Here is a 69578-nt window from a genome sequence, read left to right as displayed (position 1 = left end):
AAAACTAAGCTCTAATAGACTGTTTTTGCCCAAGAAGCAGTAAAACAGGGCTGTGTGTCTGGGCTGGGTTGTCTAGGAGGGACTTGGCCTGCTGTGGTTGGAGTCAGGGGGAAAGCTTGATGAATGGAACAGAGTGGCCGGATGGGCCTGGGGTGTAGCTGGAGGAGGACACTCTTGATGTCACTGTCAGCCCAGGACAAAGGCTACGTGGAGAAGCTGGACACCAGCCTCAGACACACATGCTCCAGGCCCCAAGACAAGGGCTAGGCAGGGACATGGCCTCCACTCCGAGGGGCTATGCCATCAGCCCACCCCTCCCTTGGTTAATTTTAGGTAACTGGGAGCTGAGGCCGAGGGGCAGTACAGGCCAGAGGTGAATGGGGAGGACTCATCCCCATGGACCTGGTGGAAGACGGCCAGGCTGAGGATGTTGGAATGCCGCCTGGGGCTTGGGGTCTCCTTGCCTGCCTCTCCACCACTACACTCACCCCCCCAGCCCTGCCACTGGGGTAACAGGACTGCGGATGGCCGTGATCCTCATATGTCTTTTCTGGTCAATAAACCCCGGCTTCTGAGGGGACCTTGGGAGGGGGGCTGATAGCATCGCCCCGCCTCCGCCGACACACTCTGTCATAATTAAGCACGCTGGCCTAATTAATTGAGTGGTCAGGACGCTAATTAGTGGCTTTATTGAGCCTGGAGGAGGATGAAGGGCGACCTTGGTATTGAGGGTGCCTGGCTGCACTGGCTCCATTGCCTGCACCCCAATGTGCACACCTGAATCCCCAGCCGTGGACCCCCAGCCCTCACCTCCCACTCCCTCCCACCAGTCCTGGCCCTCCCCCAGGCCACACAGCTCCTGGCGTCACCCTGGCCCTTGCCTGGTGGCCTCTCTAGTTCTCTCTGACCATCTCAGACATGCCGGGGCCAAGGCCCTGTCACCTTGAGAGCTAGGTACTCTCTGTGTCCGGCACATCTCTGTCACTCCCACCTGGGTCCCTCTGTCTGTCTTCGCTCTCTGCTCCTTCTGCCCGCAAGCCACATGCTGGGGGAGGCAGGGCAGGCCCTCCCATGCCAGCCTTCCACCTCCCTGCCGCCAAGCTCTTGCTTCAGGGTTTTCCCGTGTCTCTTCCCCTCCACACCTGGGTGAAGCTGGGCACCCCCACCACGGAGCCATTTCTAGAGTGACTGGTGTGGCCCCCCTGGCCGGCTGAGGACATTGGGGGCCATGTGTCCAGGGTCATTTTGCCCATAGAGGAAATGTGGTGGATGAGGATTTTGGCCCCTGCTTGGCCGTGAGCAGGACACGGAGGTCTTGGGTTTGAAGATGGTCCCAAGGACTCTGGGTCCCTGAAGAGAGGAGCAGCACCAGGGCTTGGAGGCCCTGGGGATTTTGTTGCTCAGCTGGGCCTGGAGGGGGAGGGACCCCAGGCCATCCTTCCCAAAGGAAAGGGGAGGGGGGAACTTTCTGCAAGGAGCACCAGGTGGCTCCTCAGCTGTTCTTGGAGGCGGGACCCCTCCCTCCCCCTACTCTTCCTGTCTCCTACCGTCCTCTCCTCCCTCCTCCTCTCCTCCCCTCTCCCCTTCTCTCCTCTCCCTCAGTGGGGTATCCTGGCCAGGGACACAACCAGGACAGGGAGAGGCTCTACCTTCGCATCTGAGGGTGGGGCGCCCTCGATGGATGGACACTTGGGGGCCTGGCCAGGACAGTGCCACCGTGGCTTGGCACGGCTCCATCACCAACAGATGGCAGGGGTGGGGGTGCTGCGGCAACGGGAACGTCGTCAGATGGCTGCGCCCCCGGCCACCCTGCGCCGCCTGCGCCGGGGAAGCTGTCGCGGCCCTGGGCTCTGCTCATCTGGAGGCCGCGTGCCCGCTGACGCCGCGCGGGTGGCGAGGGAAGTGACACGCGGAGCTGCCACCGCCGGCGCTCGAGGCGGCCTGACGCGGGAGGGCCGGGCAGGGGGAACCGCGCTGTAGGCACAGCTGTCTCCTTGCCGCCGCCGCCGAGCGCTGCTGCGTGCAGGTGCGGCTGCGTGCAGGTGCCGGCGCGCAGGTGCGAGAGCCGCTGCGCGGTTCCGGCCCGCCGCTGGTTCGGGCTGTGTCCACAGGCTGCCCGGTGACCTCCGGGACTGCCCCTCTGGGCTCAGGTGGGCTCTCGGCCCTGACCCGGGCCTGGGGCAAGGACAGGGGCAGAGCATCAGCCTTTGAGGTGCAGGAAACCCAGGTGATGACAGAAAATACATTCTTAGAGAAGAGATGCAAAATGCCTGAGGAGGAAAAGGTGATGGACACCCAGCATGCAACCTACTGTGGTGACCACGCCTGCCCAACTCCAGGAGGCACCCCATCTTGCTCTGCTACCTGGGGCCAGGCACTGGAAGTGTGCCCTATAGCAAGGGAGGGTGCCCCTGAGCCAGCCTGGTCTGCTCAGCCCAAACCTCCCCTCCAGCTCCTTCCCTGCAGGCGGCCGGGTTACAGGCTTCTGGGAAGGAGGCTGAGGGGGCAGACCAGCTCTCTCCTGAATAATTGAGGCTGCCCCTGGGGGCACTGGCAGGAAGCCAGTGAGGACTCGGCATCTGGCTGTCCCGCAGGGGCTACCAAGGGAAGGAGACCCTGGGCAAAGCTCTCTTCCCACCCCAGCTGTGCTGGGGAGGCCAGGCCAGCCTACTGGATCCCAAGGGTTAAAGGGACACCCCCCGCCACCCTGCTCCTGCTTTCCAAGCCCTGTGGGCTCTGTGCTGGGTGTTGGAGCAGAGGCGATGGGGTGAGATGTGGGGACGCTGGCGAGGGAGCCGTGGGTGAGTCCAGGTCAGGCTGCAGAAGGGCCTTGAAGGGATCTCTCCTCCTGGGGCCGAATGTGATAGCCGGCCCTGGGGCCGTGGCGGTGACCCAGACAGGGTCCTTTCTCTTAGGACGTGGAGGCCTGGGGTGTAGAGAGCCAAGCCAGGAGGTTCCCAGTGAGTGTTGGTGGCGTACGGGTGGCCCTGGAGGGAAGGAGCTGCAGCTGAGAGAGCGTGGGGCGGCTGCAGGGTGGGGTCACCGTGGAGGCTCTGGGTGCAGCTGCTGCTTTATAAATCTCAGCCCGATGCACTTTTATTAAAACAAATAGGATTAATTCAGACCCAAATTCAATATGTTTTCTCAAAGCAGCGGAATTCAGCTCGATATGTCTTCCCACTCAAATCCATTTGACAGAGGGAATGTATTTATCATGGATAATACATTTTGGGTGGGCGGGTTTGAAACTGGGACTCAAGGCTGAGAAGAGACAGATTAGAAGGGGGGGCCCAGGACACCAAGGGAGCAGCTAGCCAGGGCTCTGGCCTCATGTTCTGGCCTTCCTGGGGCTCTGATTCCAGGCAGGTGAGCCCCCAAAACTATGGGGTTCTAGCCAGGCTTCCTCAGAGGCCCTCACAACAGCCCCTACCCTGAGCCAGACGCCAGGAGGTTCTGGGATGCTCATTCCCACCCTTGCAGTGGAGGTTCTAAGGCCTAGGGCAGGCCAGAGAACCTGCATTTTTACAACTCTTAGCTAGCTATCCTGCCACATGTGCTAGGGACACCTGACATCAAGGCGGGCACGTGGGAGGCCAGAGCCTCAAGATTGGGGAGTCCCTCTGAGGGTCTGCCAGGCGGGCACTGCACAGCCCAGAGGCCAAAGACACCCTGGAATTTTCTCACAGGGACCGGCCCAGACTGACCATGGCAGAAAGACAGAGGGGCAGTGGCTGAGACGAGGGCTTCCTGGGGTGCAGTGATGCAGCAGGGGGGCACAGTGGGGCAGAGAGGCCAAGGCCTGGGGGTGCAGGGGCCAAAGTGGGCAGGGCCTTTCTCTGGTCATTTACTCCCAGAGCCCTCTGGAAACCCAGTGGCTCTGGCCCTGCAGATCCCACCCTGCCTGTCCCCCTGCCCCACCCTATGATGGTGTCCCCCAACACGGCTCCTCCAGGTTTTTGGAAGTGTGTCCCAGAGGCCTCAGGGCTGGGGGCCAGGCGAGGGAACTGGAGCCTTGGGGTCAGGTTTCAGGCAGCTCTGCCAGGCCATGAATAATGCCGTGCTGCAGCCACCACTGAGATTGGAAGGTGACCTCAGCCCAGGGTGGGGCACTCCCAGAGCCTCCTCGCCTGCCTCAGCCTCTCCTCTGCTGACCAGGACACTGGGAACTCCCCAGCCTGGGCCCTGCCCTCCATTCTTCTCCGGCCGCCAAGTCCAGAAACTCACCAAGGATGGGCCTCTGCCTCCCCCATCAGCTTGGGCTCCCCGAGGACAGGCCCAAGAACCCCAGCAGAAAACCACAAGAGACTCCTTGGGTCCCTCCTGGCTGGGTCTCAGGATGCATGGGTGGGCTTGGCGGCCTGAGCCTCCATGAGCCTGTCTGTACCGGGCCCCTGCCTCCTCTTGGCTCCCTGTCCCAGCCTGGCCAGCACCCTGGACGATGGCAGGTGAGGAGGAGGGACTGGCGCAGGGACAGGGCAGGGTGTGGCTCCCTGTCCCCTAAAGGTCAGGACTGGATGCCTATTGCTCCCCATGGCCTCTCTGGCATCCTGTGTGAGTCCTCAGGCTCCTGCCAGTCGTCCCGAACAGTCAGGGCCAGAAATGGTGGTTAAACCCAGGGGAGAATTAGCCGGTATGCAAGGTATGCCCGGGCTTCCCTGTGTTTACTTACTAATCTGAGTGCATAATTTCTTAATTTGAAAGATGTGGTAAAAAACAGGTGAAATCGTATACTCCGTGTTAGTAAGTAAGCACAAGGAAGCCCATGTGTACCTTGCTTATTGGGTTACCCATCCCTGGTCAAACCCAAACATGGTTGAGGGAATCCAAATGGTCATCTCCAGGCATTCGAGCTGCTGTCTGTGGTTGGTTAGGTGGGGGGCAGGCAGCTTATGACCCTGAGGGCTGGGGCGGAAGCCATCAATGGTCCACCCATTAGCCCAGCTTTCTGGGAGAGGAGGGGAGGCCACTAGAGTAATGGACACCTGGACAGGCCCAGTGCTCTTGGACAAACATGTGTGGACCTGAACACACACCACAGGACCAGACGCGAGTGGCCACCCAGCCCAGAGGGTCCTGCCACAGTGACATCTCTGGCCGGCCAACCCAAATCAACTTCTTAGAGGCTCCCCTTAAGCCACGAACTAAACACCAAGGACCTCTGTCTCCAGTAGAAAGACACGAAGAAAAAAAAATGAGGGAAGTGGAGATAATGCAAGGAACCTAAGACAACTAAAGAAAGAGATGGCATTACATCACTGAAACAAGAACAGGAAACCATAAAAAGGAACAGTCAGACAATAAAAGTCCTTGGAAATTAAAAATCTGAGAGCAGAAGTGAGCCTCACAGAGAGAGTCTAAAGGTAAAGTTGAGGAAGCTTCCCAGAGAGTAGGAGGTGGAGGGGGAGGATGGCACAGGTGTGCACAGGAGGAGAAGGAAGGGGAGGTGGACACCATAGAGGTGCCCTCAGAAAACCACCCCAGAACATGCTCCACAGTGGGAGGACAGGAGTCTCTAGAGTCTAGAATCTAGAATGAAGTTTCACCAAGCCCCCCCAAAACCCAGTGGAAAGAGACTCACACATCAGCATGAAACGTCAGAACCCTGAGGACAAAGAGAAGATGCTAAAAGCTTCCAGAGAGGAAATCCAGGTTGCACACAAGGAAATTTGAAAGCCAGGCGCCTCACAGTGAGCTAGACTGTGTCAGCCTATTCACCGTCAGTTTCCAAACTAGAAACTCTGTCAAATGACCATAATCCAGGGGACTGTGGACAAGGACTTTTAAGGTGTACGAACCTCCTGAATGTTTCCATTCCATGCTTTCTGAGGAAGTGAGCGGACAATGTGCCCCAGGGAGGAGGAGGACATGGGCCCCAAGAAGGTGGGATCCAACACAGCAGAGGCCAAGGGAAGGTGTCATATGACAGTGACAGCGGCCACCTCACGGTGACAGATGGCTGGAGGTAGAGGGTAAAGCACCAAGTATGGGGATGAACCATGGGCAGGTGAGGACACAGAGGTGACATGAACATGTGAGAGAGAGAGAGAGACACTCTGAAGATGGTTCTGTGACCATAGCTGTTGAGGACGAGGGAGCCTTGTAGGGGAGGAAGGGCAAAAAGAGATGCAATTTCTACAGGAAGGAGGCAGCAGTAAATGTCCACAGTGAAAAATCAAAGAAAGTGCACTGGCAGATTATTTAGAAATAGGAAGATAAATATCAAAGGAAACAGCGAAAGGTGTGGGCACCTGGGATGGCCCCACCCCCTTTGGAAGGGATGAGGGGTGAAGGGGGGCACTCTGAGGGGCCAGTATCCACCTGCTCTGAGGGTACCCAACCCTCCTCCTGTGCCCTGTATCAAGAGTGGGGAAACTGAGGCAGAGGTAACACAGTCGGGGTGGCAGGGCCCAGTCTGCCCCTCCATTTCTCTCCACCTCTGTCTCTCAGTCTCTATCTCTCCATCTCCACCTCTCTCTGTCTGTCTGCTTTTCTCTCTGACTGTCCTTCTATCTCTCTGTCTCTCCGTCTCTCTCTATCTCTGTGTTTCTCCCTTCTCCTCCCCATCCCTGTCTCTCTCAGCCTCAGCCCCTGACCAGCTGATCAAGTGCCCAACACTATGAGCAGGAGGTCCTAACTCAAGTGTGGCATCTTAATCGGCACTTGGCTTCCCTGGGCCTGTGGACTGCCTGCCCACCCCACAAATGAGGCCACTGACCAGCCCATGGCTGCCTCCTCGCCTGCGTTGGGCCTGCCAGGGTTCTCCTGCCGCCTAGTGGCCACAGGGGGCAGGACAGCTGAGGAGCAGAGGCCACTGGCCAGAGGGGAGGAGTGGGGGTCTGTGGCAGAGGTGAAGCACCCAGCGGCAATCTCTAGGCATGCACCCCCGCTGCCTGCCGGCCTCTTAGATGGGGGGTTGATTCGCTGGCCAACCTTGTCTGGTGCCCTTTGGACTTGTGCCCAGGGGCAAGTGCTCCCCTCTGTCCCCCTCGCTATGCGTCTGGTCTGTGGGATCCCAGTGCAGTCTCCAGACCTCGGGGACCTCCAGCAGAAAAAGCTCTGCCCACCCTGCATGGCCCCTCCCAGGCCTCTTCACAGGGTCTGCTCTCCACCCAAGGCCCCAGCCAGGGACAGAGGGCTCCCCCTGTGCAGACACGTGCTGCCCCAGGCCCTTTGCACACACAGCCACTCTGCCAGTAGCGCTCTTCCCAACACTGTGTCTGTAAGCCCCTCTCTACCTCCTCTGTTAATCCAGAGGTCAGACCACCCCAGCCGCCCTGCACTCTCAGCCCATGACATGAGCAAGGGTCTATGTTCCTCAGATCCCGGCAGGCAGGCACTCAGTAAATGCTCACCTTGACTGAGTACATGAATGAAACAAGAGCTGTGGGGCAGAGGGTCAAGGCCGTGGACCTCCAGCTCAGGGTCAGGCCCTGGTGGGCACCGGCCTGGCTCCCCGGGGCCCTTGACTGCCTGAGCCTCTCCGAGAGCGGCCACCTCTGGCGACAGCCCTGAGAAGTGTTCTGTGGAGCCTGAAGAGAGGGGCCCAGGGTCCCTCCTGGAGGGGGCGTTGAATGGGGCCCGAATGTGCTGCAGGATTTCAGCTGGCAGAGGATAAGTGGGGCCCATGCAGACCCCAGTGTTTGGGGGAACCACCCTCTTCCACGTTCCTGCCTACTCGGCCAGCCTGGAGGGGCAGTGGTCCCACGGTTGTGCTTCCCTCCCAGCCCAACCGACTCTGCCTAGGCTGCCACAGGCGTCTACTCTGGCTGTCTACACAGCCAGGTGGTGGGGACATGGAGCCAGTTCCAAGGTCTTCTGCTTCCCATCCCCTGGCTCCTGCCCCCTGCCCACCCCAGTTGCCCCCACCAGTGGCCCAGGTAGGGGGAATCTCCAAAGGAGGGGCTCTCTGGGAAGCTGCCAGGACCCCTCTCAGCACTCCTTCCCCAGCTGATAATCGCCACTTGTAATTACAGATTGACTCCTCTGCTCCCCCGTCAGACTGGTAGCCGGGGGCTGGCCCAAAGTAGTGCCCCCTGGGAGTGTGGACTGCCCTCAGGATCCCTGTCTTCTTGATGGCTGACCTGTCCCTACCTGGTCAGCCCTGGGCCTGTGGGAACATCGGTACAGCTGCTTCAGGGCACTGTGGTGAGGGTGGGTGAGCCCCAGCTGCCCACCCTTCTCCACATCCCTGAGGCCTGGTGGGAGGGGAGTATGTAGAAGAGACTGGCAGGCCCAAGGTCAGTGGTCTTTGCATTGACAGCATCTGTCCATCTCGTGCTGGGGGGAGGTGCACCCAGCTCAATACAGCCCATCTCATGAGACAATAAATTTGGCCATTGACCCAGCAAGCTGACGTTGGTAAGTGAATGGTTAATATAAACATCGTCCTTCCCAAATTAATCCTGCCCGTGGGGGCGGGGCAGAGGGCAGGGACTGTGATAGGGAGCCTGAGCAGCACCTTCTGGCCGGCCTCCTGGGACCCTGGCAGAGTCCTCCCAGCCTGCTCAGCAGAGCACGGCTTCCCTCTGTCTCTTCTTCTTGGGGAGTCACTTGTCCAGCACACAAGGGTGCCAGATTTAGCAAACAGAAATACAAGCCCTCCTCGGTGTGTGCCCAAAGGGCCCGAAAGCAGGCATTTGAACGGACCCTGCACCAGGGCTCGCTGCAGCACTGTTCTCAGTAGCCAAGTGGTGGAGACCGCCGCGGCGCCCACCCACAGATGACCGGAGGCACAAACGTGGCCCATCTACAGGATGGGATATCACTCGGCCATAGCGTAGAGCTCCGGAACATGCTACCACACGGATGGACCTTGAAAACACGGTGCCGAGTGAGGTACGTCGGACCCTGAAGGACAAATGCCGTCTGATTCCACGGGTACGAGACGTCCCGAGCAGCCAGAGCCACAGAGACGGAGTAGGCTGACGGTCGCCGGAGGCCGAGGGGGTCTGCTGCGGGTACGGGTTTCCTCTTCAGGTGGTGGAAGGTTCTGGAACTAGACAGTGGCGACGGTCGTGCAGTGTTTTGAGGGCACTCAAAGCCACTAGTGTTGATTTTGTTATGTGTTTCACCACAATTTTAAAAAAGAATTTAAAAAATGTAGAACACTAATTTGGATTTCAGAGGAACAATGTGCTGCAAGCATGCCCCGTGTGATTTGTCGCCGTTCATCCGGAACTCACATGGCCCTGGACTCCGGTATTTTATGTGGTGACCCTATCTTAAAGGGGGCACAGGTGTTCGGGGGGAAGTCTGTGACCGCAGGGCCTGCCCCCACCACCCACGGTGAGGTCCAGCTGAGGGCAGGCCCCCCCGCCCTGGGCGCTGGGGTCACCTAGGAGTGTCTTCAGAGTCACGCCCAGCACCCATGTGACCTGACTCCCTCTCAGTGACCTCACCTCTGGTCTCTGCTTTCCCACCAGGAGGGAGGCCACCTGGGAGGGGGAAACTGCCCAGAGGAGTGGCAGACATTTGGCATGGGCCCAGAGGGGCCTCTTTGCCCCTCTGCAGTGGGGCCTTGGGTTTGTCAGGGCTGGGGCCCCTCCAGCAGCGGGAGCTACCAGCCTGAAACGCCCCGCCCACCTGGAGCCCTATAAATAAATGAACCTCATCATATAAATAAACCCCAGCCTGCTGGCTGCCCTGACCCCAGGGCAACCGAGTGCCTGGCCAGGCCGCCTCCTGCACCCAGCCTCCCACCAGCCCTGGGAAGGATGAAGGGCCCCAGACCTCCTGGGTCCTGGGTCTTGGGTCTGGGGTGAGCCGGAGGGGGGCCCGGGGTCCCCTCTTCCCATGAGGCCTGTGGTTGCCCTGTCAGTCTGCCCTGGTCTGGCCGGCCTCCCCTGCTCCTCCAGCCTCCGCCACCTCTTTTGGGTGGGCTTTGAGGGACGGGGCATGCCAGATCTGCTCCCCACAGACTAGGCAGGGTCCCAGTGGGCCTGGGGTGGTGTGCTGCCATCCCCTGACCTGGGATGCTGTTGCTCAGGGACTAGCTGTCCCTGTTGGTAGGAATTTGGGGATGGGAATGCTTCCTCCCCATGTGCCTAGAGGCCTTCCTGGATAAAGACAGACCGGCCTCTGGGGGCCCCAAAGGGGGCTGCCCTTAGAGGCCCTGGCGGGACCTCGTGGTGGCCACAGCCCCAGGGCCGGTGATGGATGGGTATGGGGCTGTGGCCCCCGTGCGGGTGGTTGGGAAACAGCTGTCAGGGCCTAATGGGTCCTGTGACAAATAGCTGTGGGGGCACTGGGGGTTTCCGGCAGGTCCCTGCCCCCCAGCAGGGCCTGAAGGCAGGCAGGGATGGTCTGCCTGGGAGTCTGTGGCCCACAGGACAGGGCCCCACCGCCAGGCTCTGGGGGGTGGTGGAGGGAGATGAGGTCTGAGGTGGGCTCCTGCCGCTCAGGCCCCCAGCCTGGCAGAGGTGGATGCTGACCACTGACTGAGGGCTTCAAGGACTGTTAAGGACACTAGCTCCACCCCCTGGAGACAATTTGCCTGGTCTGTAGTTACTGCCCTGCTTCCTCCCTGGAGCCTCCCTGCCTCTCAGGGCTCCCTCTGCCCTGCCTCAAAGCTTAACTGCCCCTGGCCCACACCCAAAAGCCGCTCACCAGGCCTCTGGAGCTGGAGCCAGGGCTCACCTGTCCACAGAGGTTGGAGTGGTCTGAGCCAGCCTCACACCTTTGTGACCCGGAGATGGATTACCCAGTAAGCGGGTACACTTGGGCTTACTTGTTCCTTCTAACTAATCTGTACTACACAGCTTTACCTGGTGTGCGCCACACCTTGTGAAATTGTTCACTACAAATTAGTGAATAAAAACAAGCCCGTGTGCGCCTTGCTTATTGTAAACCAGTGCGTTGTTCCCAGCTTACTGGCTCACCCGTCCCTGCCCTGGTCCACTCCCAGCCTCCCGCCCCCCAAGCACCCAGTGAGGCTGGCCTGGGACTCCCTCGCAGCTCTCATTCATGGACGGCCATCGCTGAGGGGGACTAGGAATGACCAGGGCTGGAGGAGGGGGACAAGTGAGCAGGGAGATGGCAAGAGCACAGGGCAGAGGGGCTCCTGCCCTAGCCGGCCAGCCTGCAGTGGAGAGCTCAAGGCTTTGAGGGCAGCTGGAAGAAACAGTGCTGGGGGGGCAGGGAGAAGCCCGCCCCTGGGGAGGGATGTGTCATCACTGACAACTTTGAGAACTGCCAGCACAAGGTGACGGTGAAAATTTTCAGTCGTTTATTGTCATTTTTAATCTCTCTGCAGCTAATGCCCCCCTTACGGCCTGTGCCCCAGCACCGCCCATGCCCAGGTCCATGCCTGACATGAGCGAGCCATGAACGATGGGGCGGGACCAGGGTCAGGGGAGCACCCAGGGCTCAGTACTGCCTACCTGCAGGCTCACCTGGCCACAGGCATCACCTGTCCCAAAGGGGAGGGGTCCTGGGCAGGGGGACTCTGGCTGGCTGCTGAGGGCCCAGCGTTCTGTCTTCTTGGAGGAGGGCCAGGCGGTGGGGCGAGCTGTGCGGGCAGATGGACGCTCCTGCAGGGCCGGGCCGGCCGCCAGCCCAGGCAGGGAGCGAGAGGGCACCCCCACTTTCATCGACCCCAGCGGCTTCTGAGGGAGTAAAACTGCTTGTTCTCCCGATTAGAAAAATGGCCCCGGGGATAATTGATCGATTTTCCTCTTTAGGGATATTCATAAACACCGGCTCCAAGAGCAGATAAATCCTGTGTCCACGCTGAGTGGGTCATCCTGAGGGGCCGGCGGGGGAGGGGCCGGCGGGGGAGGGGCCGGCGGGGGAGGGGTCGGTGGGGGAGGGTCTGGGGGAGGGGTCGGTGGTGTGCTGGGGGGAGCAGGCAGCCAGGTGCAGTCCCCAGCAGCCTCCCTCCCAGCCTCCTCCCTCCCAGCCCCAAGTAGGCCCGCGAGGGGAGCCGGGGCAGACTGGGCCTGCCTTGGGGGCTGCCAGCCCCAAACCAACAACCGCCCCAAACAGGCCTGGAGGTCAACGTCTAGTCCCACCAAGCCGGCCCCACATTCTTTGTGACTCTGACAGGTCTCAGAACCTCTCTGGGTGGCTGAATCTGGGGGCAAGCCCAACCCCACAGACCCAGGGACTGTGTCACGGCCCAGGACACCTCCCCTGAGCAGAGCGACTTTCCAGCCACAGTACGGGCGCTGCCAAAACCCCCTCCGTGGCCCCCAGGGCCTGGCCCTCCCTGCTTCCTCTCAGCACCTCCTCTTTCTACTCCCTGCTCATACTTTTAGTCAAAACATGCTATTCCAAGTCTCTGGTTGACCCAGAGAACTTTTATTAACCCTTGAAAACCCTTTTCAGTTGCCCCTCCCAGGGAGAACCATGGCTCCCGCTCTGGTACCCATGCACTGGTGCCCTCCTTGTCCCTGGGCAGCCCCTCCTCTCAGTCCCTGCCCCAGCCGCTTGCTGAATGGACGGCTGGGGGTTAGCCTCCTCCGTGGAAAATCCTTGGAATCTAGAGTATGGACCCAGGTTCTGTGAGCATTTTGGACCACAGGCCCTACGGGTGAGCCCCTGTTCCCAAAGCGCCTTTGTGTGTTTGTTTATTAAACGTTTGTCTGTCCTGGGGGACAGACTGACGGTGTGGTCATGAAACTGATGACCCAGAGCCCCAAAGAGGAGACACCAGCAAGTGTGAGGCGGGGCTCCACGCTCCCTTCACCCCTCTGTCTGCCACGAGGCGGGGTTCCACACTTCCCACAATGTCTGCCTGCCATAAGGCAGGGCTGCACACTCCCCCACCATCTGCCTGCCACAGGGCGGGGCTCCACACTCCCCCTACCCCGCACCCAGCACCGTCTGCCTGCCAGTGTCGACACAGGTCCAACACATTCAGGCCTTCAGGCTGAATTGGGGACCTACCTATTGGGAGCCCCCAGACTCCTGGGAAGTACCTGAAAAGTCCCCCAGGAGGTCAGGTCAGGTGGGGGGGAAGGGAGGGGATCCACTTCCAGCATGGGGTCCCATTCAACACTGTCACCCATCTCCAGACCCTGTCCCCCCAGGCCCTCCCCTCCCAAGGGGCACTGACAACCTCCTTATGAATCAGTAAACGAGAGGCAGAGCAGGGCCGGGACCTCCAGAGTCAGAGGGCACTGGGGCAGGGGCACTTGCCTGTAGCTCTGCAATCCCCTGTGTGGTAGGCGGGACCCTTCCCTGCCTGGCCAGGGGTCATGGGGACGAGGAGGACAGAGGTGCTGGGTGCAGGTGCATCGTCCAGGCTCCTTGGGGACAGTGAGTCCCAGGCCCTATGGCCCTTTGGCCTCTGCATGGACACCCCTCTATGGCCCCATGCTATTTGGGACAGTCCTGCCTGCTATAAAGTTCAAGTTGAGAGCCATGTGGCCCTGGAGCTCCTCCCCAGGGCCCTGGGTACATTCTGGCCTTGCCTGGCCTTCTGGCTCCTTCTGTCCAGCAGGCCCTGCTTTAGAAGTCACAGGCCGGCTGTCCCATGCCATAGGAGCCCTGGGACGGAGGCCTGGCGGAAGCTTGTGGGCAGCCTTCGAGTCCCACCCTGCAGGTCTCAGAGTTCTCGGGGGAGATGGAGGGGACGAGGCCAGCACCCCTTCTGCAGCCCGCCTGCCTTGCCCAGGTCCTCACCCATGAGGCCACAGGCCCAGCCATTTGTCTCTGCTGGGCTCTCTGGGGGGCTGAGGACAGCAGGGCGCCAGATGACCCACTATTGACGAGGCAGGGCAGGATGGCTCACCGGGCCTGGGTCAGCAGATCTGCCAGGCTCAGGATGTGCCTGGCTATTGATTGGACAGACAAGGCCTGGCCTGGGGTGGGGGTGGGGGCACCGAAGCAGTGCAGTGGGCCCTCCTCACCCCCACCGTGAAGCCTCGGCCACCCTAAGTCCTGACCTGCAGGCTGCCGGCAGAGAAGGGGAGTGCGATCCCTGATGCCCTCACCTTGGGGCAGCCTGGCCACCCTGGGTGGTCCAGGCCAGGGGCTGGGCAAGGCTGACCCCCCCACTGGAGAGCTAGGTCTCTCTGGCTGCAGTGTGCTAGCCCCCTTCCCCAGGACAGCCTTGAACCCCCTGCCCTTCCCACATCTGGCTGAGCTGGGCAGGGGGCCTGGTCCCAGCCCTTGTCCCATGGGGTCTTCCTGCCAGCCAAAGGGGGTGAGGGGGAGCATGACCTCAGAACGTAGGCAGGTGTTCCAAGGGCCAGCTCTGAGGGCCTGTCCACCTCGACAACTGTCCCCCTTTCATGGGCACACCCCAGACGTTCCTGGGTCTGAGTGGATCAGGCCAGGACATGGAGAAAGAGACAGACATCCGGTGGGACCATAGAGGAGACACCCTGTGGCAGAGACAGGAGGGGGGTCATCTGAGATCCAAGAAGCAGAGGGAGGAGGGGGCCGAGGGTGGTACAGGGGTGCAGAGACTGAGGGAGAGATAGAGGGAGAGAGACTCCGAAATACCAAGACCCTGAGACAGAGAAGGAGAAAGTCAGACAGACAGAGACAGGGAGACAGAAAATGGGAGAGAGACAGAGAGAGAGACAGACTCACAGACGGAGACAGAAAGAGACAAAGAGAGAGACAGAGAGAGGGAAAAAAGAGACAGACAAAGAGAGAGACAGAGAGAGAGAGAAGAGAGTGGGGTGGGAAGACTGTTCCTCTGCAGGCAAGGGCTTGGGAATCGAGGAACATGGCCAGGCTGTGACTTGGGTCCCCTTCCCCACCTGGGTGCCCCACTGGGCCGGGCCAGGCTCCGGCCACCTTGGGGGCAGCCTCTGCCCTCACCGCCTGCCGCCGGCCAGCCTGAGTGACTCATGGTTGGCAGCATGTGCAGTTCTCAGATTGATTGCTGCAAGTGGGTTCATGCGTGGGGTGGGGCCTGGGAGCTTTTGGAGCCAGGAGGCCAGGCCACCCAGAAAACCGCAGACGGGCCTTGGCCCTGCCCAGCCTCACCGCGAATGAATTGGGATTTGATCCATGAGACCACAACCCCGCCAGTGGCCTCGGACAGCCTGGCTCCAGGGGGACTGGGCAAGGGGCAGGGTGGTGGTCATGCAAGGCCCGGAGTCCCCCAAGGGCTGCCCTGGCTGGTTTGCCCACCACCCACCCCTTGATGCAGGTGGGAGGGTCCGCGTGCCCCGCTGCGGCCTGGGCCACCAGGGCTCCCTGTGGGTTGCGACCCTGCAGAATGCCAGGACTAGAGGGGACCCCAGACTGGGGTGGGAAGCAGAGTATGTGAGGGCCTGTGGGCAGCCCCAGCCTCCTCCGGTCCCAGGGCATCATCCCTACTCCTCATCACAGGCCCTGGCCCAAGGCCAACCTCCACACCTTCCCTGAACCCAGACTCTGCCTCACCCCTGCTGCTGCCTCTGGCCCCAGGCCTCCCCGCCCCAGCTCCATGCTCACAGCTCTGTCTAGCCCCCACCCTCATCCTGTGCCCCCACTCTTGCCTGTGGGGCCGGAACCAGCCCCCGACTCCTGGAAGGCAGGACCCTGGATGGAGCCCCATCTGGGCAGGCCTGGCAGGGTGGGGCTCCCAGGAGGGGCTCAGGAGCTGTTGAATGAATGAATGAGGTGAAGCGAGAACCAGAACTCAGGGGTGGCTCCTTTGGGTCATGGCTTCAGGAGAGAGGACGGTCTGTATCAGATGGTCAGGGCTGGGGCAGGGCCAAGCCAGGGGCCGAGGAGCAGCCCAGGAGGGGCTGCAGTATGTGGGCAGTGGGTGGGCTTTCCCAGGGCGGGGTGACAGGAAGGTCTGGCGTTGCCTTCAGGAGAGGGGTCAGAGGGAAGGCCCACGTGACTGTCAGGCGGCAGGGGGTATTTGAAGCAAGATTCTAGGAGAGGGAATAAGCCTTTTGCCAATTTAATGAGAAGTCATCCAGCCTCCCAGCCCTGTACTAACCAGATGCTGGGCCAGCCCTCAGCCCTCAGGGGGAAGGCATCCCCTCGACCATGGCCTGGTCCGGGGTCTAACCAGGGCCCTCCTGCTGTCCTGGGACCCCCAGCCCCTTTGACCTCCCTGGGCCCCCTGGGCCTGGGAGACTTGCTCTCCTCACCCAGGACGTGGCCCTGGGTAGGGGTGCAATGAGGCTCCAACCCTGTCCCCTCCCTGGGGGACCTGAGTTCCAGCTGCCCACTGGACTCGGCATCTTCTGCTTTTGTAGGAACTCTGTCCTGAGGAAAAGGCAGCGCCCACTTCCTCCTTGTGGTGCAACCACACCGCTTCTACTCCCCGTGGTCACCATTAGCCGCTGCATGACCACCCCACAACCACAGACAGCAAGCTACTCGCCCTTGACCTGCAGCCCCTTATCAGTACCCCCCACACTGCTTTGCTGCATAGACCAACAGCAATACCACCCTGGTCGCTCACCCATGGTCACTCACCCATGGTCACATCCTCGGTGACTCACCCATGGTCGCTCAGCTTGTGGTCACTCACCCACGGTCACTCACCCATGGTCACTCACCCACAGTCACTCATGGTCACTCACCCATGGTCACTCACCCATGGTCACTCACTTACGGTCACTCACCCACACTCACCTGTGGTCACTCACCCATGGTCACTCACGCATGGTCACTCACCCGTGGTCACTCTCCGATGGTCACTCACCCACACTCACCTGTGGTCACTCACCCATGGTCACTCACCCATGGTCACCTGTGGTCACTCATCCATGGTCACTCACCCACAATCACATCCTCGGTGACTCACCCACGGTGACTCACCCACGGTCACTCACCCACGGTCACTCACCCATACTCACCTGTGGTCACTCACCCACAGTCACCCACCCACACTCACCATGGTCACTCACCCACAATCACATCCTCGGTGACTCACCCATGGTCGCTCAGCTCATGGTCACTCACCCACGGTCACTCACGCATGGTCACTCACCCGTGGTCACTCACCCAGGGTCACTCACCTACAGTCACACCCTCGGTCACTCCCCTGCGGTCACTCACATTCACACCACCCTTCTGCTCTTCTCCATGGCTGTCTACACGACCGCCCCACCCCTCACCTGGCTATACTACCCTCACCACTGACTTCCCCCAGTCCCCAGGGACACCACATCTCACCCTGCTGGTCTGTGTGTGTCAGGCGAGACAGTGGTCCCAGGGGGGCCTCTGTGGGGTCCTGGTGTCAGGGCCCTGGAGAAGCCACTGGACATGGCGGGGGGGCAGGTGTCACTCTTAGAAGTAAATACCGCACTCAGGTAATGAATGGCGACTGGCGGTGGTGGCCGGTATTTAACAGCCGATATCAGATTGTGCGGCCTGCCTGTAACCGGTACATTATGAAGGCTAATGGATTTTTGAGGCCAGATTGATTTTTCATTAATTTGGTAAAAATCTTTTTTCTCCCCCCTATAATTCTGTCTTAAAACGCTCCCCCTGACAGCTCGATAAGTCACTCCTGCCTTAATGCACGTCTGGCTCACCGTCTGGGCTGGGGGAAGGAGACCAGGAGCCATGGGCTGCCAATCACCCCTCCCCCCTAGGTGAATACTGCATCATGCCTGTCAGGGAGCGAGGCCGCCCCTGGGGTGCGGGCTGCAGGCTGCAGTGGGGTGCTGCGTGGGTGCAGGTGCGAAGTGAGGGTGTGGGCCGTGGGATGCGGGGGTACTGGTGTGGGGTACTGGTGCAGGTATGAGGTGCAAGAGTGGAGTGCAGGTGTGCACTGTGGTGGGGCCACCTGGCCAGGCTGCCAGGCACCATCCTCTCTCTGTGATGGGCCTGGTCCCCAGGAACCCTGTGGCCTCTGGGATCCTGGAGAAGACAACATAGCCTCTGGGCAGACAGCTGGAAAGGAGGAGAAACTGAGGTAGTAGATCCCCCATCTCCCAGGAGGGGTGGCCTGCTGAGGTCTTCCTGGGGGGCAAGGCCTGGTGAGAACACTGACCCCAGAGGGGCCCACCTTGAGTGGGAACCTGCCCAGCCCCCCAGCTGCATACCCTCCCAGATACGCAGGGCCTTGTGGCCCAGGAGGCCTGTGCCTGCCCCTGGGGTCCAGGGCTCCTGTGGCCCCCATGCCCATCTCCATTCTCCAGTAAGACTTCAGTGCAAGGGAGGTGGATGTTGCCCAGGCCCTGCCACTCCAGCCCCTGCCCCTCAGCATCGGGTTAGGGGTGGGGTGGGGCTTGGGGAGCCTAGCTTGGTTCGTACCTCTTGCGTTAGCACGGAGAAGTCCCCCTAGCCCAACTACTTCCCCCTCCCCTATCCCTCCTTCCAGGGCAGTGCCCACCTTGTTCTCTGGGGCAGCCTACAGCCCCAGCCCAACCACTTCCTCCTCCCCCATCCCTCCGGCCACAGTCCTAGCCCACCTCCCTGCAGCCATTCTCTGACTTCTCTTCCTCGGTCTCCAGGTTGCCCTCCCCCTCCCCTTCCAGCCCATCTAACGTCTCCCAGGGCTTCTGGGAACGTCATCAGGCCTATGGCCACTCTCCCTCCAGAATCAGGGATCCTGTACCCAGCAATTTCCTGCAGCCATCCCTCACCCCTCACCCCTCACCCCTCACCCCTCACCCCTCACCCCTCACCCCTCACCCCTCAGTAGGTCCAACCTGCTCCTCCTTACAGTCCCACCACTGCCTGCCCCAAACCGGGAGCTCCTCCCGTTGCCCACGCCCCTCCCCAGGGTCTCCACATCTGCCTTGACAAGCCTGCCTGCTTCAACCAGCAGAGGAAATTGTGCTGGTGTTGGTGAGGCTGGTGATGGGGCTGGCAATGCTGGTGGGACTGACGGTATGTAGTGATATGAGGGTCTTGAGAAAATGGCAGTGAGGACTGAGGGGAAGGTTACATTAGGAGTGATTCTGATCTTGACATCATTGATGATGGGTGATGTTGGTGTTGGAGGTGCTGGTGATGTTGACATTGCAGATGGCGTTGGTGATTGTGATGATGTTGACGTTGGAGGTTGTCTTAGTCATCTAGTGCTGCTATCACCAAAATACCACAAGTGGATGGCTTTAACAAAGAGAAATTTATTCTCTCACAGCCTAGAGCCTAGAAGTCCAAATTCAAGGTGTCAGTTCCAGGGGAAGTCTTTCTGTGTCAGCTCTTGGGGAAGGTCCTTGTCATCAACCTTCCCCTGTTCTAGGAGCTTCTCAGAGCAGGGAACCAGGGTCCAAAGGACATGCTATGCTCTTAGTGCTACTTTCTTGATAGTATGAGGTCCCCCTGTCTCTCTGCTTGCTTCTGTCTTTATTATCTCGAAAGGGATTGGCTTAAGGCAATATCTGATCTTGTAGATTTGAGTCCTGCCTCATTAACATAACTGCTGCTAATTCCACCTCATTAACTTCATAGAGATAGAATTTTAGACACGTGGGAAAATCACATCAGATCACAAAATGGTGGACAATCACACAATACTGGGAATCATGGACTAGCCAAGTTGACGCATATTTTGGGGGACAAAATTCAATCCATAACAGAGGTGATGCTGATGTTGACATTGTAGGCGGTGACGGTGATGGTGATGGTGATGCTGACATTGTAGGTGGTGATGGTGATGGTGATGCCGACATTGCAGGTGGTGATGGTGATGGTGATGCTGACATTGTAGGCGGTGATGGTGATGGTGATGCTGACATTGTAGGCGGTGATGGTGATGGTGATGCCGACATTGTAGGTGGTGATGGTGATGCTGACATTGTAGGCGGTGATGGTGATGGTGATGCTGACATTGTAGGTGGTGATGGTGATGCTGACATTGTAGGCGGTGATGGTGATGGTGATGCTGACATTGTAGGCGGTGATGGTGATGGTGATGCTGACATTGTAGGCGGTGATGGTGATGGTGATGCTGACATTGTAGGCGGTGATGGTGATGGTGATGCTGACATTGCAGGCGGTGATGGTGATGGTGATGCTGACATTGTAGGCGGTGATGGTGATGGTGATGCTGACATTGTAGGCGGTGATGGTGATGGTGATGCCGACATTGTAGGCGGTGATGGTGATGGTGATGCTGACATTGTAGGCGGTGATGGTGATGGTGATGCTGACATTGTAGGTGGTGATGGTGATGCTGACATTGTAGGCGGTGATGGTGATGGTGATGCTGACATTGTAGGCGGTGATGGTGATGGTGATGCCGACATTGTAGGCGGTGATGGTGATGGTGATGCTGACATTGTAGGTGGTGATGGTGATGCTGACATTGTAGGTGGTGATGGTGATGCTGACATTGTAGGTGGTGATGGTGATGCTGACATTGTAGGTGGTGATGGTGATGCTGACATTGTAGGCGGTGATGGTGATGGTGATGCTGACATTGTAGGCGGTGATGGTGATGGTGATGCCGACATTGTAGGTGGTGATGGTGATGCTGACATTGTAGGCGGTGATGGTGATGGTGATGCTGACATTGTAGGCGGTGATGGTGATGGTGATGCCGACATTGTAGGTGGTGATGGTGATGCTGACATTGTAGGTGGTGATGGTGATGCTGACATTGTAGGTGGTGATGGTGATGCTGACATTGTAGGCGGTGATGGTGATGGTGATGCTGACATTGTAGGCGGTGATGGTGATGGTGATGCTGACATTGTAGGTGGTGATGGTGATGCTGACATTGTAGGTGGTGATGGTGATGCTGACATTGTAGGTGGTGATGGTGATGCTGACATTGTAGGCGGTGATGGTGATGGTGATGCTGACATTGTAGGCGGTGATGGTGATGGTGATGCTGACATTGTAGGCGGTGATGGTGATGGTGATGCTGACATTGTAGGCGGTGATGGTGATGGTGATGCTGACATTGTAGGCGGTGATGGTGATGGTGATGCTGACATTGTAGGTGGTGATGGTGATGCTGACATTGTAGGCGGTGATGGTGATGGTGATGCTGACATTGTAGGCGGTGATGGTGATGGTGATGCTGACATTGTAGGTGGTGATGGTGATGCTGACATTGTAGGCGGTGATGGTGATGGTGATGCTGACATTGTAGGCGGTGATGGTGATGGTGATGCCGACATTGTAGGTGGTGATGGTGATGCTGACATTGTAGGTGGTGATGGTGATGCTGACATTGTAGGTGGTGATGGTGATGCTGACATTGTAGGCGGTGATGGTGATGGTGATGCTGACATTGTAGGCGGTGATGGTGATGGTGATGCTGACATTGTAGGCGGTGATGGTGATGCTGACATTGTAGGCGGTGATGGTGATGGTGATGCTGACATTGTAGGTGGTGATGGTGATGCTGACATTGTAGGTGGTGATGGTGATGCTGACATTGTAGGTGGTGATGGTGATGCTGACATTGTAGGCGGTGATGGTGATGGTGATGCTGACATTGTAGGCGGTGATGGTGATGGTGATGCTGACATTGTAGGCGGTGATGGTGATGGTGATGCTGACATTGTAGGTGGTGATGGTGATGCTGACATTGTAGGTGGTGATGGTGATGCTGACATTGTAGGTGGTGATGGTGATGCTGACATTGTAGGCGGTGATGGTGATGGTGATGCTGACATTGTAGGCGGTGATGGTGATGGTGATGCCGACATTGTAGGTGGTGATGGTGATGCTGACATTGTAGGCGGTGATGGTGATGGTGATGCTGACATTGTAGGCGGTGATGGTGATGGTGATGCTGACATTGTAGGTGGTGATGGTGATGCTGACATTGTAGGCGGTGATGGTGATGGTGATGCTGACATTGTAGGCGGTGATGGTGATGGTGATGCTGACATTGTAGGCGGTGACGGTGATGGTGATGCCGACATTGTAGGTGGTGATGGTGATGCTGACATTGGAAGTGGTAATGGTGATGGTGATGCTGACATTGTAGGTGGTGATGGTGATGCTGACATTGCAGGTGGTGATGGTGATGGTGATGCTGACATTGTAGGCGGTGATGGTGATGGTGATGCTGACATTGTAGGTGGTGATGGTGATGCTGACATTGTAGGTGGTGATGGTGATGCTGACATTGTAGGTGGTGATGGTGATGGTGATGCTGACATTGTAGGTGGTGATGGTGATGGTGATGCTGACATTGTAGGTGGTGATGGTGATGGTGATGCTGACATTGTAGGTGGTGATGGTGATGCTGACATTGTAGGTGGTGATGGTGATGGTGATGCTGACATTGTAGGTGGTGATGGTGATGCCGACATTGTAGGCGGTGACGGTGATGGTGATGCCGACATTGTAGGTGGTGATGGTGATGCTGACATTGGAAGTGGTAATGGTGATGGTGATGCTGACATTGTAGGTGGTGACGGTGATGCTGACATTGTAGGCGGTGACGGTGATGGTGATGCTGACATTGGAAGTGGTAATGGTGATGGTGATGCTGACATTGTAGGTGGTGACGGTGATGTTGACATTGGAAGTGGTGATGGTGATTGTCTTAGTCAGTTAGAGCTGCCATAATAGAAATACACAAGTGGATCGCTTTAACAAACAGAAATTTATTCTCTCACATTCTAGGAGGCTAGAAGTCTGAATTCAGGGTGCCAGCTCCCTGTCGGCTCTGGGGGAAGGTCCTTGTCATCAATCGTCCCTGGTCTAGGAGTTTCTCAGTGCAGGGACTCTGGATCCAAAGGACGCACTCCACTCCCGACTCTGCTTTTTTGGTGGTAGGAGGTCCCTCTCCTCTCTGCTCACTTTTATATCTCAAGAGATTGACTCAAGATATAACCTAGTCCTGTCTCATTAACATAACAGCCTCTAATCCTGCTGCATTAACGCCATGTTTTTGTTGTTAGGTGCTGTCGAGTAGGTCCAACTCATAGCGACCCTATGCACAACAGAACGGAACACTGCCCAGTCCTGCGCCATCCTCACAATTGTTGCTATGCTTAAGACCATTGTTGCAGTCACTGTGTCAGTCCGTCTCATTGAGGGTCTTCCTCCTTTTCCCTGACCCTCTATTTTACCAAGCATGATGTCCTTCTCCAGGGACTGATCCCTCCTGACAACATGTCCAAAGTATGTGAGACATAGTCTCGCCATCTTTGCTTCTAAGGAGCATTCTGGTTGTACTTCTTCTAAGACAGATTTGTTCTTTTGGCAGTCCATGGTCTATTCAACATTCCTCGCCAACACCACAATTTCAAAGGCTTCAATTCTTCTTCAGTCTTCTTTATTCTTTATACAGCTTTCGCATGCATATGAGGTGACTGAAAACACCATGGCTTGGGTCAGGTGCTCCTCAGTCCTCAAGGTGACATCTTTGCTTTTTAACACTTTATTTTAAGAGGTCTTTTGCAGCAGATTTGCCCAATGCAACACACCTTTTGATTTCTTGACTGCTGCTTCCATGGGTGTTGATTGTGGATCCAAGTAAAATGAAATCCTTCACAGCTTCAATGTTTTCTCCGTTTATCATGATGTTGCTTATTGGCTCAGTTGCGAGGATTTTTGTTTTCTTTATGCTGAGGTATAATCCATACTGAAGGCTGTGATCTTTGACCTTCATCAGTAATTACTTCAAGTCCTCTTCCCTTTCAGCAAGAAAGGTTGTGTCATCTGCATAATGCAGGTTGTTAATGAGTCTTCCTCCAATCCTGATTCCCCATTCTCCTTCATATAGTCCAGCTTCTCGGATTATTTGCTCAGCATACAGATTGAACAGGTTTGGTGAAAGGATACTACCCTGACACACATCTTTCCTGACTTTAAACCATGCAGTATCCCCTTGTTCTGTGCAAACAACTGCTTCTTGATTCATGTACAAATTCCTCATGAGCACAATTAAGTGTTCTGGAATTCCCATTCTCTGCAGTGTTATCCATAATTTGTTATGATCCACACAGTCAAATGGCTTTGCATAGTCAATAAAATATGGGTAAACATCTTTCTGGTACTCACTGTTTTCAGCCAGGATCCATCTGATATTCCACATTCTTTTCTAAATTCAGCTTGAATTTCTGGCAGTTCCCTGTCGATATACTGCTGCAGCCACTTTTGAATGATCTTCAGTAAAATTTTCCTTGCATGTGATATTAATGATGTTGTTTGATAATGTCTGCATTCAGTTGGATCACCTTTCTTGGGAATAGGCATAAATATGGATCTCCTCTAGTCGGATGGCCAGGTAGCTGTCTTCCAAATTTCTTGGCATAGATGAGTGAGCACTTCTAGCACTGCATTCATTTGTCGAAACATCTCAATTGGTATCCCATCAATTCCCTTGTTTTTTGCCAATGCCTTCAGTGCAGCTTGGACTTCTTCCTTCAGTACTGTTGATACCTGGTCATTTGTTACCTCCTGAAAGGTTGAACGTCTACCAATTGTGTATAGTGACTCTGTATTCCTTCCTTCCTCTTTCAATGCTTCCTGCATCATTCAGTATTTTCGCTGTAGAATCCTTCACTATTGCAACTCAAGGCTTGAATTTTTTCTTCAGTTCTTTCAGCTTGAGAAATGCTGAATGTGTTCTTCCCTTTTGGTTTTTTGTCTCCAGGTCTTTGCACATGTCATCATAATACTTTATCTTTTCGAGCCGCCCTTTGAAATCTTCTGTTCAGCTCTATTACTTCATAATTTTTTATTTTTGCTTTAGCTACTCAATGTTCAACAGCAAGTTTCAGTGTCTCTTCTGACATCCATTTAGGTTTATTCTTTCTCTTCTATCTATTTAGTGACCTCTTGCTTTCTTCATGTATGATGTCCTTGAACAACTCGTTTGGTCTTTGGTCATTAGTGTTCAACGCGTCAGATCTGCTCTTGAGATGGTCTCTAAATTCAGGTGGGATATACTCAAGGTCATACTTTGGCTCTCCGGGATGTGTTCTAATTTTCTTCAGTTTCAACTTAACCTTGCATATGAGTAATTGATGGTCTGATCCTGGTTGGACCCTGACCTTGTTCTGACTGATGATATTGAACTTTTCCATCGTTCCTTTCCACAGATGTAGTCGATTTGATTTTTGTGTATTCCATCTGGCAAGGTCCATTTGTACAGTCGTTTAAGTTGGGGAAAAAAAAGGTGTTTACAATGAAGAAGTCATTGGTCTTGCAAAATTCAATTATTTGATCTCCAGCATCGTTTCTATAACCAAGGCCATATTTTCCAACTACCGATCCTTCTTTGTTTCCAGTTCTTGCATTCCAATCACCAGTAATTATCAGTGCATCCCGACTGCATGTTCGATCAATTTCAGATTGCAAAAGTTGGTAAAAATCTTCAATTTCTTCATCTTTGGCCTTAGTGGTTGGTGGGCAAATTTGAAAAAAATAGTCGTATTAACTGGTCTTCCTTGTAGGCATATGGATATTACCCTAACAGTAACAGTGTTGTACTTCAGGATAGATCTTGAAATGCTCTTTTTGACAATGAAAGCAACGTCATTCCTTTTCAAGTTGTCATTCCCGGCATAGTAGACTATATGATTGTCTGATTCAAAATCGGCAATACCAGTCCATTTCAGCTCACTATTGCCTAGGATGTAGCTATTTATGTGTTCCATTCCATTTTTGACTATTTCCAATTCTTTTATACTTTGTACATTCCAGATTTCAATTATTAATGGATATTTGCAGCTGTTTCTTCTCATTTTGAGTAGTGCCACATCGGCAAATGAAGGTCCCAAAAGCTCGACTCCATCCACATCATTAAGGTCAACTCGACTTTGAGGAGGCAGCTCTTCCCCAGTCGTATTTTGGGTGCCTCCCAATCTGAGGGGCTCATCTCCCAGCACTATATCAGACAATGTTTTGCTGCTATTCATAAGGTTTTCACTGGCTAATGCTTTTCAGAAGTAGACTGCCGGGTCCTTCTTCCTAGTCTGTCTTAATCTGGAAGCTCAGCTGAAACCTGTCCACCATGGGTGATGCTGCTGGTATTTGAATACTGCTGGCATAGCTTCCAGGATCACAGCAACACACAAGCCCCACAGGACGACAAACTGACAGACACGTGGGGTCATCAACATCATAAAGGCTAGGATTTACAACACATAGGATAATCACATCAGATCACCAAATGGGGGACAACCACACAATACTGGGAATCAAAGCCTAGCCAAGTTGACACATTTTGAGGGGACACAGTTCAATTGGTAACAGTGATGGTGATGTTGACATTGGAGGTAGTAGTGGTGAAAACAAAAACAAAAGCTAAACCTGCTACCATCGAGGAGATTCCGACTCATAGCTACCCTACAGGACTGAGTAGAACTATGCCACAGAGTTTCCAAGGAGTGGCAACGTTATAGGGTTTCCAAAGAGTGGCTGGTGGATTTGAACTGCCAACCTTTTGATTAGCAGCCAAAAGCTTAACCGCTGCACCACCAGGGCTCTTCTTCAGTAGTGGTGATGATGCTAATTAATGTTGATGTTGGAGGTGATGGTGATGCTGATGTTGACAATGAAGGTGGTGCTGATGCTGGTAGTGACATCAGAGGTGGTGGTGGTGGTGATGTTGGAGGTGGAGGTGGCGATGATGATAATGATGCTAATGCTGACAGAGGTGGTGGCGACGGTGATGCTGACATTAGAGATGGTAGTGGTGATGTTGATGGAGGTAATGGTGGTGATGTTGATGGAGGTAATGGTGGTGACGTTGATCTTGGAGGTGGTGGTGGTGTTGACATTGACGTTGGAGGTGGAGGTGGTGGTGATGTTGATGTTGACAATGAAGGTGGTGGTGTTGCTGATATTGACATTGGAGGTGGTGGTGGTGATGTTGGAGGTGGTGGTGATGTTGGAGGTGGAGGTGGTGATGGTAATGTTGACATCAGAGATGGTGGTGGTGGTGATGCTTCTGTTGATATTAGTGGTGGTGGTGGTAAGGCTCAAGGTGGAAGTGAAGCAGTAGAAATACTGATATTGGCCTTGGAGATGGTGGCAATTTTCATGGCAGCAGAGGGGAGAGGTGGCAGGTGGGTGATGTCTGCCTGTCGCACTCCACTCCTCTGAGGACGCAGTCCTCCAGTCCTGCCCATGCAGCCATACAGCTCCTGGGGAGCAGGGCAAAAGTAGTAATCTAGTAAGTAAAGGAGGGTTCACCCTGCTCCAGAGACCCCATGCTCTCCTCTGAGTGCGTCTGCATGTGCACCTGGATGTGTGTGCGCACATGTGCATCTGCATGTGTTCACGGATGCATGTGTGTGTCTGTGTGTGAGTGCATGATGGGTGGGGTTGGCCTGGCTGACTCAGTAATGGGCATTTAGAAATGGGAGGATGAACTTTGGGTCTGCTGCCATTTCCTCCTCCACAAGGGGTCAAACAGGGCTCAGGGCAGGTTCTTTCACAGCCTTAGCTTACAGGTGGGGAAACTGAGGCAAAGTCAGCAACAGTGCCCCTACCACTATAGGGACACAACTTTCCTCTCCCTCGTGTCCCCTGGGATGTGCCCTTCCCACATGGGACCCTAGAGAGCCCTCTGCCCGGCCTTCTCCCCCTGCCCCCCCAGCCTACTGGCTTTCATTCTGTCTATCCCATGTCCTCTCCACTCATGGACGCACACCCCATCCTCATCAGACCCCAGGTGAATGGGTGGCAGCCTGGGAATGGGAGCTGGTGTGTGGGTGGGGGGAGGGGAGTGGCTCCTTCTTCCCAATAAACCTGCAGGACACAACTGTGTCTGTGAGCTCTGAGGACGAAGGACTGGCCCCAACGGGGGCTGGCTTTGTGCGTGAGTGTGTGTATGTGAGTGTACGTGAGAGAGCACCCCTTCCCCAGGTCTCTGCTCTGCCCACGCTGGCAGCACCACCCACCTCCGGGCTCCTGTGAACCTGGGTCCCAGCCCAGAACTTCAGGAAACTCCCTGGCCCTATATGGGCCTGGTCACTGTTAGCAGTTCCAGTGCACTTCCTGTCAAAGCCTGGGGGACTTCTGTGTTTATCTGAGGGTTCCTCCCTCTGCCGGGTGCACCTCACCTGCCCTGGCCCCTGTAGTCCAGGCGAACCCACGTACTCTCCACCACCGGGGCAGGAGGCAGAAGGGGAAACCATGAGGGGTGGGTGCACCGGGCTGGGCCTGGGCAGCTCTCCAGGCCTCAGCACCCACATAAAGTCACATATTCACACACACACTCAACACACATACTTTCACACACCTACTCACACACACATGCACGCACAAACTTAGCCACTGTCTTACACACATGCACACATATACACAGAGTGAAGGGCTCTTGATGGCTCAGGGCTTCAGAATTTGGAGAGGTGGGCACTCCAGGTGTTTCTCTTGGGCAGCCCGGGCTGGGCCCTCCACTCAAATGGAGTGTCTCTTCCCCACTCTCCCCACAACAACGGGGCCCTTAGATCATGTTCATCCTGCAGAAGGGCACACTGAGGCCGAGAAAGACAGAGACTTGTGTGAGGGCGGAGTGTGGGTCTCCCAGTGCTGCTGGGCCCCACACCAGGAGCTCCAAACAGCAGGCATGTTTGCCCAGAGCCCTGGAAGCCAGCCGTCTGAAATCCAGGTGTCAGCAGAGTCAGGCTGCTCTGAAGGCTCTCGGGAACGTCCTTCCTTGCCTCTTGCAGCTTCTGGTGGCTGCCAGCCACCCTTGGTGTCCTCGGCTTGTAGGCAAATGCCTTTGACCTCTGCCTCTGTCTCCACAAGCCTTCTCCCTGTGCATCTTATCTCTTCTTAGACACCAGTGATTGGATCTAGAATAGCCTCATCTGGAAATCCTAAATTTAAATACATCTGCAGAGACCCTCATACCCTGAGGTTCTGGGTGGCTTTATCCTTTGGGCCATCACTGAGCCCGCTGCACGCAGTCAGCAGGTTCAGAAGCAGCTCAGAAGGCAAAGAGGCTTTTCCGAGGGCGCCTGGGGCTCAGAACCTCTCAGACCCCTTGGGCCCCCTGAAGAAGTCCAACTTCAGGACCTTGGCTTCAGAGGCCAGCCCACCGCAGGCTCTGCTCCTTGCTGTCTCCTTGCGGCCTACACTCAGCCCCTGGAGAAGGGTCCTCATAGGTGTCTGCTGCTTCTCTCACTTACTGCCTCCCACCAGCCTGTGTCTGTGCCCCCAGGATCCGGGACCATCCTAGCTCTGCCCCTAGAGAGGAGCTGGGGGCTTTGGGGCGTCTTGCCCCTCTGACTGGTGCTTGTTTTCCCTGTGCCCACCTGCCCACTTCCGCAGCCCAGGGTCCTGGGGCCACTGGCACAAAATGGGAGCTGAGGGTGAGAGAGGCTCAGGGGCCTCGGCTTCCAGGGCTCCAGCTGGGGTGCAGCCTTGATCCAGCCTCTGCTTTGGAGAGTCCTCAGCGGCCCCCACCTCTGCTGGGATCAAGGTTAGGCTTGGGCTGGGCGGGGGGCGGGGCTGAGATGTGCAGCCAAAGGGCGGCCCAAGTCAGTCTGGGGAGAGCCTGCGTGTTCCTAGCCTTCAATCTGTGGCCCGCAAGGGGCGGGGTGGGGGTGGGGTTGGGTGCCGAGGGGGCGGGACCTGGAGCTTACATCCAGCGCTCCTTCTCTCCCCGTTAGTATCTGTGCTGCTGCTACCTGCTGACCCAAGCAAAACAGAGTTTACCTTTTCTCCCTCTCGGCAGTTTTCTGTTGGCGAAGCAAAAAGGATCGCAGCTCACGCTCACCTCCCCGCCAAGGGGGGCCGCTCTGGAAGATGAAATACCCTGCGTGGGCCGGCGCCTCCCCGGCGCGGGCTCAGCCAGTGGCAGCCCCGCCGGCGCCCAGGCCGCGCACCCACGGGGACAGGCCAAGTCCGCACGCACGCGCTCCCGCGCCCCTCGCGCAGCACTGGCACTGGGGACAGCCCGCGGTGAGCACATCACTGGAACCTTCTACAAGCACTCGTGGCTGTCAGCAAGCCAGTGCGACCATACCCACGGCCCATGGCCGCTGTACAGTGGCCGTAGTGATGTGGCTGGGCAAGGAAGCAGGGCAAAAGCCAGTGACAGCAGTGCTGGCCAGGAAAAGCCTGTCTGAGGAAGGCACCTGCTGGTTCCCAGAGGCCACAGGGCCCAGCCGGGAAGGTGGGAGGGGAGAGCACCAGCAAGGAGCTGGAGCCAGGAGTCTGTAGGAGAAAGCAGCAGGGTGCACAGAGAGGCCCACCCTTGCACATGCACACGCACGCATGCATACGTGTACTCCTCGGTGTGGATACCTCAGGTGCCCAGGGGTCAGGCAGTGCTGCCCACATGGAAAAGGCCTCCGCCCATGTCAGCGCTCATGGGCAAGAGCCTGGCCCCACAGGGTCACCCCTCAGGGCAGCCCAGGTTGGATGCCCCAGTGCCCCCAGCACACAGCACAGCTGGGGCCTCCTGCTTGTGCTGGGGGCACTTGCGCATCCCTGACACCACCCTGAAGGCTTGGCCCTGAGGTGGTGGACCTACAGTGCCCACAGGGCTCCCCCACCAGTGTCACTGCCTCAGGCAGTGCCCTCTGGCCTGAGTCCTGTCCTGGCCCCTGGGGGTGGCCAGGGTCTTGCTAGGGTGGAGGAACTGGTTTTCCCAGGCTGGGCCCATGCCCTTGTCCTCTTCCGGAGCAGTGGCAGCTCTACCACTGCCAATTCAGCCATCCATCAGGGACTCAGAAGACACCAGGGAGGCTGGACAGAGCATGCGTCTTGAGCCTGGGGGAGTCTGGTGGGTCCCTCCAGTCTGTCTCTGTGTAGGGAGCAACCCCCACCTCACCAGCCTGGAGGCGCCCCAGTGGCAGATGGCCAGCCGAGGGCAGCTCTCACGCTCTCCCCCCCGCCCCCGGTCCGGATGGGGCAGTGAGAGGGGGGCACTGCGTCTCCTGAACTTGCCCTGCCAACCCTGTCGTCCCCAATTAGTGTGTAATGGCCTCCTTGATGCACAGTTTTATTAATCAAATTAATAAGTGCTGAGGAGACCTGGGTGACCTTGGCCATTTCTGCTGAGATGGGGATTTTTCCCTCTGGGTGGGTGGGGAGGGGTGCACCTGGCCCCCACACTCCTAGATTCCAGCCCTTCCTTTCTGCCTCTGATGACTGCACTTCCCACGGCTCCAAGTTGCACAGACTCACACATACACTCACACACACGGGCACACTCAAGTCATGCAGTCATGCCTGTACACATGAGCACACCTGTGCATACCCACACATACCACACTCACACAGGCTCACAGACACACTCAGGCACACTCACACTCATGAAGTCACACACACTCGGCAGTTCTCTCACACCCAAGGGCTTTGGCATTCAGGCTAAAGCAGAAGGGATGTGATGGGACACCAGGTGCCAATGGACCAAGCTTAGAGCCAGGCTGCTCCCACCCGGGGACCAGATTCCATGACCGCACGTAGCGGGGGGGGACCACCTGGGGGCCTCTGCCTAGAGAGGAGGCAAAGTCTCTTACTGCAGGGGCTTCCTGCTCTCCTGGTCTGCAGCCTGCCCCTCCCCTCCCCTCCCCTTCCCCAAACGGAGCCTGCCAGATGTCTCCTGTGGTGGCTTGAGCAGACAGCGGCTGCCCCCTGGTGACCACAGGGGAGCGAGTATTGGCCCAGCTCTGTCCATCTCTCCTTGCTCCTGCCTGGTCTTTTGGAGGCCCCTCCGCTGTTTTTTTTTTTTCCGCTGAGGCATGTGGGCCTGAGCACCCCCTTCCAATTTGGTTTTCCCAGCTCAGCCCAGCCTGCCCACCGCCACCCTGCTCCCTCACACATGGCCTTGCTGGGGCCTGTCTACTGTCCCCATTTCCCGGCTTGGGGACCCTGAGGGCTCATGGCCTGAGGAGCCAGCCAAGGGTGGCAGGGGCTGGGTAGACATGGCAGAGCCCTCTTGGGCCAGGGGCAGCATGGGGGGCCCCCTGCTGGCCTCGACAGATAGCTGCCAAAGCTTGCCTGCCACAGCCCCTGGGCTTGCACTTCAGGTGCCTGTGGGGGGCAGAGAGTGGGGTGGGAGGTAGGGAGGGGCCAAGAGAGGGTGGGGGAAAGAGTCCTGCTGGGCCCTTCCCCAGAGAGGCTGGGCAGGGCAGGAAGGGTGGTCTGGGGGCTGGGGAGGAAGCCGAGCCCAGTGGGGCCGGTGGGGTGGGCAGTGGAGAGAGGCAGCCAGGGGAACTTGGCTTGGAGCAGGGCTGGGCGCAGGGATCCGTGCCAGGCAGCAGCAGGGTGGCTGGGCACCGAGGGAGGATATGGACAGGTTGGGGGGGTGGGGGGGTGCACAGATAGCCCAGCTGAGGGTGCTCCGGTGAGTGAAGGTCCAAGCTGCAGGGACCCATTGCCACACGTCTTGCTCCCCCCCACCCCAGCTTTCCAGGATGACTTCTTGAAGCAGCTGGACCCCCTCCGCTCACCCCCAGGCAGCTGTCTCTACTGGTCAGTGCCTTGGGCACGTGAAGATGGCCCTTTGGGCACCAAGGCCAGCCGGGACGCACTGCTTCCCGTGTGTGGGCGCAGTGCTTATGGCCCAGGACTGGGCGAACACGCTCGCTCATCTGAAGATGGTCTTTAATGGCAGGCAAGGGTCCTCCCCGAAGCCCCGGAGGCTGGGCAGGGCTGATGGTGCCCTGAAGGTCCCCCGGGAGGGACCAGCCCCTTACGGCCAGCCTGGGCACTCGGAGGGTGAGGGTGGCCCACAAGGGTCAGGGGCTGGTGTGGTGGTCCCCACAGGGCCCAGGAACGGGGGACAGCCTGCAGCCTTGCCCCCCTTGGTCTTGCGGCTCCAGCCAAGGAGAGGCTTGGGGCTGACCCGGATGGGTGCTGGCATCTCACGATCACACTCCTTTTGGTTCCTCAGGAGGCCCCCTGTGCCCAGCAGGGCTGGCCAGCGGTCCCCCTGCACTCAGACAGAAACACACAGTCAGCCACCCCGCAGGCTGGGTGCCTGGAGATGTGGGATGCTGTGCGGTGGGCCCCAGGGTTTGCCGCTTCACCCTCTCAACCATCGGGAGGATAAGACCTCCGGGACAGGGTTACCAGGAGCCCCAAGGAGTGCTAGGGACACAGGCCTGGCTGATGGCCACGGGGCAGGCTGGGACGTCCTCGAGGGCAGGATGGGGACTGCCAGGGGTGGCAGCAGGTGCAGGTGGCTGCTGTCTGAAAGGTCCCCATCAGTGCAGACCACCTGCCCACCTCTCTGCTCTTTTTAGGAGCATCCCTCTAGAGCATCAGGGTGGGGTGACTGGACCCGGTGCCAGGCTGGGCCTCACCGTGCCTGGTGGCTCGGCGCGGGACAGCAGCGTCACCACGCCCAGGTCCACGCCCTCATCACCAGCGCTCCGCAGCTGCGCCACCACCTCTGCGTGCTTCCACCACCTGCATGGCTGCCTGTTCACTGACACGATGTAGTCCCCTGCCTTGAGGCCGGCTGCCTGTGGGGACGCTGGTGAGCGGGTGAAGCTCCACCCTCGGGAAGGGGAGTTGGCCGGGGGTGGGCAGGCGGCCCCTTACCGCAGCCCGGCCCCCTGGGATGACGGCTGCGATGAGCACGGGCGAGTCTCCCCGCAGGGTGAAGCCAAAGCCCCCCTCTCCTCGGGTCACACGCACTGGCCCCATCAGCCGCCACCGGTTCTTGGCTGAGAACACAGACAGGGGTCCCTGGGGGCAGGATGAGGTCAGAGGTCAGAGCACCTGGCCTGACTAGCACCCAGTCTTGTACACTCCAGGACAGACACCAACGGGGCCCCTGGAGAGGATCATGTGGGGGGTCCGTCCCTGGGGTCCAGGTAAGGGGCCTGAACGGGGTCAGCACTCACCAGTCTGTGGAAGATGTCAGCCGCCTTCACCTGGGAGAAGCTGGGCGTCCTGACCTCTGGCTTCTGATGGGTTTTAGCTGAAAGGGGACAGGTGGAGGGAGGCTCTGAGGACCCCAGTTCCCAGCCAGGATGCGGCACGGCCAGGCCAGCCTGGGCCTTGGAGCCCGGCCCTGAGGAGACCGACAGGCCAGCCTGCCCCCACCCTGAGAAGCTGCCTGGGGTCCGGCACAGGTGGCCCATCTGCCTAGGGAGCTCCAGGGGGTTTCACTGGGAAGTGCCCCCTGAAGACTGGCTGGCAGGGGTCCCTGGGACTCCAGGTGGTGCAGGCTGTGCTGGGTGACCAGCTTCAGTGTCCCTCCCTGCCGCAGGAGCGGCCCGTGGGGAGGGGGGATTGAAGGCAGGCCAGGGCGGTGCTTCGGCTTTCCACCAGCTCCCCGGGCCTGCCTCTGGATCTGGGCCTCTCCTGGTCCTCATAGGCTCAAGTGAGCCCGGAGCAGCGGCTCTGGGAGGCTAGAAATGCACTTCGTGGGCGAGTGAACAACAGAGGCTTTGGAGCAGTCTGTGCCCGCCCCAGCCAGGACCTGTGAGGGTACGCCCACCCCTTGGTCCAGTGTGCCCGCCCCAGCCAGGACCCATGAGGGCACACCCCCCTGCCTCCGCCCCACCCCCCAACCCCCCACCCCCCCACCTCCAGGCCCACTGCTCACGCTGGATGTCGGGGGCCTCGGCAGCCTCGAAGAAGTCGTCCTCACGATCAAGCTCCGAGTACTTGGCCAGTGAGTGCCGCAGTGCCTGGGCCACCACGGCCCTCAGCAGGTCCACCTTGCGAGGCACACGGCACACACTGTGCAGCCGCAGCGCCTCCTCCTGCCCCAGGATGGCGCGCCTCAGGTGGGCCTTGCCTACAGCAGGCAGCAGCTGTCACACAGCGTGGGGACAGCCCTACCCCAGGACTGGCAAGAGAGAGGCAATGGGGGGGCTCTGGGGTCAGCCCAAGGGTCCCAACGCAGCTGGCCTCGGGGTGGAGAGTGGGCCACTGGGGAGCTGCGGGTCCCAGGGACGCTGCCTGCCAGGCGTGCCTCACCCTCGGGTCCCTTGCTCTGCTGCTGGGGTCTCCCCACCAGGCAGGTCTCCCACCCTCCTGCAGGCCTCACCGCGCTTCCTGCACTCCTCCAGCTCCAGCGGCAGCGCAGGGCCCGGTGGCTTAGAGGCCCAAGGTGGCCCAAAGACCTCATGCATGGGGAGATCTCCCTCGGCCGGTGCTGGGGGCAGAGACCGTGAGCCTGGCCCCGAGCGTCCACCTACCCACCACCCACGTAGGCCTGCAAGGCAGGGAACTCACAGGGGCTTTCGCAGAGGGCCACAGCTGTGTGGAAGTGGGCCAGGGCACGGAAGTACTCAGCCTTGGCCTGGACCAGAGCAGCCCAGGAGCGGGGCATGCAGTCATGGGCAGGCGACTGGGCCAGAGCCTGTTGCACGAGGCCATACTCGGCTGCCACCTGCCAGTGAACATGGAGAGTCCAGGGCACCAGGGCAGGCCAGCAGGGCCCAGCCAGCCTCAGCCCTGCTCCACCCTAGCCCAGGGCCCGGCCTCTGTCCACCCCAACCCAGGTTCAGCAGCCCCCACACCACAAGCTGAGGGGGCTCGGGGTTCCCCAGTTCTTGCTCTGGTTGGTACTGCCCCTCCTCAGCAGACTACAGTGAGGGGCCCAAGCCTAAGGGGGGCTGTGGAACATGGTGTTTGGAGCTGGCACCGCAGTGATGCCACAGGACCCAGGACCAGGACACCAGCTCTGAGGACTCAACACACATGGGGACGTGGCCACCTTGCCTACCCAGCCTGGGCCTCCCCACACCCTGCTCTGCCCCTTCCTTCCACCCCCACCCACACCCAGCCCCTGGACCAGCCTCTCCTGTCCACTGGGGGCTAGTACCCTGGGTTAGATGGAGAGGGTCCTGGCAGGGCAGTGGGAGCTGCCCACCCTCACCTGGGCGGCCTCCTGGGCCAGGCGCAGCTGGGCTGGGCCGTCGTGGGGCGCGGCAGGGTCTGGAAGCGAGAGGCCCTCGAAGACGCACTCCTGGGCCTGCGCCATCATGAGCTGCTCCAGCACACGTAGTGTGGCGGGGCTCATGTCGGGGCTTGGCGCGTGGGAGAAGTTCTCCCCAAGGAGGCTGAAAGCCCCTGCAGAGGGGAATGCTCACCCTGGGCCGCAAGGCCTCTCCCACACCCGCTGGCCCCTGCTCAGCCCCACACTGGGCGTCCCCGCCCTGCACCAGACTGGCCTGCAACCACACCCTGCCCACCACTGCAGGTGTGGAAGCCCCCAGCCGGTGGCCCTGAGCGGCCCTTACCTGCGGCCCGCTGGAAGGCCTCTATAGCGCGGCTGGTGCCCTCGATGCAGGACCGGTCCTGGCGGGCCCCGATCTGGGTGTAGAGAGCACCGATGTTGAAGAGCACGCTACCCTTCTCGAAGGCTAGGCTCCGCTGCTGGGCCGGGACCCCCGTGAGCGAGTCGTACCTGTGGGGTGGGCATGGGGCTGGTGAGGTCCCTGGGCGCCGAGAAGGGCCCGAGGGTAGGGGGGGTGGTAGGGGAGGACCTCACGGGGGGCCCAACCCCCAGGCCCCCTACCAGTGGAAGAGCAGCCCCAGGCTCCTGGCGGGCGTGGAGAAGCGGGCATCCAGGAAGCAGAGCTGGCTGTAATACGCCGTGAGCAGCTCCAGGCCCGCCTGGTCCCGGCTGGGCGTCCGCATGGCCTGCGGGGAGCAGCCAGCTGGGCCCCACTGCCTGGTCCCCCACAGCACACTCACGGCCCTGGGGGCCTGCTGGCAGCACTCAGGGAGGGGTGGAGAGCATAAGTTCCACGGATTCAGTGGTGGGAGCCGCTGCAGAGCACCTGCATCCTTGGTGGAGGCCTTACCCCCTCACCACCCATGCCAGCCACACCGGGCACACTTCCCCTCCCCCAGCCATGTGTGCCATCTGGGAGCCAGTGTAGGACACAGAGTGAGGGTCAGCACTGGGGTGAGAGGCCAGCAGGGACCCAGAGAAGAAATTCCCCTTGGGGGTGTGCAGACCCTCTGGTGTTCTGGTCCCTGCCACCCGGGTGAACATCTACACTGAGCTCCTGCTTGGTGCCCGACATGAGCCTGTTTGCTCACCCGTAAGCTAGGTGGGCCACCTCATGGAGGGTGGGGCACCAGGGTGGCCTTCGGGCAGCTGGGACCTTCCTGAGGCCCCACAGCTGCCCTCCCAGGAGGCAGTAGGGGTAGGGAAGAGGCCACATACCTGCCTCAGGTCCTCCAGCTCCTTGAGTTCCGCCTCGTAGGAGGCGCTATCCTCTCCAAAGTGCCCTGAGATCAGCTCCTAAGGGGGCGGGGACAGGGAGAGGCAGGCAGAGGGGTGGGGGGGGGCTATGTCTGCACAGCAGGGCCGGGGTGTTGGTTGGGTGGCAAAGGGCTGGCCCCCGAGAAGGGCTGGTGGGTGTGCAGGGCCTGGCAGGCACTGGGCTGGGTGCTGAGCTGTGTCCCCCCGGCCCTGGGATTCCTCGAAGACAATGCCAGCCCCCTCAGATGTAGGCCAGGACAGTTGATGCTATTGTTGCATTCCCCTACCGACCCCCACGGGGACCTTGGGACATGGCAACCCTTGGGACACGGCAACCCTTGGGACAGGTGCCAGCTGCCATCTGACAGGCCACCCTGAGGCAGGTGCTGGCTGCCGTCTGACAGGCAAGGAAATCGAGGAATATGGAGGTGGGCCACTTGCCTCAGGGAACCTGCTGGTGGTGGCTGGGCCAGAACCACTGCCAACACTGGGCCCGTGGGGGCTCAAGAAGACACTGGGGAACAGGCTCTGGTTTGGAGTGGGCAGGCAGCCCTCAGGCCATGGGGTCCTCAGAGCATCAGTCCCAGGACCCTGGAGCCACCCTGGGGCTTCCAGCAGGACAGCCAGGCTTGACACACTGTGCCAGGGCAGGGAGTCGACTCACCCCAACCCTCCCGCCCGGGCAGAACCACCTCTGCCTCCAGGGGGGTCCAGTGTGGCCTGCAGAGCAGAAGCGGAGCGGCACCGGGCCTCTGTGGCTCTGCTCAGGCCCCTGGGCGACCAGGCTAGCCCCTTCCTCTTTCTGGGCCTCAGTTTCCTCATCTGCTCAATTCCTCAGGCAGGGCCAGGACCCTGGGACCCTGATCCCTTGAACCCCAGGGCAGGGCCATGATCCCTCCGACCACCCCAGGAAGGGCAAACCCCACTCAGGCCCTGCAGAAGGGGGCTCAGCAGCAACTCACCTTCAGGGGTGTGGACCAGTCCAGCTCCTTGGTCTCCTTCAGGCCCAGAGGGATCATAGGGATGCGGACGCCTTCCCTGGAATCAGAGTGTCCTCTCCAGACTCCGGGGCCGGACCCTGCTGTCCCCAAGTACCAGGTGCCACCCACTGCTCCTGCCCTACTGATGTCTGTCCCTCCTTCTATCCGCGCATCCACACACGCTTTGTCCCAGAACGCAGACTCACACAGGCACAGAGTGACGTTTGTGGCGACTTGGCTAGACTAGGGTTCTTAGCAGTTTGGCGGATATGGTTTAATCTTCCTCCATTTTGTGATTGGACGTGAGCACCCAAGCAGCTGAAAAGGGAGCTTCCTTGGGACGTGGTCTGTATCCAATATTCGGATGTCCTGGCAAAGCTCACTCTCTCGATCCTGCATCTGACTCGTCATCCTCTGACCTCTGGTTCTTGGGACATGAGCCAGCAGCCTGCTATCTGACTTGCAAATTTTGGGATTAGCCAGCTCCCACAACCCTGTGACCCAGCAGCCTTCCACCTGACCTGCCGATTTTGGGTTCGTCAGCCCCTGCAACCATGTGAGTCAGGAGAAGCCTCCAGCCTGATGCCTGACCCCCGGATTTGGGACTTGTCAGCCTCCACAACTGTGTGACCCATTTCCTTGAAATAAATCTGTCTGTATATTTACATATATACACTTCACTGGTTTTGCTTCTCTAGAGAATGCAGCCTAAGACAGACACACACACAGACAGACACACACAGCACACACACCCCTCAGGCCAAGGCATGTCCACGTACGTGCTTTGTCCTGGAACACAGCCTCACACGTGAACACACACGTACCCCAGGCCAGAGTGCGTCCACGCCCACGCGCATAGCACACACGCATCCCTCGTGATGGGGTGTGTTCACACACATGCACTCCTTTGCTGGGGGGCATCTATACACATGTGTGCACATACACACCCACCTCGTGCCAGGGGACTTCCGTGCATACGCTTTGTTCCAAAACACAGCCTCACGCATGCGCACACATGTACCCCAAGCCGAGTGCATCCATGCACACACACATGCACACACATACCCCCTGTGCCGGAGTGCATCCATGCACACACACACGCACCCTTCATGCCAGGGCACAGCCATGCACACACGCACCCCTGATGCCGGGGTGTGTCCATGCCGCTGTTGAGTTCCTCCAGCTCTTCCTTCAGCAGCTGCAGGCTGGCGTTGACATAGCTCAGCTCCAGGACGACCGTCTCCCTGACTCGGCTGTTGCTGGTTGCTCTGGAGGACCCCATGAGGTCAGAGCCCTGTCCTGAGGCAGACCCATGCCCAGGCCCCCCACTGCCCTGGTGACCCAGCCTAAGATGATGGGGTGGCCTAAGGGCCCAGAATAGACACAAGACAGCCCTCAGCTGGTTTGGGAGCCCCCCCGTCGCCTCCCTACAGTCCTGGTTACCCAAACCCCCTCACAGGCAGTCCTGACTTTGCCCTGGGGGCACGTCTCCTCCACCACTTCCCCCTCCCCTCTGCCCAGCCCCAGGATACAGGACCACCCCTTTGACTCAAGACCATCTCCCCTGGAGAAGAGGGGGGAGTCTCAGTCCTCTGCACCTGTGTCTGGGGGACGGACACGGTGCAGTGGTCAGCAAGAAAAGCCAGGCTGGTAGGGGTGTGCAGGAGGTGCTGGAGTGGGTGAGGGGCCCCTGGGACTCAAGCAGAGCCCTTAATGCAGCCTGTGGTCAGCCCCGAGTTTCAGCCTCCCCTGAAGATGGGGGTGTGCAGGTATGGGGCCCCAGTTAGCAGACTGGAGAGATGTGGCCACAAGTCAAGGAATGCCAAGGACTGGACAAGCACAAGACTAGACAAGGGAGGGTCCTCCCTGGAGCCTCCAAAGGCACCCTGAACTTGGACTTCTGTGCTCCAGAACTGTGAGCGAATGAATTCCAGTTGTTTTAAGTCCCTGGTGTGTGGTGCTTCATTCCAGCAGCCCCAGGGCCCTCACACACCCAGCCTGGGCCTGGTCTGCAGGGGCCTGGAAGCTATCGAGGCCCGGGAGAGGGGCAGGTGCTGGCACCCACCTGTACAGGTTCTCAGCTCCTGTCCGTATGCGAAGCTCCTTGTTGATCAGCTGGTGGACACGGGCCCTGCGGGTCTGTAGGCGGCTGTGCTGCGATTGAGCCAGCGGGTCACAGCCCTGCCGGGAAGCCGCAGAGGGGTCATGGTGGCAGGCTGCCATCGAGCTCCCAGCCCCCAGGGAGCTCCCATGGGCCGCCAGCAGGCTCAAAGAGGGGGCCCAGCCACGGGGGCATGCCTCCTGATGGCCATCTGGGAGACCTCATTCTTTTTCTGACCAGGTGCTGTGTGAACACCTCAACGGAGTCCCTGGTGTCCCTGTGGGACAGTCCCCCAGATGGTTCCTGGGCAGCACATGTGGGGTGCGGCACTCGGAGCTCTCAGCCCTACCTCAGCCCTGGGGGCCACCAGAGGCCCTTCCCACCCAGGCCCCTCCTAGCTCCCCACGAGGGTACAGCCTGAGCCCACCCAGCCGGGAGGCCCTGGGCACATCACCTCACCGCCCTGTCTGCACCCCGGCACCCCCTCTGCACCTCCATGCCCCCACACCATCTCTCTTCCTCAGGAGCCCTCTCCTCCCCTGGCACCCTCTCCCTGCGCCCCCCTCCACCGCCCTCCCTGCCCCACTGCTCTCTTCTACACAGTGGAAGCCTCACGTTGCCGTGGCCACAAATGGGTCATGAGAGCTGGACGTGCACCAATAACGGGCATACTGAGCAGGTGGAAGTGTTATCCAGCTCCAGCCCTGTGTGCTCCACTCCCTCCATGTTGGGGGTGGGGCAGTGTGTGTGCACAGGCCCCCAGGGCTCGGCCCATGGCAGGATCCCTTCCCTGGTCACTGGACATTCCATCTTTGGAGCCTCCAGCCAAATCGGCCACTCCAGGGGCACCCCTATAGGGTTGCTATCAGTTGGAATCAACTCAATGGCAATGGATTTTTTTTTTTGTTTAGGACCACCTCGGCCCAGCCCCTCCTTGAGGGCAACCCGTTGTGTAGATGCCCAGGGCTGGGCCCTCTTGTTGACCTGGCTCTTTCACCCAGAGCCCCCACCTGAGACCTTGCTGCCTCCTGCAGACGCTTGGGGGGACCGGAAGGGCAGGGGCGTCCACGGCTGTCAGGCATGTGGACTTGCAGCAGGCCCTGCCAAGGACTGGGCAGCTCCCTTTAGCAGGGGAGGCCAGTCTGGGGTGGACGAGGATAAAAGGAGGCAAACGTGGCCCCCCTACTCTGCGTATGTCAGTCTGTCTTCTTGATGGTGGGGTTGCGCCCCTTCTCTGCAGTGACCCCAGGCCTGCCCTGTGCACACAGGCGGAAGGCCCTCCAAGACACCTGTGGAGCCAGAGGTGGGGGCAGAAGGGCCAAAGCCAAAGCCACAGCCCGTTTACTTCCAAAGTTGACCTGAAATGTGCCAGCAGCTGCTATGGAGCCTGAGCAGGGGGGCACCCACCCTGGGGGGGGATCTGCCCCCATGTGGGGTTGGGGATATCTGCCCCAGGGCAGGCAGGCATCTGCTCTGGGGCTGGGTGTGTGTGTGCTGGGCAGAACCGCCCAGCTCCGCAGGCTGCCTCATCCACAGGGACCATCAGGTGTCTGAGGGTCCAGTTGCTCCTGGAGAAACATGTCAGGTCGGGTCTGCTCTGAGCCCGGCCAGGTGCCCTGATAACCCTTAACTGCTCCCCCATCCCAGGCCGCTGCCTGCACAGCCTGCTGGGGGTGGAGGGGCGTGGGAACAGCTGCTGTGGACTTCAGAAGCCAGTGCCCCTCACCCTCCAGGCAGTGAAGCTTGGTCCCACAACCCCGCAGGTGAGGAGTTCAGGTGCCGGGCCACCTGGTATCCCGCTATCCCTGGCAGTCTGGCTCCAGCTTGCTGGGGCCCTGGACCCGCTGCGGTCGTTTCTGGCCCCACTGTGGACAGAGCAGGGGTGTGGCCTCTGGGCATCCCCACAGTGGCTACACTGGGGCAGGGCCTTGGCAATGGCTGGCGGAAAGGGACAGGAGCAAGAGAAGCAAATGCCCTGCACCCGCCCTGGGGCAGAGGTCAGTCTGCACCTGCTGCTGGGAACACCCGGGCCCATGACCCCAGGACAGGAGGAAACCAGATATGGGCTGCTGCCAAGGCCACGCTTCCTGACACTAACAACCGTGCTGGGGCTCCCCTGGGCCCAGAGCTCAGGGCTGGGGGCAACGCTCAGGGGAGAGTCACTTCAGGCAGTTACTCAACCCATTCTTCAGGCGTGTTAACAGAGGCCCAGGGATGGCAGCAGAGCCCCCACCCTGCAGGCTGGCCCTGCCCCACCACTTGCTCCCAGAATGCCAGCTCTACCATGTGCCACTCATATCCCCTCCCCCCAGCAAAGCCAGGGTCCCACCACCTCGCCACAGGCTCCTGAGGCCCACTTCCCCACCTCAACCTGTGTGGGCAGACACAGGCCAGGATTCCCTGACTGAAGGGTCACTCTAGGGTAGAGGTACAGAGACGGCTGGGTGGGTGCAGCAACCACAGAGAGTCACCACGGCCCACGGCTGAAGATGCGCCTGCGGTGGGGGGGAAGACCCTGTGGAGCTGCTTGCCTGCAGCCCCCCAACTGCTCCTCCAAACACTGCCCGGGGGTCACGGGGCCAGGCCCAGCCCCCTTCTTTCTCTCCGAGCGCCTGCTCTGTCTCTGGGCAGGATCAGGTCACCTCACCTGGCCCATGGCCTGCTTCTCTCCTCCTGCCCAGCAGACGAGGCCCAGACACACAAAAGCTGAACTCAGCCAGCTGGGGGACAATGTGCAGCCTGACACCTGAGAGGAAGGAGGCCTGCACCGTGGCGGGGGCACCTGGGCCTAGAGCAGACATCACCTCTGCTGGGCACTCAGGATGGAGAGCCTGGGGGACAGGGCACCTGGCATAGAGCAGTGGAGCAGCCACAGTGACCCAAGGCACCATCCTGCAACACGGCCCCACGTCCCAGACCTTCCTCAGTGCTCTTAGAAGCTGTCCTGGTCAGCATCCCAGGTCAGGGACTTCAGGAGAGCCAAAGGTTTGAGAAAGTGACTAGAAAGTGACGGAAGGACAAACTGCTCAGCTGAGGGGTCCTCCAGTGATGTCCCACACCCCCAGATGTCAGCGGCTCAAATAAAATCACATCAACGCCCAGTGACGCAGCCACCCCATGGCAGGGGGGACAATGCTAGGAAGGGAGGAATTACAGGGCTGGAAACAAACATGGGGGCCTGTGGCTGTCACACCCACAGCCCAAAACCTGCAGAGAAGGGGGATCCAGGAAGGCCAGGGGAGCCCTGCAGTTGTGTGGGGGCTTGGTGGCTTCGGAGAGGCTGACCATCCGGACTCTCACCCTCCTCCCAGTCCTGAGGGGCCACTGGACACACCGTGACCCTAGACAGGGGCAGCAAGGGAAGCAGGCTCTGGCCTGGCCACCAGCCTCAGTTTCTTCACTCTCCCCACTGGTACAGCCCTGCCTGCCTCCGGGGCAGGTGAAACATTGAAGGACAGTCGCCTCCCAAGCACCCGCAGACCAGAAGGCAGCAGGCCTGGGGTTGGGGGGGTGCCAACACCAGCTCCTCTGCCCCTGCCCCGCTAACAGGTGGCTGCCGGCACAGAACCAGGTGTTGGGGACTCCCGCCCCGCACCTGAGACCTTCCCAGTCCCGCACCCCTACCGACCTGTGCTCTGCACCCCGCAATACCCCTGCACGCCGGGAGCCCTATCTGCGCCCAAACACCCCTGTCCGCACCCCCACGGAACTGCGCTTTGCACCCCGCGATACCCCTGCACCTCGAGAGCCCCAGATGCATCCTGGCCCCTGGCCCGCACCCCTGCACACAGCCCCTGCTCCACATCCCGCAATACCCCTCCATCCCGCGACCCCCAGCCGTAACCCCCCGTGTCCTTCGCCCTGCGCCACGGCACTCCGCGGGTCCCCCGGCCCCATCCCCCGCCTTGAATCCTCACCGACCCCGGAACCCCGCGCCGCCGCACCCCGAGATCCCCCCACCCCCGCCCCGCTCCCCCACCTTGCGCCCACTGCCGGCCGCTTGCAGCCAGGCGCTGTCCTCGCCGCCGCCCGGGACGTCCGGCCTCTCCTCGAGGATCATCGCCGCCCCTGCAGCGACCGATCGCCGGCTCCGACAGCCGCCCGGGCCCGACTCGCCACCGCCCGCCGCCGCCCGCCGCCGGACTCGCTCTTCCCGGTGGGGCTGCCCGGGGCCGGGGGCGTGGCTGGGAGAGCCGAGCGTGCGAAACTTGCCTCGCCCAATCGGCGGCGGCAGCGGCTCGGACGGACAGCAGCACAGGCCAATCAGCGCACGGGGGAGGCGGGCTCCGGGCGGGACCGTGGGCCCGAGGGAGTGTGGTAACCCGGGCAACAGCGGGCCGGGAGCGCCGCTGGGGCCGGGCAGTGCGCATGCTCCGAGGTCCAGCTCGCGGGGGGAATTCGGGGCGGGGGGACGCGACAAAAAAGTGGGCACTGGCCGCGGGGTCGCCCCTCCGAGCCCTCTAGGGAGCTCGCAGAGTCTCGGAAGCATGGGCCGTCCGCGTCACCCGGCACCCCGTCACCCCGTCACCCGGCAACGGGACCTCGGAGAGGGTTGCTCCACAGGGCTCACAATAGGGTTTTCAAACGGTTTTGTTGGAGGCGATCGCTTGCGGAGCTCCTGACAAAGGCGGCTTTCTTCTCGCCCCCGCAGAGCCGCCCGGCCCGGCCCAGCGCGGCGCCGGCCTGCCTCAGAACCCGCCTCAGAACCCGCCCGCCTCCAGAACCCGCCCGCCTCCAGAACTCGTCCCGCATCCAGAACGTGACCGTCCTCCAAATACCTTCTGCCTCTAGAACCCACCCACCTCCAGAACCCTTCTCCGTCCAGAACCTGGCTCCTCCAGAACCCCACCTGACTCCAAAATACCACCTCCAGAACCCTTCTGCCTCTAGAGCCCACCCGCTTCCAGAACCCCATCAGCCCCCAGAACCCCATCAGCCCCCAGAACCCCCTCAGCCTCCAGAACCCTTCTCCTCCAGAACGCCTCTGCCTCCAGAACCCCGCCTGCCCCTAGAACCTCCCTGCTGTCAGAGCCTGTGCTCCCTGATGGGCTTGCCCCTGCAACGTGCCTCCTTCCAGGTCCTTCCGTAACTGCGCTAGGTTTCTGGTGACTCTGGAGCTCCCCAGACTCCACCTGGGCTCTCCTCTCGGGGAACGCAGCTATCCTAGGGCAGGCAGACCAGGGCATGTACGGTGACCACACTCCTCGCTGGAGTTCTCTGAGCAGCAGTCTCTGTTCTCGCCACCCCACCAGGTCACTGCCTCCTTGGTGCTGGGCCTGGGCTCCTCCTGCGTGCTTCGGGAGCCCGACCCTCGTGGCAGCCCCTCCCAGGCCACCCTCCACACCCATCGCGAACATGCACGTGGACCCTGCCATCCCGGATCTAAATCCTGTCAGCTGAGCTCCTTGGCTGCCCCTGCCGACAACCACAGTAGTGGGCTCTCCCCAGCAGTGCCCCTCACCAGGCCCAAAGGCCCTCGCCAGCCACTGCCAGTCCACTGGTCAGACTGGCCTCCCTCAGTGGGTGGCCTTTGCTGCCCTGACACCCTCTGCCTTGAAGCCCCCTTCCTACAAGGAAGTCCACCTGCCCAGTGGACTCACTTGTTCTTCTCACTTCTACCCAGACTGCACAGACCAGCAGAGACTGCCCACTCTCCTCCACCACAGCACTGGCTCCCGCGTGTCCACGGCTTGCCTCGCGGACGTGCGCTGATGCTGCAGGAGAGCTGGGCTCCTGTCTCACTCGTGTGAGCGCTGGCTGGCACTTCGTAAGTTCTCAGTGAAAAACCTGTTGGCGTGAAGTCGATTCCAACCCATGGTGACCCCACGTGTCACAGAATGGAACTGCTCCAGAGGGTTTTTTGGCTGTAATCTTTACGGAAGCAAACCGCCAGGCCTTTCTCCCACAGCACCACTGGGTGGGTTTGAACCGCCAATGTTTAGGTTAGTAATGGAGCACAAGCCGTCTGCACCACCCAGGGACCTAAGTTCATCGTGAAGGTTCAGGGCATGGTGAGCACACTTTTGTGGGGCCTTTGGGTGTACTAAGCACCTCCATGTGGGCCATCTCCTTCCACACCTGCCATGAGCCTGTCCCCCAAAACACAGCCCAGCCTTCCTCACAGCCTTCAGAATCTCAGGCACTCCAGGAGGCCTCATCTGTGTGTTTTAGCAAGCAGCTGTCACTGAAGTAATATTCAGTTTTAAAATATTTATCATGCAATTTAACAGCAATTTTGCCAGGGATTTTTGGCTCGTCAGGCAGTGGTCATTGAAAAGTGAAGGAGTGGCTCTCGAACTTGGCGGGATGTAAGAGCCCCCAGCGATGCTAGCTGAAGATACAGACTCCCAGAGCCCTGGTGGCACAGTGATTAAGAGCTCGGCTGCTCACCAAAATGTCAGCAGTTCAAATTCACCAGCCACTCCTTGGGAAACCTATGGGGCATTTCTACTCTGTCCCATAGGGTCACGATGAGTCGGAATCAACTCGACAGCCACGGAGAGTTTTGCCCACAAGAGGATGAGGGCGTGGTGAAAGGCTTGGGGCGGACGCAGCCCCGTGCCTGGGAAACCACGTCCTCGTTCCCCCTCGGCTGCAGAAGAACCAGCAACACCGGCTCATGGAAGCTGCCCATCCATGAAGAAAACCTGTTGTTATCAGAAAATTTCTGCGCCAGTTGTTAAAAACGGGTATTATTAAAAATTAAGTAAACTTGGAATTAAATAAAAAACCCAGGTGCCATTGAGTTGAGCCCAGCTCCTGGCGACCCACATATGTCAGAGTAGAGCTGTGTCCCCCAGGATTTTCAGCGGCAGAGCTTCTGGAAGCGGGCCACCGAGGCTCTCTTCTGCAGCACCTCTGGCGGACTCTTCGGTTAGCAGCCGAGGACTTGAACCATGGGTGCCTGTGATCGTAGAAATTCCTGCAATTACATAAAAAAAAAAAAAAGTGCCATCGAGTCAATCACACATCCTATTAAAAACAAGAGACGTGGGGGCTCAGTGCTAAAGAACTTGGCTATTAACCAAGAGATCAGCACCTTGAATCCTCCAGCTGCCCCTTGGAAATGCTATGGGGTGGTTCTACTCTGTCCTACGTGGTCGCCGTGAGTTGGAGTTGACTAGATGACAATTCCGGGGGTAAAAAATCTGGGGGTAGGGGTTTATTAATAACAAAGGCAATAAATGCTCGAAGTTCTCGTCTTGCTTATTTCCTTGTTCCATCTTCCTGTTCCCTGAGCTCTGGGGTGACACACATCTGTATGGAGGGGACACTGTACCCTGGAGAACGCTCGCGTGCCTCTTCCCAGCTCAGCGACCCTGGATCTGCAACCTGGGCAACCTGTGTGAGTGGGCTGAACCCTAAGCCTCAGCCTCCGAATGCAGGAAACACACCCACTGGCCCCGGGGTGACCGAGGCTGAAGCCAGACTGTCTGGCAAGCCGCGGCCAGGGCTGCATGGGTGCAGATTCACTTCTCGAGAGGACCTGGGGAGGTGGCGACTCAGTACCACCCTGCCTTGGACGCCCCCTGTGATGGTAAGATCGTGTGTCCATTTCTCTGGGCCATGATTCTCAGTGTTTCGGCAGTCATGTGATGTGTGGTCACATCCCTGTTGAGATTCGATATGTGATCACCCCCATGTTGGGATCTGCTGTGAGTGGGCTGGACCCTAAATCAGTCAATTGAAGGGGAGCTTCCTTGGGTGTGTGGCCTGCATCAAGCGTGGACAGATGTTCTGGCAGGGCGTGGGGGCTTTTGCTGGCTCTAGATCCTGCAGCTGGCTCCAGTTCGTCTGACCGCCAGTTCTTGGGACTCGAGCTAGCAGCTTACCTGCACTCTTCCCTACTGATGTTGGCATTCATCGATCTTCACAGCCTGTGATCTATAGCCCTATTCTGCAGCCTGCTGATTTTGAGTTCACCAGCCCCTGGGGCTATGTGAATCAGGAAAAGCTTCTTTCCTGACCCAGGGGCTTGGGATGTTACAGCCTCTACAATCACGTGAGCCATTTCCTTGATATAAATTTTTCTCTATATATATATTTATACAATTTACTGGTTTTGCTCCTCTAGAGAACCCAGCCTAAGACACCCCACCCTGCCCACACCAGGCTGAAGGGGCCAGCCCCAGCATGCTGGTACGAGGTGACTCCCCCTTGGTCACAGCTGGGCTGGTGTGGGCTCCTTCAGGCAGGGCTGTGCCACAGTCAGGGCCTTCTTGGTCCAGAGCACTCGGTCCAGGCCTCACAAAGCCCTGGCCTTGGGCCCTGAGCGTCCACTTAGCCATCAAGGAAGCCAGCTGTGATGGGGGGCTGCAAGAGTGGAAGCCTCGTGGGGCAGACCAGAAAAGGGGGGGTGCAGGGGTACGGTTACTCTGCCGGGGTCGGGGCAGCGTCAGGCCAGGCCTGTCCAGTTGTCCTGCTACCCAGACCTCTGCCCACAGTGGGGCACTTTTGTGTGTGTGCGGTAAGTAAATATATAGGCCACAAAACACTTGCCATTTCCAGGGGTCTGGGGACCATGGTTTCAGGGAACATCTAAGTCAATTGGCATAATAAAATCTATTAAGAAAACATTCTGCATCCCACTTTGAAGAGTGGCGTCTGGGGTCTTAAACGCTAGCAAGCAGCCATCTAAGATGCATCAATTGGTCTCAACCCACCTGGATCAAAGGAGAATGAAGAACACCAAGGATACAAGGTGATTACGAGCCCAAGAGACAGAAAGGGCCACATGAACCAGCGACTACATCATCCTGAGACCAGAAGAACTAGATGGTGCCCGGCTACAACCGATGACTGCCCTGACAGGGAACACAACAGAGAACCCCTGAGGGAGCAGGAGAACAGTGGGATGCAGACCCAGAATTCTCATAAAAAGACCAGACTTAATGGTCTGACTGAGACTGGAAGGATCCCAGTGGTCATGGCCCCCGGACCTTCTGTTGGCCCAGGACAGGAACCATTCCTGAAGCCAACTCTTCAGACACGGATTAGACTGGACAATGGGTTGGAGAGGGATGCTGGTGACGAGTGAGCTTCTTGGATCAGGTGGACACTTGAGACTATGTTGGCATCTCCTGCCTGGAGGGGAGATGAGAGGGTGGAGGGGGCTAGAAGCTGGCAAAATGGACAGGAAAAGAGAGAGTGGAGGGAGAGAGCGGGCTCTCTCATTGGGGGAGAGTAATTGGGAGTGTGTAGCAAGGTGTATATGGGTTTTTGTGTGAGAGGCTGACTTGATTTGTAAACTTTCACTTAAAGCACAATAAAAATTATTAAAAAAAAAAAAGCCATTTCAACTTTTTTTTTTTTTTTAAAGCTTTTTGTGGTGAAAATGTATACGACAAAACGTGCAACATCTCAACAGGGTCTGCAGGTACAACCACGTGCCCCTGGCCACATCTTCAGGTAGGACGGCTGTTCTCACTACCCTTTTCCAGACCATTCCACTACCATCAACACGACCTCAACGCCCCCTCAGCAATGCCCCTTCCGCCCCCTCCCCCTGCTGGTAGCCCCTGTCATTTCTGGTTTCTATGTCACGTCAACATTCTTCACATGTACGATTCGGCGCCATTAATTATGTTTAGGAGGCCCTGGGTGGCGCACATGGCTAAGCACTCGACTACGAGCCGAAAGGTTGGCAGTTCCAACCCACCCAGAGGAGTCTTGGAAGACAGGCCTGGCCATCTGCTTCCAAAAGGTCCCAGCCTTGAAAACCCTACGGAGCAGTTCTGCTCTGCACACGTCACCCGTGAGGTGGAGTTGCCAACAGCTCACAACACCACTCCCCGTCGCCAGGGTTCGGCGTCTTCTGGTGGCAGGCGAGGTGCTGATGTGGACATTCCTCCTGACGAGTCAGCTGACTATGTTTACCTTTGTGCCTTCCCAGAGCAGCAGAGGAGGAAGCCTGGGGAGGCCCAGGGTTGGCTAAGGCCCGAGAGTTTAATTAGACGACTGTTTGTCCACTGTTGCGCCGACTCAGGAGTCAACGGTCAGGCAGCATGAGGCAAAGACAAGACCACGCTGGCAGCCCCGCCGTGACGGATGGAGGGACGGCCGCCGCAGGATGCGGGGGCGCCTTAATCAATGGCAGTGATAGTGGCCGATGCATCACCTGCGAGGCGTGTCACCGAAGAGCAGCGGGAGCCAACCAGACGTAAAACAGGAGTTGTTCGTAAATACAATCCACACTCTGTGTTCGTCAGAAAGCTATTAATCATTCAAGAAGCACCTTCGGTAAAGAATCACCTGGCTTTTGGGTGAGCCCGGATCATCGATCCCTCCCAGTCCCGGGGCAGACAGGGCCATCTGGGCCCCAGAGAGCAGGCACGGCATATTTGTTTTCATTTGAAGACACGTTGAGAGTTATTAAAAAATTAAAAACAAATAAAAGAGCAGTGGGCAGCACTTGCTTGTGGTTAGTAAGTCATTTGGGAGCAGGGAGAACCCTTCAAAGCCCCCTTCTTGCAGGCCTTGCCCAGGCCCCCCTTCCCAGGCCAGGCCTGTGCTCACGCCTCTCTGACACTGAGAAGCCAGCACAGACGGAGGGAGCGGGTGCCCGGAGAAAGGAGGCAGCTGCCTGACAGCCCAGGGTACTAGTCTGGAAGTACAGGGAAGAGGAGATGTGCCGGGGAATCGTCGTCCTTGTGAACCAGGCAAAGTGGCCTGGCTCTGTGGCCGTTCCCTGGCCCCAGGAAACTGGCTACACCCTCCTGCTTCATTCGCTCTGGAGCTTGGATGGCATCGGGTCAGGGGTGCTGGGTGTGACCACGTGTGGGCAAGATTTTGGCCTGAGCAGCCTGGAGATGGGGGCTATCCCCAAGATGGGGAGATTTGGGATGGCAGGCTGGGAGATGCAGAGTTGGGCTTTAGACTGGAGTCGCCGGCAGTCCTTAGCGGGCTCCACGGATGCATCCAACGATCAACTGGGCAGCTGAGCGTGGCGCTCAGGGGTGAGGCGACTTCATTGAACAGTCACTGAAGAGCAGTTATGGGTAGAGGAGACAGGGCCTGGGACGTGGTGCTGGGACCACTCAGCGTTATGGTCAGGAAGAGGCAGGTCAGCCTGGGGCAGCAGGGACCAGGCAAGGAGGTTCTTGAAGCCAGGGAGGGCCACGCTCCAAGGGCAGCCAGTGACCCACGTGCCCAGCACGTTCAGCGCGTTCATCGAGGTGAGGGTGTGGGATGCGGCGGTCAGTGGAGGCTTTGGATGGGAGGTGGCTTCAATGCAGTGTGAGGACAGAAGGCCGCCTTGAGGTAGAGGCCAGGAAGTGGACAAAAGAAGTGAATACAGGAAGTGGACACAGGAAATGGAGACAGGAGATAGATACAGGGAATGGACATAAACAAAGACAAGAAGTGGACAGGAGAAGCCGAGACAGGAAATGGACACAGGAAGCAGAGACAGGAAGTAAAGGCAGAAAGTGGACACAGGAAGTGGACACGAACCTGATGAGTTCTGCAGGGAGCAGAAATTGGTGCCATACCTCTTGTGGGGTCAGGCGCTGGACTTTCAAGTGCGTATGAACACGTCAACCACACACACAGGAGCCGTGGTAGGAAACGGGGTGGGGCAGGCAGATGCAATGTTGGAAGGACAGGGACGCTCTCAGAAGATTGCTTCTAGTGTCAGAGAAATTGGTGGCCAGGCCTCAGCTGAGAGAGGGCAGGGGAGGGGCAGCCAGAGGTCCTGAGACAGGGGTGGGGGCTCCTACAGGGCTGAAGTCCCCCTGAAATCTGTGGTTGCAATCAGCACAGCAACCGAGAGAAGGCAGAGGGCTGGGTTTAGCCTGAGTTTGGAGGGAGGCAGAGAGGAGCCAGGACACAGGCTAGGACAGAGGATGAGGAGCCCAGCCTGTATGGGCGCTGAGAGGAGAGAGATGCCAGGGAGGGCCCGTGTGCAAACTCGCTGTGCGAGGTGCTGCTACTCTCAGAGAAACTGAGGCACAGTCAAGTGAAGCCACTCGTCACAGGTCACAGAGCTGACAGGGACCCAGCGGCTGGTTTCTAGCTGAGTGGCCCTGGGGTAGTTCCCGGCTCTGTAATGGGGCAGCCGGGTATAATAACGGTCCATGCGAGGAGGTGTGAAGGAGCCAGCACCCGGGACGGGCATAGGAGAGCCAGCCCCGCCATGCTGAAGTCGGCAGGGGGAGGACCGTGGGGGCGGGGGGAGGAGGCTGCGCCCTGTGGACCAGGACCACACTTGGACCACGTCTTACCCTTCCTGCCTTCTTTGGCTCCGGGCCTCCAGCCATGGCCCTGATCTCCCCTCCCTCTGCTTTCTCTGTGGGCCTCGGAACACCCCCTCCCCTCCTTAAGCCCTGCCCCAGACCACTGCCCCCACACACTCCCTGAGCAGGCACTTGAACTCTGCCGCCTCTTCCTCCCAGGCCAGGGCCAGAACTTTCCATCTGGCCATTTCACGGCCTCAGGTCACAGTGTGGCCAGCTGCACCACACACATCTGGGACTCGAACGGGGGCTGTGTCTGAGGTTCCAAGAGAAGAGAGGAGGTGGAGGGTCAGAGCTACTGGACCGCGCCTCAGTGACCACCGTCCCCACTTCCTGTGGCCCTTCCACTCGCTGTGACTGTGTCATGAAAACGCAGGTTCCTGGAAGGTGGCGAATCTGACATCATCAGAGCACTGCCCAGCCAGTCACTGGCAAAGAGCCTATGACCTGGACTCTGTGACCACGCCAGCCCACTTACCGGACCAAACAGGTTGGCAGAGAGCCCAGGCCACTTACTGACCAAGCAGAAGAGGGCATTGCTCAGGGCAGCTGGCTTCCACTTGCCACGTGACTGATTTTATTCCTAGGGACTGAGCAGTGACTGATTTTATTCCTAGGGACTGAGCAGTGACGCTGTTGCCGTGGGTGCTGACAAAGGGCTTTCTAAGAAGCGTGTGATATATGCCGCCTTCATGGTGTCTTTTTTGGTTGTTGTTCTCCAGCATCGGGGATAAAATGGCTTCAGCTGGGTGTAGCTCCAGCGATCCCGCGTGGTTGAGATGAGATGTCGTCTTCACGTCATGCTGCAAGTGTGGCTGGCAGCCCAAAGCCCGTCTGTATGACAGGAGGCCTCCACCACCATTGTTCGCCAAAACAGAGAAACACCTATTTGCCCCACGTCCATTTGTTAAGAAGGCAGGACACGGCGTCTTTAATCACCTCAGACAGAGGCCCTAGAAAGCGCGGATACTGCACTGGAGCCTGCTTTAACAGCCTCCTCTGTATCCCAGGATGGGCTACGTTTGTCAGGGCACCGGGGAGAGAAGACAGCTCCACCCACCTGACCACCGGGCATCTGCCTCAAGTCCTCTAGTCCCCATCTCCACAGCCCCTAGTGGTCCCCTCCACCTACCCTGTGGTTTAGGGCCTGTTGTCCCCACCTGGCCTCAAGCACCCAGCTTCCTGTGCCTGCTGTGTCCCGCCAGCAGCCCTGATGCCAAGTCTCCCTAAAATGTGGATGGGAGCACATGACTCTCCTACCTCACCCACGGGTGCCCACCAGTGCCAGCACAGCCGCCCTCCAGCACTAACACACACACAGGTGCACACACGCTCACTCACAGTCATGAACACATGCTCACTCACACACATGCAAACACACAGTCGTGAACAGTCATGCCCACACACTCACACATGCATGAACATGGGTTCACTCACACATGCTTGCTCACGTACATGCAGGAACACACGTGTACACACACACACACGCTGGCCCCATCTCCTGGGCCCAGGCCTCCTCCCCCAGGCACCTTCGCCTTTCTGCCTGACGGCTCCTTTGGCTGCCTCAGTGGGAGGTGTGTTCCCAGGGCAGGGAGTCCCTGGGAGTTAACCGCCCCACAGCAGTCCCAGCTGAGGACGACAGAGTCGGGGATAGATGTGGGGCCAGCTCACTGGGCATGTGTCCCAGTCCCCAGAGGTCCCAAGTGGGACTCAGGCCAGCTGCCCACGCACTAGCCTGCTGTCAGCACACCAGCCTCTGCCCCTCCTGTCTCACGGGCTCGTGCCCCCTGCCTTCGTGGGACCACCTCCCAGATACAGTGTGAGCAGGCAAGGTCTGCTTCTGAGGGTGCACCTCCAAACCTGCGTGCACCCCACCAAGCTCCGCTGTGGCCTCACTCACACAGCCGGCTTCCTGCCTGGGCTCTCTCGCCTTTGTCGCCCTGGGCAACATCTCAGCTTTCCAGACTCGGCTCGGTGTCACCTCTCCTGACTGTCACCCGGGGCGACTTGGCCACTGTCTCCTTCGGTCTTCCCTATCCTTCTCAACACCGAAGAGCACGTCTTGTTTCCCTTCACACCCAGCACTCGGCCCAGCGTCCGGCACAAGGACATCCACGTTAAATGACTGAAAATGTGGCCTACAACTGTTGTGGCTGTTAGGTGCTGTCCAGTCAGCCCGACTCTTGGCGACCCCATGTAGAACAGCATGAAACTCCCAGCCTGCAATATCTTCACCATCGCTGGTGTACTCAAGTCCATTGTTGCAGCCACTGTGTATTCGGAGCACCTTCCCACCCAGCGGCTCATCTTCCAAGGAGTGCCTGGTGGATTCGAACTTCCAACATCTTGGTTAGCAGCCACAGCTCTTAACCACTCTGCCACCAGGCCTATATTGCACAATATTCTGTTGTGATCCATAGGGTTTTCATTGGCTAATTTTCAAAAGTAGATCTCCAGGCCTTTCTTCCTACTCTGTCTTAGCCTGGAAGCTCCGCAGAAACCTGTCCCTCATGGGTGACCTTGCTGGTGTTAGATACAGAGGAGGCAGAGCTTCCAGCATCCCAGTAACATGCACGCCACCAGAGGATGCCAAACTGACGGCTAGGTGACAGCAAATTTATTAAGAACTTTCAATGGAAGTATTTGTCAAACAGCCTGTTTAGTCTTCAGACTAACCAAAGAAAACCTAGCTGCCTTCGAGTTGATTCCGACTCGTAGCGACCCTACAGGACAGAGAAGAACGGCCCCTTAGGGCTTCCAAGGCTGTAAACCTTTATGGAAGCAGATTGCCACATCTTTCTCCCAAAGATTTGAACTGTTGACCTTTCAGTTAGCAGCCGAGCGCTTTAACCACTGCACTACAGGGCTTGTCTTCTGGAGCAGTAGAGGATAAGTGCATTCTGTCACCAGTGAGAGCCAGCGGCGCCCTTGTGAACGGAGGCCTCTGCCAGCCCCTTGGCCGTGGTTGGTGCCCTGGTTGTTACTGTTTTAGATGGGGACTCAACCCCACCGCTGCAGCCACCCCAGGCGCTGGAGTCTGTGGTGGGGTCCGGTCTCAGCCCCTTGAGAATGCTGGTCCTGGGCCCCCAATGCCTCTGACCCCATGTGCCCCCTTGCAGTTGACTCACTGTTCCAGACCACAGAGGGGCGATGGAAGGTGGTGACGGGCCAGCTCAGGGCAGATCACGGTGAAGGATAAGGTTGCCCTTGTGAGGTAGATCACGGTGAAGGGTAAGGTCGCCTTTGTGAGGTAGATCACGGTGGAAGATAAGGTCACCCTTGTGAGGTGGCAGACTCCTTTAGGGAACAAGATTTGGCCTTTCCTGGGAGGATCATGATTTTTGTTAATGGGGCACGTTGCCTACTTTCTCAGCATTTGTAGCAGTGTGACCTGACTGGCCTCCTGACTTCGTGGTGGAAGCTGTGATGCGAGGGCCGGTGCCTCTGCAGCCGGATGGTGTCAGCGCTGCAGATCAAGACTGGCTTTGGCTAAAGAGGGAGGCGGCCAAGCCCCCTGCAACATGGCTTGTGTCTCCAGTCAAAGGCCTCGTGCCATGTGGACTCTGCGGTTGCTTTCTTTGGAGTCACATGAAAATGTTTTTTTGATTAAAGGAAGAGAGAGCATTCTAAACAGATGAAGTTGAACGGAAGGTGAGGGAGCCAAACCTGAAGAACCAGGGAGCCATGGGGAGGCCCGGGTTCGAGTCTTGTTTACTGCCAAAGTTTGGTTTTTAAGTTCACAGTCTTCAATATGCTGTGTTCTTCATTTTAACAGCAGCTCCAGCAGCTCACTGTGACGTGGGGACACTCGGTGAGCAAGCTTTCTGTTATGTGGTGGCGTCTAGCAGGCCTGGAAGGGGAAATTAGATTCTCTGTTTTGAAAGAAAATTCCAGATGGGATAATCTCCTTAGCAGGTAAGTTTTGCCCCCTTTCCTTTGTGGACTGAGGTGAAATGGGCCTGGTCAGGACATGTGGATCAAGTGGAGGGGGAGATATGGGGACCTCGTTTTGTCCTGAGAGCCCGGCCTTTGCAGCAGGATGTGGACCTGAGTGCCTGTTTTCATGGCAGGTGCAGCGTCTGCTCAGGCAGAAGGTTGGGACCCAGCAGAGCTGTCAGTGGGTTTGAAACAGGAGCCGTTTCTCTGTTGGCTCCACCTCCAGGTAGGGTGTTGGTGTGAGAGCTGGGAATCCGACCACCCTCGGTGCAGGCCCTCTGGTCCTTCCTGTTCAAATCAGTGAGTCAGGGTCACACATGGACCCACGTGCCATTCTCTCTGCCTTCAAGTGAGTGTGCAGGTTTCCTGGTAAAGCATCAAACTCAGGTTTCCAGGCCTCATCCTGGACGGTGCCCTCTGCGTTGGCTGGTGCAGCCTCTGGTGCCTGTGGCTCAAGGAAAAGTCCCTTGGTGGCTCCGCCAGACAGGGGGGAGTGCCACAGCCATCTCCTGGGCCAGTACCCCCTCAGACTTGGGAGCTGAACAACCCCCCACTTAGGAGCTCAGGTCTTGGAGTCGCTCAGCGGTCGAGTGGGCTCGGTGGTCCTCTCTCTGGGGTCTCACGAGGTGCAGCCTTGGCAATCTGCCTCCATGCCCTGAGGCTCTGGGCAGATGGGACTGGGTCCCTGTGTCCTGCTAGCCGTCAGCCCAGGCTGCCTGCTCCTGGGGGCCACGCTCAGAGCTCCCACATGGCCCTGTCCCCCTCCCAGCAGGTCTCTCTCTGCCTGGTGGTGTCCCGCGGCATGGCAGGACACCAGGTGAGAGTCTCTGCAGGTGGCCTCTCCACCCCACACCCAGACCCCACAGAGGGCAGGTGGTCTCCACGGGCCCTGAGCTGAAGTAGGGACTCGGGGGTGAGGTCCTGGAACATCCACAAGGTTGTGGCTGAGTTGTTTTTTTTTTTTTTTTCTTTTCCTGGCTCCTCCCACTGCCTGTGGGGACTTTTCCCTTCTTGTTTTGACTTTCCTTGAGTGTCTGTTGCTCCTTTGTTCTGGACAATGGAGGAGGGTCCACGCGCTGGGGACAGGCGAGGGTCTCTCTGTGGTTAGGGGGACCACCTCTGGCCAGGGGAAGCCCACATAGCTGGGGGTGGTGTGAACACTCGTTCCAGTAGCCCGTGGAGGCTGTCCCAGGCTGTTGTTGTGAGGGGTTTGGGATGGCAGGGTATTAAGCAGAGTGCTATTTCCTCCCCCTGACTGCACCTGAGGGGCTGGGGGGCGAGCCCTCAACACGGGCAGGAGCCGTCTGTCTTCCTGGTCTCCTGGGGTTCATGCTGCCATCACTGGGGCATGGAAAACCCCAGCGTTAAAAAAAAAAAAAGTAAAATTTACATGTGGTGAACTATATCCATTCACAGAGACAGGAGGAGTTGGGACAGAAGCCTTCCCCTGTGGAGTGACCGTCACCTTCCCAGCAAAGTGTTTCCCTGCTCAAGGCCGCCTGTGACTGCTCCATTCCAGCCACACCTCTTCAGATTTACCTCAGCCGTCTAAGAGAAAGCCTTCAAGCGTCACCTCGCTGCTGATGTCACTAACGGATTATTAGGTATGGTCCATTTGAAAAGCAATGCCAATGATACACACCTTATTGGAAGTTAATCTAGAAAAATGTCTTGTGAGGGGACTTTTTCCACTTTCCTGGTGACCGACTTTATCAACATATTTTAAAAGTGAATTACTCTGCCTCTTACATTCTGGTAACACATCACGTATTCCTGTATATTTTAATAAAGCCTCAAACTGATGCTGAGCTTTACTACTCAAATTAATGCAGAACTTATCTGTGTGTTAATGTAAAACAGAGAAAAACTCTGCTAAGCCGACACCCAGCAGTGGGGAGGTGTGACGAGCGCCTGGAGGTGGCGGGCTTGTGATGACACCTTTCAGTCACAGGGCGCCTGGCCCTTGGAGCCCTACAGGCGGGTCAGAATCCTTGGTGCCCCGTGCCCAGTCCACAGTTCAGGGGCCAGCCCACCGGCAGCAGGGATAGACAGAAGGGACTGGTGCGCCCGGGGACGAGAGGGGGCGTCCCCTGTACTTACTCCAGTTGGCTTTCTGTCAGGAGTCTGAGGTGACGTGTCAGAAGACCGTTCCTTCACGTCTTGCTGTTGTGTGCCTTCAAGCTGATTCTGACTCATAGCGACAACCACGGCCCCCCGCCCCCACCCCCCCGCCCCATGACCGAGTAGAACTGCCCCACAGGGTTTCCAAGACTGTAATCTTTATGGAAGCAGACTGCCACATTTTTCTCCCTTGGAGCAGTTGGCAGGTTCAAGTCAAAGACCCTTCTGTTAGCAGCCAAGTGTTTAACCACCGGGCCACCAGGGCTTCTTGTCACTTAACTAAACCCGTTGCCATGGAGTCAATTGAGGTAAAATCTAGAAGAGTTTGGTATAGCTGGTCAGCCCGGTGGAATTTAGCAGTCAGAGGCTCACAGTTTCCTCAAGTCCCTGGTGGAACCTTCCAGTTGGGCCGGGACACGTCTCCAACTGAGACCAGGCAGGGAGTGAGTTGACTTTTGGCAGGATCCCTGTGCCTTCCTTACTCAGTCTAACCTTGCCTCCTTTCACTGTCTCACCCCACAGACTGTAGCTGTGACGAGGACTTGGCTGTGATACAGTCGTGTGCATCAAACCAGCTGTCAGTGTGTTGAACCGGCTTCTCCAACCTAACGCTTCGTGTTTCTTACACCAGCCAGCTCCCTGCAGCCTCCCTGCCGCTCGGGCCCCTGGTGGTCACCGTGAGCCCACCATCTAGTTGGCTGCTTCCTTCAGCCAGGACGTGAGCTGGTCAGCTTTCCACGTGGGGCTTCTGTGGTCATGACTGGTTAGCATGACAGCCGCAGGGCCTGTGTCTCTCCCCCACACCCCGCCCCTGTGCGGACTGCTGTGGGGGGGGGGGATAGGGATGGTTGCGGTGACCCTGGGGGCAGGCACGCACACTTGTGGAAAAATCCACAACAGGTAGACAGCCTCCACCAGGTCATGTTGAATCTCCTTCGGTTTTAAAGTGGTGGGCTCCCTACGTGAGCAGACGGCTCACACCGTCACATGTAAATTTGTATTACAGATCTGAGCAGAGAGCCCAGCCTGTTAAAGCCTCCCACAAAAAAAGGCCAGGTGAGCATTACCAGGAGCAGGTAGATGTAAGGTGTGATTTTGGTGACCCGGGCTGCTCGCTGCTCCCGCGAGGGCTCGCTGCTCCTGCGAGGACTGGGCTGAGGGCAAAGACACCACTCCGATGCCTTAGTTAGAGGTGTTTGATTGTCCAGACTAGGCCCCCACTGTGTCACCCTCTGATGGGGGTCCCTGTGAGGACAGGGGACCACCCATGTGGGCCATGTGCTCTTTGCAGTGAGGTGATGCTGCCTGGGTCCTGACGTCTGCCCTTTCTGTCTTGGCCAAGGCTTTGAGGCCACAAGAAGGCCCAGGAAGTGAGATGCAGATGGCCCCTGGTGGAAATGCTTGGGGACGGAAGAGAGCAGAGGGGATCAAGCTGCTCTGAAGACCACAGCTGGCAGGAAGGGCAGCACAAGCCACCCAACATCTAGCACCCTCAGAGAGGAAGATGGCGTAGAGATACAACCACCAGAGGAAAGACTGTGAAGATTGGAAGCAAATGGGGAAAAAATGAAAAAAGAAAAACAGTCTCAAGTAAAAGTGGAGACAGGGCTTAGGGAGAGACGCGCTGGGAGGCCTCCAAGTGCAGCAATGCCAGGAAGGGAGACCAATGCGGAGCCAGGCCAGGCCAGGAGAGGCAAGGCTGCTGGGAAAGGGGCACGGCTGGCAGGGTGCTGAGGGCCGGGGACAGCCAGCAAGGGCACTGCGGGGGAGAACCGAACAAGCCTGACCGGGCACAAGCTACCAGGAAGACAAAGCTAGTCAACCTTGAAGAGACAGAGGCGCTCCTGGAAGGGAACCAGGTAAACAAGGACGGAGAAGATATGTGGGTGGAAACTGTTAAGAAAGAAGATGAAATGTTGGGCATGGCCCGAAGGTAGAAGAGAAGACAGAGAATAACAAAGGACCTTCAGAGACCACAGTATCCAAGAAAGAGAAAAGGAAGACAAACAAACCAAGGGAAGAAGGTGCTAGGAGCAGACAAGTGAGAGAGAGAGTGAGGGAGGGAGGGAGGGAGGGGGAGGGGAGGGAGGGCAAGAGGATGGCGAAGGTGTGGGGGGGCAGGAGGTGGGCTGGGCTGGCCGAAGGTGAAGCAGGTACCGGGGAGGCTGCCTGAAGGTGGAGCGGGGTCTGGGGGGGCCAGGAGGCAGGCAGGCAGAACGTGGAGAGGGGGCCGGGGGCCAGGAGGCAGAGCAGGGGCTGGGGCACTGGCCGAGGGTGAAGTGGGGGCTGGGGGGCTGACCGAAGGTGGAGAGGAGAGGCTGGGGGTCCAGGAGGCAGGCTGGCCTTCAAGGGAGGAGAAAGCAGAGGAAAGACATTTCCCTCAAAGCAGAGCAGGAGCAAAGAGAAATCAAGAGAGCAGGGGCAGTTGGTGGGGCTTGGTGCGGGGCTGTCAGGAGGAAAAGAAAGGAAAACCCGGGGAGTGGCCACATCACCCACACCATCCGCAACTCCACAGTGGTGGGCGGAGATACTACACTTGGCTGTGGCCCCCACCCCCCAGGGCCCTATAACCCATTGCTCTGGAGTCAATTCTGACTCATAGTGACCCTACAGGACAGAATAGAACTGCCCCACAGGGTTTCCAAGCACCAGGTGGATTCCAATTGCTGATCTTTTGGTTAGCAGCTGTAGCACTCACCTACTAGGCCACCAGGGTTTCCTGTAGTCAATGGAATTGTTTTCCTAATTTCATGTTTGAGATGCTCACAGTAAGTGTATAGAAATGCAGTGGGTTTTTATGTATTGATCTTGTATCCTGCAACTTTGCTGAACCTGTTTATTTGTTTTAATAGTTTTTTTAGTGGGTTCCCTACAACTTTCTGTATACAGGAGCCGGCCTGGATGCCTTTTATTTCTTTGTACTGCCTCATTTTCCTGCCAGCAGCCTCGAAAGCGGGCACCCTTGTCTCGTTCCTGAGCTTCGGGGAAGGCTGCCAGGGTTTCCCATCGAGGGTGATGTCTGCTGTGGGTTGTTTGTAGATGCCCCATATTAGGTTGGGGGTGCCCCTCTAGTCCTGGTTTTTACCACGAAGGGGTGCTGGGCTTGGTTGGATACCTTTTCTGGGTGGAGCGAGGTGGTGGCGTGTGTGTTCTGCAGGCTCCCTTTCACAAGTCCTTCTGGACGGTCTAGTTTCAGAACACAGGTGTCTGTGCCATGCTGCTGGCCCAGGTGTGCAGGAGAGGTTGTGAGGGAGACACTGTGCAGAGCCCCGCCAGCATGGGTACCAAGTAGGTCCTCGGGGAGCCCAGATGCTTCCATCCTCATGTGTATTTGGTGCTCTGACACATCTGGAGCTGGAGCCACTGAGAGCAGCGCTGTCCTCTTCGGGTTAGCTTCTAGCAGCTAGATGTCTGTAGAAAATGCAAAAAGTTGCAGCAGCCTGAGGCCGGCGGCCAGCTCTGCTCCCAGCCGGGCCGCTGGGCTTGGCTGGGCAGAGCAGCCTGCTGTGTGCTGTCAGGGCCAGGCCATATGTGGGGTCCAGCTGGGCAGAATGCCTGCTGTGCGTCCTCAAGGCTGAGCCAGGCCACCGGGTCCCCGTGGGCAAAGCGCCTGCTGTGTGCTGTCAGGGTGCACCACACCCTCAGAGAGAGAAGAGGCAGCAGAATCAGCAGTACCCAAGGGGGCGCAGCTGCCTGCGTGGAGGGGACACGAGTGTAGAGGTGTCACGGGCAGTGCGCCGTGGGGAGAGGCCTCGACCATCTGGGCTCCAGTGTTTGCGGTGAGGTGCACGTTGCCGGACGGGTCTTGCCCTTGCAGGTACCGCAGGTCAAAAAACGGCCTCATGGGAGAGGCTGACCAGGAGAGCGGCGGCACTCCCGCGGTCCCGGGGCTTCAGCAGTGTTGGTCCTGTGTCCTGTTACGCAGGCAGGTTAAACTGTCTCGTAAAGAGGAATCTGACCAGCGGACGTCTTCCTGCGCCAGCTTCTAGTGCTGTGAATCTCAATCCTTACCTCGGGGAAAGCACAGGTGCCCCGGTAGGTGCACCCTGCCAGGTGCTCCTCAGGAATTCCTCACGGGGGACGCGGCATGCGAGGGCTCCTGGCGTTCACGGGGCCCCTGGCGTGAGCCCGTCCCGGGATCCTTGCTCGGCCCCGCGAGTGGGAGCGAACCGGCAGGTGGAGACGCTAGGCTGGGGCTGTGTGCCGGGTTGGGGGGGTGTGGAGATGAGGGAGAGCCGTGGGGAGGCGGCCCGGCTGCGACAGGAGAGGGGCTCGCGGAGATGGGTTTAGAGGGGTCTGCAGCTGCGTGGGTCCTGGGTCCGTCCCCAGGGGAGGAGGAGCCTCGGGCGGGCCAGGGCTTCTCCCCGCCCCTGTGTCCGCCGGGCCGGGTTTTCGGGCAGCCTGGGCGGCCCTGCTCTGAGCGCGGGTGACCCCGTGTGTGCGCGGAGCGCGGCCGGCTCGGTCCCGCGGAGCCGCGGTTCCGATGCGCGCAGCCGAGGTGCTGCGGCGGGGAGACGCCCCTCGCGGGCCTCAGTCTCCCCGGGGGCTCTTGGCCCTCGGGCCGCGCGGACGGGAGAGGGGCCGGCCGCCAAAGCCTGGCGAGTGGGTGGGGGTGCGAGCCGCTGCAGGCTGTCGTGGGAGGGGGTGTCACCGTGTCTAGTTTAGGGCAGACCCCTGCCCCAGCCCTTTCCACCCGAGCGGAGCCCTGCGCTGGGGGCGAGCCTCAGTTTCTCTTGCTGCCTTTGTAAGCGTGACCTGTGGTGAACCCAAGAGAACACGGCAGCTCCGTCTCATGACACGAGGACACGTGAACCCTCCCGCCCGGGACAGCCCTCCCCATGTCCGGGTGCTATGGGCCCTCTTTCTGGTCTGGCGCGTGTCACAGTGAGCGTGGGTGTGCGTGGCCTTAGACTGTGCTGTCCCGGTTTGAACTTGCTACAATCGCTCACGCCGCCGCTTCCGCTTCCCAGACTCGCTCGTCCCCGCAGCCGGGGGGTCTCCTGTGTCCTCATTGTCTGGAAGGTCGCTGGGGCGCACGCAGCCAAGGCAATGCGCGCAGGCCCCCTTGGTGGTCGTCAGTGCTGTCCCCTGACTTTTGCTTCTCCGGAGGAGGCTCCTGCGAGCCCCCTCCCGAGATGGGGGAGAGCCCTTAGAGTGTGCCGGTGGGGTAGCTGGGACGCTTGGGCGTGAAAACCCCGGGCGCTTCCAAAGTTCCTGAGCCGACTGAGCCACAGTACCTCCCATCACCACAGATGTCCTGGGTGGGCACTGGCTTGGGGCTGACGCTCACCAGGAGAGGTCCGCATGGCCAGGAGGAGGGCAGAGGCAAGAGCTGCGCCTGGCTGGCGGGAGGAGGGCACGAGCGGCCTCTCCAGCTGCCCCTGGCAGATGGTCAGGGCCTCCACAGCAGATTCCAGAATAGTTGGGCTGAAATTGCTCGGAACGGGTCAGGGGTTTGGGGTCAATGCTCCCCAGGGGTGGTGGTGACTGAGCTTGTGAGGGGACAGAGAAAGGCCCCAGCGTGCAGGGCTCCAGGAGCGCCTGGGTGCTGAGCTTGGGGGGAGCTGGTGAGGAGGAGGCACAGCCTGGGGCTAGGGTGCAGTGTCACCATGTGTGCTTCTCCTCTCTGTCCCAGGTGGGAGGAGGAGGGAGTGACTGTCTTCATCTAGGGCTGCTTTAACAGAAATACCACAAGTGGATGGCTTTAACGAACAGGAGTTTATTCTCTCTCAGTCTAGTACGATAGAAGTCCAAATTCAGGGTGTCAGCTCCAGGGGAAGGCCTTCTCTGTCCGCTCTGGAGAATGTTCCTGGACATCAATCTTCCCCTGGACTAGGAGCTTCTCTGCGCAGGAACCCCAAATCGAAAGGAAAGGCTCTGCTCCTGGTGCTTTCTTGGTGGTATGAGGTCCCCCGCCTCTCTGCTCTCTTCTCTTTTTTGTATCTGAAAATAGATTGGCTTAAGACATTATCTAATCTTGTGATTTTCATTAATATAACTGCCACTAATCCATCTTATTAACATTACAGAAACAGGATTTACAACACATAGGGAAATCACATCAGATGACAGAATGGTAGACAGTCATACAGTACTGGGAAACATGACCTAGCCAAGTTGACAGATGTTTTTGAGGAACACAATTCAATCCATGACAGTGACCCTGTGGTGAAGGGGCGGCAGCTGGAGCACAGGGGCCCGTACTTCGCACCTCCATAGGAGCCTCTCCAGAGCAGAGTCCGTTTCTACTACGACAGTGAGCACAAGGAGCCCCTCACGCCGGCCCTGCTCACCAGGCTCCTCTGCTCAAGTCACCACGGGAAGCCGGCGTGGCCTCTCGCCAGCCAGTTAGGTCCAACTGGCACAAGGACAGGGCACTGTCACTTTGGAGGTCTGGCAGGGCTCCTGCCCAGCTGGCACTGCCTGTCCCTCTCGGGTCTGGACTGTCCGTGTGGTTCTCTGGGCTGACCTCGGCCTGAAACTCAGAGAAGTGGACTTTGCGGGTTGAGGGATGGGGCCACGGTGGAGCCCAGGGCCTTGCTGAGGAGCGGATGTTGGGCTGAGCCCTGGGCCCCAGGCTTCTCGCCGGATGGTCTGTCCCACAGGAGGCCAGTTTTGGACAGAATAGCTGCTATTTCACCATGAACAGCAGGCCTTCCCAGTGTCTTTTGGTGTTGTTGTTACCAAACTGATGTATGTTTTCCCATCCCTTTGTAATGACAAATTTCCAGACATACCGAAAGCTGACAAAGCCTTAGCAGGAACGCCCTCATAGCTGCCACCTGAGTCCCTCCATCAGCATCTTACTTTGTGGCTTAGTCACCGCTACTGAACGTCGCCTGACACACTCAATCCCAGAGTAAAATGGGGAAAACCACTGGGCAAAGAGGTGAAGATTTTCAGAAGGTTACAGCACCTACAGTCACGTGCACTCTTCTGCTTTAAAGCCTGAGCTTTGCCTCTGTCACTCCGTGGAGATTTGAGTGTTCTAAAAACGCATGTGTTGTTAAACCATAAACTTTCATCTGAATGCGGAAGGAAGGCAGGAAAGCAGGAGGTGTGAGTACTGGAAGCCTCCCAGAAAGCTCTTGGGGTCACAAGGCAGTCCAGGTGGTCACCTCACACAGGTGTGGGGATCTTATTAGGTTAGGTTGTGCTGCTGACTCCTGGCTCCTGGTGCAGCATGACCTGAGGGTCGTGTGGCCAGGCGGCCAAGCAGGTGGCCCTGACCTCACAGGTGGTCTCCACAGGGAAGCCTGTGAAGCTGAGCCTAGCAGCGGAGGAGGCCGTCACTCTCCACGCTGGCCGTGTCTCCCATGCAGCCTCGCCATGCCCTGCTGGCCGCCGGTCTCTGCACCGCCTGGAGCCTGGGATGCTTCCTGGTTAGCGTCTGCTCTCAGGACTGGAGGGGCCAGCCGAGGGGGACTCCCTCAGTCTTACCTCCCCCAGCTCCAGGACCCGGCTGAGAAGGCAGGCAACTCTCACAGAGGGACCGGAGGGGGTCTTCTGGCCCCAGAAACGAATACTTAGTGTGAAGCTTTTTGAAAATGAGGGTGCTACATTGAAGTTTATTCTTTTATGATGTTTAAAAGCTGAGTTTTACATCAATGTGTGGTAACCTTCACATGCATGCTGCTTCCCCTGGCTGTGTCTCCTGGCATCCACATCCACTGACCATGTCCCCTGTGTCCCCGGCCGTGCCCCGTGTCCCCGGCCGTGCCCCCTGTGTCCCCGGCCGTGTCCCCTGTGTCCCCGGCCGTGTCCCCTGTGTCCCCGGCCGTGTCCCCTGTGTCCCCGGCCGTGTCCCCTGTGTCCCCGGCCGTGTCCCCTGTGTCCCAGGCCCTGTCCCCTGTGTCCCCGGCCGTGTCCCGTGTCCCTGGCCGTGTCCCCTGTGTCCTTGGCCGTGTCCCCTGTGTCCCCGGCCGTGTCCCCTGTGTGCTGGCTGTGTCCCATGACTGTGTCCCTGGAGTCTACAACCCGCAATCTCTCCTCGTGTGAAGGGGCACTGCTGATGTGTTCCTTGTCCTGTTGATGGATGGGTTCACGGACATCTAGGTGGTTCCAGGCTGGGCTGTCGTGAGTGCACAGGCCTGTGTGGACATGCACAAGCCTCTCTCCACACATGCCGGGAGTGGGGCTGCTAGGCCGCAGGTTGCGCATGTGTTGGGCTTGGTTAGGAGCTGCGCCAGGTGGGTCCCACCGTGGTGGCTCCATTTCCGGCCCCCAGCACATGCGGAGCCCCAGGCAGACCTCGCTCCCAGCCATCTGGGGTGGGACAGAGCATCTCCGGGTTCTGTGGAGCGCTCCCTCACAATGCTTGTTTTGCCTTTTGGATGTTTTCTTTTTAAAATGGAGCTGCTTGCCTGTTCCTTGTGTAACCTGACCCTACTAATGCCAATACATTTCCATTAGTCCTCAAAGTAGCCCAAGTGAGAGTTGGCCTGCCCTGCGTGCGCAGAAGGGCCAGCTGTGACCACTAAGTGACCTCAACAGAGGACGCAGCAACAGGAGGAATGAACCAGAAGTGATCACTCGGACCCTATTCTGAAGTGAGAGGTCTAACAAGAACCATGTCATCTCCTGTTTCCTGGCAGCCTTCTAGAACTTTCCCTCCCCAGTACCCATATGCGGCTGCCATCTTGCTGCCCAAATCACATGTAAGCCCTGCCTGCCCATAGCCCAGAAACTCTGGTGGTGTAGTGGTAAAGTGCTAAGGCTACTAACCAAAAGGTTGGGAGTTTGAATCTACCAGTGCTCTTTGGAAACTCTCTGGGGCAGTTCTACTCTGTCGTATACAGTTGCTATGAGTCAGAATTGACAGCAACGGGTTTTTTTTTACCCATAGCTCAGAAACCCTGGTAGCATAGTGATTAAGTGCTATGGCTGCTAACCAAAAGGTTAGCAGTTCAAATCCACCAGGCGTCCCTTGAAACTTATGGGGAAGCTCTAGCCTGTCCTGAGTCGGAATCAACTCGACAGCAACGGGTTTGGCTTTTGGTACCCGTAGCTCGTGGAGCCAGATCTGAGGAACTGCTCCTGGCTCCTTGCTCTGCACACTGCAATAAAGTTACTTTCTCAAAGACCAGTGTCCAGGTAATTGGCAAGTCTGAGCACGACGGACAGGGACCCCCGTTCTAGGGTTCAGTAACACCTGCTGCAGTTATTCTGTAGGCCGGACATTGCCCTTCACTGGGGACAGACGCTGTGGATGTTGCCCCAGGCTGTGGCCTCCCCTTCCTCTTTGTGGATGAACTAGACATTTTAATAGAGTCCAGCTTCCAGTTCTCCTCCCACGTTCAGCGCTCTTGTGGCCGGTGTATACCCACTAACAGACGCCGGGCTCACGGGTATTTTCTCCCAGCCCAGGCTGCTCTTTTCACCCTCCAGCAGATGTGTTTAATGTGGATGGGACTAAAAGCACAGGCTGTGCCTTTAGTGGCATGTCCAAGAGCTCTCACCTGACCCGAGTCCTGAGGCCTGTGTTTTCTTGTCTCCAGCGTTGATGGTCCCTGGTTGGGTGAGGCTGAGCTTTACGACAAGCTGTCCATCCTGGCTGGCAGGGCTGCCCCCTCCCTGGGCGCCTCCGGCCCTCCTTGCCAACACCTGGGCAGTCCGTCTTGTGCATTTTGGCTCTTCTGCTGCTGGGTGTGTGGCCTTTCGACTTAATGCTGGTCCTTCACCCAGGAGCCTTTTGAAGCCAGCTCTTACTGGGGCGACAGGAGAGTTGGTTCCCAGGGCTGTCGCCCAGCCTGAGGAGGGAGGTCCATACCATCAGAAGGTGCCTGCTGGACATGGTGGGAGCTCGTGTCTCTGGTTGGTGCAGGAAATGATGGCCATCGAGCACCTGGACAAGTACAACTTCGTGGAGATCCACAGGCACTTCCTGGACAGAACTGTGGCCCTTAAGGCCCTGTCTTGGGATGAGAAACATGTCAGCGGCTCCCGGGGCGCCCGCAAGGCAGGCAGGATGGCGGGCACTGTGGTTTCTGTGACTGTGGGCAGAAGGTCGTGCTGTGTACATACGACCCCAATCACGCGCGGTCCTGGAGACCCACCTCACCAAATTGCCCCGACCGGTGACTCTGCCCTGCAGCTCTGTGCCCCTGAGGGTGTTTATAGCGCTGCTCAGCTCACCCCAAGCATGTTTTGATGCAAACTCGCTTTTCGAAATGCCCTCAGTGTAAACACAAACTTGAGGGCACGTGGGTGCGGGAACAAGGCTGCAGGTCTTTGAGCATGACTTAATTTCACAGGTCGGCCCCTAGGGAGGGATTGTGGCAACCCAGCTTACTCCAGAACCTGCCTTGGCTTCACTCCCAGACTCAGGCGGGGCCAGTGGGGCGGGGCCGGTGGGCCAGCGCCAGTGCTCTCTGCACATGTTTACTGTGAGCCCCACGTCCCTTAGGAAAGCAAAGGGGCCTCCAAGAGTCCAGACTAATCAGAGTAGACATGAGTCCTGGGTGAACCCCGGGGCACTCCGTGTCATTCTGTGCTTTTCATTACTAAAGAATACATACTATTTTGTTAACTTAGAAGCTAAACGGAGAACCAGAAAAACTCCAGTAAGAGTTTGGCTGCTGTATCTTAGGTGGTCACCAGGAAAAAATAGGCAATTTCAAGACTGAGCCACTAGGGTGTTCCGTGGCCATGGTGACCACCCCAAGACGGGGATGTCGAAGTGGATTGTCATACCGGAGGACGTGGTCATCAGCTGCAACAGGGGTGTGGGACTGCTGCCCCCCCAAGTCCACTGCCTTCCCCAAGCCCCCAGCCCCCTGCCCAGCTCACCAGTTGCCCAGAGACTCTGCAGCACCAGGCCGAGGTGTGTGGTCACCCCCTACCACAGGAACACGAAGGTGTCCAAGCTGCCAGCCAGCCACTACTAGAAGCAGGTACGCTCAGACAACACCTCACATGGCTGGCATCCTGGAGAACGTCCAGGGCTCCATCAAGTACGTTGTGCTGAACCCCAGCTGGAAGCTAAAGGTACAGCCGGAGTGGGTGGTGCTGATCCCCCTCTTGGGCCCAGAAGGCCCAGCTGGGCCCTGGTGGTGCGGGCGATGGGAGACACAGTCCTGAGCAGGAGCTCCAGCAGGCTGCCAGGTGCTCTCACCTGTTTGCAGAGGTTCGTCTGAAACTGGCCTGGTACTATAAGCCATGTTGAAATTGTACATGCCCACCAGTCACCCGTCTTAAACAAGGTGTGGGAAGTCTTGTCACTTTACATTTCACTAAGCGAGACCCAGCTGCTCTGGCTGTGGCCCAGCAATGGTGGACAGCTCCATGCGGCACTG

The 69578-nt window shown here is 58.3% G+C and overlaps 2 protein-coding genes across 2 annotated transcripts; both read right to left on the bottom strand.

The window, feature by feature from the left end:
* Positions 1-20492: 20492 nt before the first annotated feature.
* LOC135227597 (uncharacterized) lies at positions 20493-24857 on the bottom strand (the record flags this gene model as incomplete). Its single annotated transcript, XM_064267680.1, has 5 exons — positions 24825-24857; positions 22065-22365; positions 21703-21757; positions 21447-21571; positions 20493-21004 (listed from the first exon to the last, which is right to left on the bottom strand). Coding segments are annotated over exons 1-5 (1026 nt in total), but the record flags the coding sequence as incomplete, so codon positions are not given.
* Positions 24858-32325: 7468 nt separating this feature from the next.
* Positions 32326-44054, bottom strand: RHPN1 (rhophilin Rho GTPase binding protein 1). The gene is made up of 15 exons (XM_064268149.1): positions 43974-44054; positions 39959-40074; positions 39033-39161; positions 37876-37951; positions 36875-36952; positions 36218-36342; positions 35940-36106; positions 35576-35769; positions 34930-35086; positions 34742-34849; positions 34295-34489; positions 33588-33664; positions 33283-33429; positions 33042-33203; positions 32326-32668 (listed from the first exon to the last, which is right to left on the bottom strand). Exons 1-15 carry the CDS (start codon positions 44052-44054, stop codon positions 32429-32431), a joined length of 2052 nt encoding a protein of 683 aa, XP_064124219.1. The 3' UTR covers positions 32326-32428.
* Between the last annotated feature and the right edge of the window lie 25524 nt (positions 44055-69578).

Source organism: Loxodonta africana, chromosome 14 (assembly GCF_030014295.1).
Source record: "Loxodonta africana isolate mLoxAfr1 chromosome 14, mLoxAfr1.hap2, whole genome shotgun sequence".
Taxonomy (NCBI): domain Eukaryota; kingdom Metazoa; phylum Chordata; class Mammalia; order Proboscidea; family Elephantidae; genus Loxodonta; species Loxodonta africana.
Note: the sequence above shows the minus strand (reverse complement) of the source record. Positions and strands in the feature narration are given on the sequence as shown.

Excerpts from the sequence above, each read along its gene's own strand:
- RHPN1 (XM_064268149.1), bottom strand. The coding sequence starts at position 44,054 with ATGATCCTCGAGGAGAGGCCGGACGTCCCGGGCGGCGGCGAGGACAGC. Across the intron at positions 33,665-34,294 it reads CGAGGCCCCCGACATCCAGC|CTAAAACCCATCAGAAGCCA; the intron begins GTGAGCAGTGGG and ends GTCCCCTTTCAG. Across the intron at positions 33,430-33,587 it reads CTGACATCTTCCACAGACTG|GGACCCCTGTCTGTGTTCTC; the intron begins GTGAGTGCTGAC and ends TCCTGCCCCCAG.